Raw genomic sequence first — 70,908 nt, 5'->3', positions numbered from 1 at the left:
CTTTGGGTCCCTGCCAGAAATGATTCTGAGCACGGAGTACGAGTAAGCCCTGAGCACTTCCAGGCATAGGCCCTCTAAAGTAGCCCTTCCCAGAAAAAAAAAAAAAAACAAAAAAAACCCAAAACCAAATCCAAAAACACACTGTCTAGATCTTATTTCAGTGATTCTGAGTGATCCCTGCATTATGAGCCACGAGCACAGGTTTTCCAAGGTCATTCCTCTCTCTCTTGCAGCCCAATAGTGCCACCTGCCCGAAGATTCTTTTAAAGCTTATTTGAAAGGAAAACACTGACACTATATTATAGGGCAAACAGCGAAGAGAAACGGAATGTTTAAGGCAAATTCAAAAGAAACTTTAAAAAGAGGTGAACACATTACACCAACAAACAAAACTCCACATAAGAGTTCAGGAAGATAGTGGGTGTGAGAACAGGCCAGTCTACTGGGAAATAAAACTACTCGATGACAAAATTTAAGCAAAATTTTTTTGCTTAAAAAATTAGAGAAAAAAACCCCTTAAAATCAAATCCTGAGGAAACAAGAATATAAAGGATTCTGGGGCCAAAGCGATAGTACAGTGGATAGGGATTCTGTCTTGCACGTGACCGACCATGGTTCAATTCTCAGCATCCCATGTGCTCCTCTGGGCATCCCATATGAACTCCCAAGCACTGCCGGGAGTGATTTCTGAGAACAAAGCCTCCTGAGCACTGCTCCGGGTGACCCAAAAAGCAAAAAACAAAAGCAAAAGCAAAAAAGAGTACGAAGGATTCTTATGGAGGAAGTGAGTCCTCAGCTCCTTCTCAGGAGTGGCTTAGCAATTTGATTCCCCTTAGTAAAACCTATGCTTGAATTTAATTTTTTCATAATTAGTAAATTCTCATGGTTTACTAAATGGTACTGGAAAGTCTCCTTCCTCTTTTATTTAACAATGCTGGTACTTCCTATGTTAATGATTTTTGCTATAAACATTCAGGAATAATTATATGAACACCAGCACCTCTGGACCTGTTCTTTTCATCCTTTCTTACACAAAGCATATTATTATAACTTGTTTTAAATTATAATAAAAACTTTGAAGGGCCGGAGAGACAGTAGAATAGGTAGAGTGCTTGCCTGCTTGCCTTGTACAGAATTGACCCGGATTCAATCTCTGGCATCCCATATGGTCCCCTGAGCACTTCCAGGGGTGATCCCTGAGTGCAGAGCCAGGAGTAACCCCTGAGCACCGCTGATGTGGCCCAAAAAATGGGAAAAAAGTTTTAATCACTTTTCTATTTGGGACTTTTAGGTTTCGTGCATTGAACTTTTCTTGCAGCAAAAAGCTTTTTAATACACTGTTTCATGAGTGTTGAGCACTGTCAATATGGCTCCTTTATAAAGCAGAATTGTGGCAGCAAGGGATGAACATGGGGGTGATTCGTAGTGCACAAACAGGAGCAGGGAAAAAGGAGTGCCTCCTCCTCTCTTTTCACAGAGTATCATCTAACTCTAGAGACTTTGAATTTCTGATGAAAGAAAAATAGTATCATGGGACCAGAGTGATAGTATGGGCGCTTGCCTTGCACACAGTGGATCTGGGTTTAATTCCTGGCTCCAAGTATGATCCTCTGAGCTGCACCAAGAGTGATCCCTAGGCTCAGAGCCCAGAGTTAACCCTGGGCACTGCCAGGTGTGGCCCGGCAACTCCCATCCCATGGTATCTTTATGAAGTTTGGGTTTTCTTATTTATGATGAAGTCATTTGCGTTATTTTATGTAAATTGTTTTTCTTATAAATTTTAGAGGAACTTTTTTATATCAGGAAGCTGACCTTCTGTTTTTATTACATGCAAATATTCTCCTTGTTATTTGGTTTTTTGAGTGAAGGCAGCCTAGGTGGTACTTGCAAGCTCCCAGGACTGCACACATCAGTGACAGGGGAAGAAAAGGTGTTTGTAGGGCTGGGAATAAACCCAGGCCCTGGAATGACAAGACCTGGGCTCAACCATTCACAGCACATACCTGTTCCTGTCATTTGATTTTTCACTTTTCTTTTTGTTGTCTTGCTGCAGAAAGCCATTTTACTTTCATGTACTTAAACCAATTACTCTTAATTTTTATGGGTTTTGGAATCTGTGTTCTGACAACAAATGGGGGAAAAACTTTTCCCAACTCCAGTATAATCAAAGACATTTTTTCTGCTGGTATTATAATACTTTCATGAAGGTGGTAGCAACAGAGATAGACAGACAGATAGATAGAGATCCTCATATAGGGGTATGTATTTGAACTCACACTTTCCAAACTTATTTTTCCTAATTTCCCACTTGCCCCAATTTTTTCTCCAATAGTTTGAAATGGGAATATCATGTCTCACTCAAGTGAGAGAAGGAATCCGGAGTTCTGACCTCCATCGACGGTCAAAAATCAGGGATGCTGTCTCATTTGCCAAGGCATCAAAAATCAGATGGGCCGATCATGTAATGAGATTCAGAGATGACCGTTGGACTAGAGCTGTTACAGACTGGATTCCACGGGATGTCAGAAGACCTCGTGGCTTCTCACCAGCTAGATGGTCAGATTTCTTCGTCAAATCTCTGAGTGAATGATTTGAGGCTCTTTCTGTTCCTGGAGCGAGCAGGTATCATTGGGATACACTAGCTCTCGACAGGAACAAATGGAGATGTTACTGGCGCCCGCTCGAGCAAATCGAAGATCAACGGGACTACAAGTGATACAAGTCTGAAATGCTTCTTTGATCAGATACTAAATATCTATGACTATTTATGTCTCTATTCAGGTCTTTTGGTATCAGGATTGTGTAAGATTATTAATATGCTATATTAATATCTCATCAACGCTATTATTTTTCAGGCTTTTTTTTAACATAGAAACAAATAAGCAAGCACCTGTTTGGTTTAGGGGAATAGGAGTTGGTTGGATCTTTTTTATTTTTGTTTTGTTTTTTGTTTTGTTTAGGTTTTGGGGCCATACCCAGTGGAACTCAGTCACTACTCCCAGCTCTGTGCTCAGAGACTCACTCCCAGCAGTGTTCAGAGAACCTTGGGTGGGAGGGATGAAATCTGAGCCTACTGCAGAAAAAAAGCAAGGGAAACCTGTTAAGCTGTCACTCTGGTCCGAGAACTTGGGTGGGGTGTTTTTTCCTTATAAACTTTTGATATAACTGTGTTTCTAAAAAAACATTCTGTAGCTATTTTTTCCTGAGATCATAACAGAGATTAATTGAGAAAAAGGGGTCTATTATGGAGTCTTTCTATACAAGTGAATGGTGCCTCTTAGAATCCACCAGTCTATGGGGCTGGAGTGATAGCACAGTGGGTAGGGTACTTGCCTTACAGGTGGCCAACCCAGGTTTAATACCTGGCATCCCACAGTCCCCTAAGCATCACCAGAAATAACTCGGGTTTGATCCCCAGCATCCCATAGGGACCCCAAAACACCTCCAGAAATGATTTCTGAATGCAGAGCCAAGAGTAACCCCTGAGCATTGCTGGGTGTAACCCCCTCAAAAAAATAACAAAAAAAGAGTAAGCCCTGAATATCACTGGGTGTGGACTCCTTCACTAACCCCACTGTAAAAAATACAAAAAAATCTGCGTGCGTAAGGGTGATGTGATGATGTGTTGTTCGTGGCCTCTTGGGGCGGCTCCTCTCTCTCTCTCCCTCTCTCTCTCTCTCTCTCTCTCTCTCTCTCTCTCTGTCTCTCTCTGTCTCTCCACCCTCCCCCCCCCCCGCCTGAGTTTGGTGCTTTCGAGCCACTGTGTGTGGACCGGATCAGGATGGCTCCTCCTTTGTGCTCTGCTTCTGTGTGTGCTGCTGTTCTCTCTTCTGTCTGTCTCTCTATCTCTGTCTCTGTCTCTGTAGTCTCTCCTCTGGTCTCTTCCGACCTCTCTCTGTCTGTTGTCTCTCCTTTGGTCTCTTTGATCTCTCTTCTTCCGATCTCTCTTTGGAGCCCTTCTGATTCTCTTTCTGGAGCCCCACTTGCTCTCACTTCTGACTCTGACTCTGACTCTGATTCTCACTCGCTTTGTGCTTTTTCTTTCCCTGCTTCTGGCTCTGATGACTCCCTGATTCTCTTTCACCTTGTGCTCTGCTTCTGTGTCTTCTCTTTTGCTTCTGTGTCTTTTCCTCTGTGTCTTCTCTTACAGTCTTAGTTCATATAGCAATCACATAGGGTGGTGACACAAAGGTGGGTTGAACATTAACAAATCAACAAAGAGGGGTAAGACCACTCCTCCAGGAGATTAACAAAATCTCAACTAAGGAGATTACTCCAGATTACTAGGAGATCTGCTTAAGGGTGGGATCCCATCCAGGGTGTATTGCTTTCTTCTTTCCTCAGCTAGTAATCCATTTAAATAGTTATAGTAAATTTACTTCTAATATTTCTAGCAATATCATTCTGTATGAGCACAGTAAGAGATATATCAAACTTAAAGTTTGGTTCTTCCTGAGAACATTCACTATATATTCCAGACCACAGTCCTCAGGCCAGGTTAGTCTTCCTAACCCCAGCAGGGTCCTAGTCTCGTCATTACTTTTGGATCATGACAGCATTTGTCTATGACCATGCTCTCATCTTATAGTTGAGTATTGTGGTGCAATGGCCTGGCCCATTTCGATGCCAGGGTAGCTTACAGCTTGCCCTCGTCCATTCCATTCCTTGTTGGGACACTGCTTTTGGGTGCCAGGAACTAAGGGCAACTGAGTTGAGAAAGCAGATGCCCAGGAGTAAATATTATTGGAGTCAATCAGCTCCCAAGTTACAAAGCATAATATTAACTGTCTTTCTGTGTCTACACAGAAAGGACATTTCTTTAAGGTAAACTAAGTTCCCTGTGGCAAGGCTGAAAGGACAAATCCAATGTTATCCTACATCCACCCTGTCCCCGTTTAAAGAAAAAACCCAAAACAGAAAAAGAATGCATCAGTTTAATTTCTCTTTTGTGAACCCCCCCATTTCGCGCCCCCACCCCACCCCAACTGTCTCTTTTTTTCCCCTGTAGGTCTTGCGTGTGCCTCTTTAATTCTTGGTGTTTCAGTTATTGCTCACTTGTTTCTACTTTAAACATAACCCTTCCCTCATTATTCTAATTGCAGTGTGCATACAAGGAAACTATTGATTTCTGTTGGTTAATTTTAAAATCACGCCCCTTGCAGGTTTCTCTTATTGTTGATGTTAGTTCTTTTGAGATGACTCTCTTGGGCACTCCAGAAATAAAATCTGTTTATCTACAAATAGGGTAATTATACCCCTGTGTTCCAGTATTGTATTCCGTTTTCTTTTTCCTTCTCCAGCTGCACTGTGAGTGATGGTACCATCCCTATCTCCTTCTTTACTCTGATTGTTTCCAGGGTTTCTAAACTCATGTTGCCAGTAGTCCAAGGAAAATTTGAGAAAAGCTTCTGCGGACTACTTACTGCAGCACTGATTTATAATTTTTTCCTAAAAAAGTGAATTGGAAATAAGTTCAACAATTAACAATTGAAACATTAAGGAAAGGTAATTCAATGGCATTCCCCATGAAAAAAAAAACAACATAGCAATGTGCGTTATAACAATTTGATTCCTGGCTTTGTACTCAGGAATCACACCTGGTGGTGCTCAGGGAACCATCTGGAATGCCAGAGATCCAACCCAGGTCAGCTACGTGCAAGGCAAATGCCCTACCCACTGTACTATCGCTCCAGCTCATAACAATTACTTTTAATGCAAAGTATGATGATCTAAAAAAAACCCAGTAACCAAAAAGGGATATTAAGATGATAGAAATAATGAGTAGAAAATGATAGAAAAATAAGGATGTTAAGATATTAACACAGTTTTTTAATTTTGGTTTTGGGTTTTTATTTTTTTTAATTTTGGGCCATACCCAGCTGAACTCAGGGCTTACTCCTGGCTCTGTGTTCAGAGATCACTCCTGGAGGGCTGGGATAAGGGGGACCAGATGTTGTGCCAGGAATCAAACTTAGGTGAGTTGCATGCAAGGTGTCGTCCCAAGGTACCAATATTGGTTTTTGTTTTGGGCCACATTCTAAATCAGGATGTGGATTTTATATATCCTGACTCCTGGGTCTACATGTAGGAATTACTCCTGGTAGTACTCAGGGAGCCATATGGAGTGCTGGGGACCAAACCAGGGTTGGCTGCAGGCAAGGCAAGTGCCCTACCCATTGTGCTCTCACCCTAGCCCCAACCATTGTTAACAGTGTCTTTTATGGCACATTAGGAAGGAGATAAAATTCCGCTACTCAAAGTGGAGTTAAAATTAACCCTCTGTGGACACAACTCATGGTTAACCTTTACGTGAACCAAACAGGGCAGAGGCACCCCTCCTAAGAAGGAGCAAACAGACTATCTTATTTCTGCACCCCTTGACACTCTAGAGTGGTACCCAGAAATGTCATCTGAAAACACCTTGCCAGCCTGGTTTGTGACTGCTAATTTTCTAGCAGCCCATATTGAAAGTCAAAAAGAAACAAGTGTGGGGCAGGGGAAATAGTACAGTGGGTAGAGCACTTACCTTACATGCAGCCTACCTAGGTTCGAGCCCTGGCATCCCATATGGTTCCCTGAGTTCTACCAGGAGTGATCACTGAGCATAGAGCCAGAAGTAAGCCCTGAGCACTGCCAGATGTGAGCCCCAAACAAAATCAGTACAAAAAAAGAACAAAAAATTCAGTTCCACAGTTGCTCTAGTCAATTTTCGAATGCTTAATAATTACATGCATTGGATCCGGTCGACCTGGGTTTGAGCCCCTGCACCTCATATGGTCCCCCATGTCTGCCAGGAGTGATCCCTGAGCTCAGAGCCGGGACTAAGCCATGAGCTCTCCTCGGTGTGCCCCCCACCTCTCTCTCTCTCTCTCTCTCTCTATATATATATATATATATAAAATATATATACATATATACACGTGTGTGTATGCACACACATATATATATACACACACATACACACACGTATAGTTACTGGTGCCTATACTTGCAGCAGGACAACTCTAGGAAAACCCAGCTTCAATCCTCAATCCTTTATTCTTTTGCCTAAAATCCCTCAGGCCTGAGAAAGGCCCAGGATCTGTCTTGCCCAGGTGTTTGCAGCTGCTGTCTGCTCTAACACAGAACCCACCTGGCACCAGCCCAGACTCAGTGGGACTCTGGTTTCAAGTTGAAAAGGCCGAGGACGTAGTGCTGCAAGGTCATGCTTCTGTGCCTTCTGTTTGCCCTTCACCTGCATCTACAAAAAATAAAAATCAGGGACCAGAGCGACAGTACAGCAGGCAGGCCGTTTGCCCCGACAGGGGTTTGATCTCTGGCATCCCCTGAGCACTGTCAGGAGTAGTTCCTGAGTGCAGAGCCAGAAGTAACCCCTGTGCATCACCGAGTGTGAACCAAACCCCCAACCCCCCAGAAAAGAAAGAAAAGCAGGCATATGCATGATCCTGAATACTTGCTTACCCATTGGTAAGTGAAGTTCACCCAGTGAACATCAAATTGCTAAAAGAGTCATTGTATCACTCATTGTCATCCCATTGCTCATCGATTTGCTCAAGTGGGCACCAATAACATCTCCATTGTGAGACTTGTTGTTACTGTTTTTGGCATATCGGATACTCCACGGGTAGCTTGCCAGGCTCTGCTGTGGGGGCGAGATACTCTCGGTAGCTTACCGGGCTCTCTGAGAGTAATGGAGGAATCGAACCTGGGTCGGCTGCGTGCAAGGCAAACGGTCTACCGGTCTACCCGCTGTGCTATCGCCACTGTCACTGTCACTGTCATCCCATTGCTCATTGATTTGTTTGAGCGGGCACCGGTAACGTCTCTCATTGTGAAACTTATTGTTACTGCTTTTGGCATATCGAATACGCCACGAGAAGCTTGCCAGGCTCTACCGTGCGGGCGCAATACGCTCGGTAGCTTGCCGGGCTCTCGGAGAGGGGTGGAGAAATCGAACATGGGTCAGCCACGTGAAAGGTGAAAGCCCTCAGACTCTGCTATCGCTCCAGCCCGTGCTATCGTCACTTCCAATAAATTCCACTTTTTACCTAATAACTAGACAGCAATAGTATGCTATATATTTATATAGTTGTGTTAATAATTCAGAAAATTAACCCAAATGACAAAAAAAAAAGAGGCAAGTTAAAAAAAAGATTAAAGTCATAATCAACAGCGAATAAAAGAAAGAGAAAACAACAATAAAAGGCTGGGGCGATAGCTAATGTGCTCATGAAGCATATTCTTTTATGGTTGTTTTGGCGCCACGTAGGGCACTGCTCAGGGGTTTTGGGGGCACTATGGAATGCCGGTGATGGGTCTGCAGCGTGCAAGTCAAGAGCCCTGCCCACTGCACTATCACTCTGGTACCCTTTGTAACTATCTTGCGATGAACATTAAGTAGCTGCACAGGAGACCTTCTCAAAGTTATTTGACTTTTAAAATCTCTAATCTTTATTTTTTAAAGAATGCACTTCATTTGGAAATTACAGTTGCTTTTATCCTTTCCCCGCATTTTACTTTCTTTTTAAATTTTTTAAAATTGGGCTTCTGTGATTTACAGTGCTACTAACAATGGTTTCTCACGCACATAATCCCAACACCACACCTATCCACCTCCCTCTCCCAAGGACTCAGTTTTTTCAACAGGTTTGAGGGAGTCCTTGATCCCCTGCAGCCTGCACTTGGCTCGGGGATCTGCACCGCAGCAACCAGCGAAGCCACCCCCAGCCCCGCGTCTTCCCACCTCCCAGCCGGCGTCTGGCATTGAAACAAGCGATGTGCTCAGGGACACAGGCCGTTAAGTAACACCTAGTTGGCTTCCCGGACACCGATCTACTTTATAGCTCAGCCCTGAAACCCGGGCGTCCGGGAAGCCTCCCAAGCAGCTTTCCCACGCCCCGCCGCCCCTCCAGCGGCGGGAAGGCGGCCCCCACTCTCCGCGCCTGCGCCCTCGCCGCACTACCGAGGCGGTACAGTCGAGTCAGTCCTCCCGCCTCCTAGAGGGGAGCCGGAAGTGCCCCGGAGCCGCCGCGGGTTCTTCCGGCTGGGCCGTCCGCGCTTTTGTCCCGCCGGTCGTCGCGCTCTCGTGGCGCCGCCACCGCTAGTACGTGAGTCTGCGGCTCCCCGCGGCCCCGCCTGCGACCCCGGCCCTCGCGAAGCCGCGTCCTTCCCTCTGGGCCGACGCACGACTGCGCTTGGCTCCGGGGCGGGGTGTGGGGAAAGGCGAGCCCCGTCGCCCCACGCCCCTCAGAGGCGCGTCCGGGGACGCTTGAGGGACGAGCCGTCGCGTGGGGTGCGGGGCGCGGGCTGTCGGGGGCCGCGCCCGGCCGTGCAGAGGTGCGGGGGTGCGGCACGCGAGCAGCACGTCTGGGGCCGCGCCTGGCCGTGCGAGGGTGAGGGGCGCGGGCTGTCGGGGGCCGTGCCTGGTCGTGCAGGGGTCGCGGGGGTGCGGGGCGCGGGCTGTCGGGGGTCGCGCCTGGCCGTGCAGGGGTGAGGGGGGCGGGGTGCGGGGCGCGGGCTGCCTGGGGCCTCGCCCGGCCGTGCGGGGGTGAGGGGCTGAGGGGCGCGGGCTGTCGGGGGGGGGGGACCCTGCCCGGCCGTGCAGGGGTGCGGGGCTGAGGGGCGCGGGCTGTCGGGGGTCCCGCCCGGAGGGTCCTGACAGACTGAGGCCCGGTCTCGCGGTAGGGAGAGAACCGCCGCGAATGGGCTTACTCGTGCCCCAGCCGCGAACGTGGCGCTGGAGCCCGGCGACTCCGCGGGGTTCGTCCTCTAAGGCCGCACCTTCTCCCGCTTTCCCTGGCTGCGCTGAGGAGGGTGGGCGAGGGCCGCGCGGGGGTCTCGAGTCTTCTGGGGCGCCGGGGCCCTCCCGACCTCCCGGTACCACAGGGGTGACCTGGCTCGGGTGACCCGTGAGCCCAGAGCGACGAGGGGGTGGGGAGAAGAGTGGGAGACCCGGGCCCCGAGGAGCCCTGGCACGGGGCAGGGGTGCAGGCGTTCGGAGGTGTTTGAACCTGACGAGTTTGCGAGGGCGTTTTATTTTCTGTATAATAAAGTTTGCAGTATGTGCTGTGTCCTTAGGGTTCCCGTATTTAAAGTTACGTTTAGTCAGCGCATGTGGGGCAGGTGCACCGAGCTGGTGCAGCCACAGGTGTGCAGTGGTGTGAGGGAGTCATTTTATTTCCTTTATGATAAAATTTGCAGTGTGTATTTTTGTGGTTCCCATATTTAAAGTTTAGATGTTAATTAGTGAAAAGGTGGGACTCCAACCTGGGGGTGCATACAGCAGGTGTCTTGGGCAGGGACACCCCCACCCCGCCCCGGAGGTATTTTATTTTCTTTATAATAAAGATTGCAATATGTAATGTATTATTATGGTTCCAATATACATATATAAAACAACATTGCATATAAGCACAGCTATCATTGAGTCTTCTTAAAACATTAATAAATGAAAAGGCGCCCCCACCGTATCCACCCATCCTCCCAAGCCTAACTCCTTTGCAGTAACCTCTTCTGTGAGCTTATTTGACTGCCTCCTCTCCGAATTTCTTTATGCAAATATTGGCAACTGGGAATCTAATTCTTTATCACCCTTTTCCCCAAACCACACCAGATGGTCAAGAAACTCACAAACATCCTTTCTTCTTTCACTTAATCTGTTTTAAAGATCATCACAACACAAAGCTTTTACGGTTTTGTTTTTTCTAAACAGCACTGTGTTGATGGATTTGCCACTGTTTTGATATATCTTATTTTATTCAGCTGTAAGGGCATTGATTTCCTTGTCCAATTTTATGTTACTTCAGTTGTACTGTCCCCAAATAGTGTTTTATGGTAAATCTCAGCAGGGTTTTTTTTAAAGAGAGAATTAAATAATTTTTGTTTTCCATTAATTCAGATATTGGTAGATTATTAAGTATGCCAAATCATTATTCATGTAGAGTTTTGAAGAACAGATACCACTAAGAAGTTTTTCCTCTCCTGAGATTTGTTTTTCTAGCCTTTCATTAGTCTAATAAACTAATTCTAATGATAATCTCTTCAAGCCAGTCACCTCTTTAGCATCAGAAAGTCATTCAGCCTCTCTTTCAGATTCTCCTTTGCTTATTTTATTCCCCAGGATGATTAGAACTCTCTCCTCCACTACCAGGTATGAGAATATTCTACTTCATTTTTTACTTTAAGGGAAAAAAATCACCTCTCATACTTATTTTTACTTTTCAGCTATAAAATCAACTCATGTTAACCACTGACAGTTTTGAAAGTCATGAACTAATGGGACGAATTATATTCTTTCTTCCCATCTTCATGTCACTTCTTAGTTCCATCTTACGTTTGTCACTTTTGTTCTCTCGCTTCCTAGGTGCTGTCTCTTAATGATCTAGTAAGCATTTTGTGTTCACATTCTCATTTTTTTTCGTGGTCATCTCCAAATTAAATTAAAAAGGTATGGAATATGGTTGGTTCTATGGAAATATGAAGTAGCTAGCTGCTGTTGTTGATAGTTGGAGTCTGTCAACAGACCAGAATTCTCAGCAGACTGGAATTCTCAAAGTTCCTCCTTTGTGAGTTTTGTGGGCTTTAGAAATGTCTCCTAGTTCTTCAGGAAGGGGGAATAAGAATTAAGGGCAGGGACCAGAGCAGTAGTACAGCAGACCTTGCATGCAGCAAACCCCAGTTTGATGCTGAGCATCTCATATGGTTCCCTGCACAGCACTGAGTGTGACCCCAAAACAAAAAAATTAGGAACAGATTCATACTATTTTCACGAGGTTTTTCTAGGCATTGCTGGTAGAAGAGTATCCCTGGATTTTGTGAATCATGTTTGTCTTTGGAAGAAATGGAGGAACTTTTTAGAGCAGACTCTTCTGACTGATGTGACAAAGTTATTATTGGTCATACTCATTTATAACTGCTTTATTTTATGCCCAATTAGAACAGCCTTTGGAAAATTGAAGAAACTAATTCATTCTTGCTGCTCTGTGCATGTGATTTTTGGGGTGAATCTATTCTTGTGGAATGTGAGATACATTAGTTAGACACCATGTCTGATTTTGATTTAACGTTCTCCTCTGCTACAGGACTGAGCTCTCAATGCTCTCAATCCATTCTTCCACTGCAACTAATATGAGTGATTTTTATTATAATTATCTGTCTTTTGTTATAATTATGAATCCTGCCATACTGGTTCTATAGCCAGTTTGGCAGGTAACAGAGAATCTCACACACACACACACACACACACACACACACACACACACACACACACACACACACACACACACACACACACACACACACACACACACACACACACAGTGTCCAAGTTTTAGGGTCATCTACCTGAGCAGCACTCAGTAAGTTCACAGGCTGGCCATTTATTCAATACAATAATGCTGCCCTGTCCTGGCTCCTGATACATGAGCCATTGTTTAAATTGGCAGAGACATTAAGGACAGTTCATAAGCATTAGGTCTGTGAAGAGTAACGAGTGGTGTATTTCACATAGCCAGTCAGCAGGTCTACATCTGAAAGATCCTTAAATGTTTTTCCTGGGGGCACATTTGCAGCCATCATTTTTGCTACTCTTTATACTTTACCGAACACATGTTTGCAGCCCTTATATTCTAATACCTAAATTTTTGCCCAGGGGACTATCTCAACCTTGGGCTTTTTTGTTAGGGGGATGGGTGATCTCCCATACTTATTATTATGAGAAAACTTAAACATACGTAGATGTAGAATACTACAGTGAACCCACATACTAATTCCACAAATTCAAATCTAAGTCAGCCAGCCAGATTTAGCACATTGGGATTCTTATAAATGTTTCACTTTCCCTTTTTTACTTTTGATATATTTTAAAAGAAATTTCAGACTTGGCTATTTCATTCCAAGATACTTATCTACAATAGCCACTGCCATTATCACAGCATCCTAAATTAATTGATTCATGTGCATTATTTAACAGGGCAGCAAATCACTGCACCTATTGTCTCTTTGACCTGCGAGCTTAGCAGTAAAAAGGACACAAGAGAAGTGGGGGGAAATGACCAGTTGTGACCCACAAGGCCCAAAATGTTTTCTGTCAGGCTCTTTTTATTTTTTATTTATTTGTTTTTGATTTTTGGGTCACACCCAGCGATACACAGGAGTTATTCCTGGCTCTGCACTCAGGAATTAATCCTGGCGGTGCTCCGGGGACCATATGGGATGCTGGGAATTGAACCTGGGTCGTGTGTGCAAGGCAAACGCCCTTTCCACTGTGCTATCGCTCCAGCCCCTATCAGGCTCTTTTTAGAAAGGTTTACCAATTCTTAATTTAGAATAGATGATTTAAAAAAAACATTTTTTTTTTTTGGTCCTTTTTTGGCGGAGAGGGAGTCACATCTAGTGATGCTCAGGGGTTACTCCTGGCTCTGCACTCAGGAATTACTCCTGGCTGTGCTTGGGGAACCATATGAGATGCTGGGGGTTGAATCCGGGTCGGCCATGTGCGAGGCAAATAAATGCCCCACCAGCTGTACTGTACTAGCTCCGGCCTGTAGAATAGATAATCTTTCAAAATCCATAACTGAGTTTACCACTCCTTTGGCTAAAACCCTTTAGGATCAGATAGGAACTACTCCATCTGATGACTAGAGCCAAACTTGCTTCATTTCACTCATTCCTTCAGATCCTTCTTTATTCTCGGTCATCTTTCACTTCTGTATACCTTCCCCCACTGTCAAATCCCCAAGCATAAGCTTTTCTCACACCATCTCTCTTCATCTCTCAAACCAAATGCAAGTTTATATTTTGTTACAGGATTAATTTCTCTTTCAAGAAAGAGCCAGAAGGATGGGGACCACATCTGATTTTGTTGCCTCATTGTAGTCTCCATGCCTGCTGCCACATTCTTGTGGTCTGGTTCTGTTATTGTTCATTGATTTGGAATCTCCCTGGTTTATTTTACTAGGAATAACAGAGAGAGGGAACAAGGGACAGGGTGCTAAATGTGCTTATTGTCACTGAGTTGTTTTTACTTCTTGATTATTCAGCATACAGCTACGGAATATATGTAAGAATACATACATATAGATCTACATCCATTTATCTACACAAACATAATTTAGAAATCCGAGTTCTCAAGTATTTTCAGTTAATTCTCAGAGTCCTTTTTTCCCCTCCCCTTAGTAATTTTTCCCCTTTGCCTGGAGAGCTCTAACAGACATGAAATAAACACATTCACCAAAACATCTGAAATTGTTAGAACTCTTCCCTATACCACCACAGCTCTTCCTCTCCACTCTCCCTATTCTTCCCAAGACCAGAAATAGATAGTATTTAGCCACATATTAAGTACCTATGTTAAATTCTTAGGTTAGTTCTTTTCCATTGTTCCCTTACTGTATTGACTATATGTGAATGAAACACAAATGAGCTTTTTTACAGTTGCCTTCAGGACTCAGTGATTTAAGTTTATTCCTTGAATCTGTAGAATATTATCATTTCCACAGTACTTCTGTGAGTTTATGTACAGCAAACTACTCGGTTTCTCTCTTCCCTAATTTGTCTACTCTGTTCCCAGCATCTCATCCTTCTAGTTAATGTGCTTCATCGATTTTTCTTTTCTGTCATTACTTGAAAGATAAGATGTACTCATGTTATATTTTTACACAAAATGTAGCATGTAGCATATGGACTCTTGTTAAGTTTACCTTGTATTCTTAAAAATTATTATCTCTCTATGGGTTTTCCTTACTCATTTTTTAGAACTTCATGGTGTTTATTTAACTAGTCTATGCTTAAACATTTAGGTAGTTTTCCTGATTGTGTAGGTATAGGTAATGTTACAGTGCATAACTTTATGCATATATGCTTTGTGTTATTGGAAGTTTATCCTTAGAATACATTCCTAGGAATGGGACTTATCATTGAAGTATCAATACACATATATTTTAGGTACTAACAATATCTTTTTAGCAGGGGTTGAATTACCAGTTTCCATTCCAGCTATGTATTAGAGTTTCAATATTTACCAATAGTACTTTGCATTTTTCTTACTATGAATAAAAAACATTTAAGGCGCATTTAATATTTTTGTGAGTCCATGTCTTTTATTTTTCTGTAAGATTGTTCTCTCTTTGAACTTTTGAAAATTCCTCATGCACTAAGATATTCCTTACATATGATATATTCTGCAAATACTTTCTTACACTTTGTCATTTGTTTTTCAATTTTATTAGTTTGGCATGCAATAAAAAATAGTCACATATATCTAATAATTGTATTTGGCTCATAAAAAGTTTTTCTCTACCAAGTAATTTACCAGTTTCTGTGTTTATATAACATCACTTTTATATTGGAACTCTGCTCCACTTGAAGTTTACTCCTGTGAATGGTACAAAGAATGGATCTAATTTTAATCTCTTTCAGGTAGCTTTGTAGTTGTTACAACAGTTTAAAAAATAAAAGACCCAATAATTCGATGATTTGATGGGCCATCTTTTTCATACACTTGGTTTTTATATGTAATTAGGACTATTTCTGGACTTATTGGTTCTATTCCATTTGTCTCTACATAAGTACCATGCTATATCAGTTACAGAGACCTTCTACAGTATTTTAATGTTAGTATGGCTAGCTTCCCTAATAGCACTGCTTTTTCTGTTTTTCTCCCAACAATGTGTGTGTGTGTATGTATGTGTATATGTTTTATAGGAGTTGGGTTTATGGCTTATCACTATAGAAACTTGAGCATCATTTTCTTCTGAGGACTGAGGGTGAGTGGAGTTGGAGAGGCCAAGGTCAAAGGCAGTCGGTGGAACAGGGCCCCTGATATATGTGGAAGCAGGATTCAGAGCACAGGTAAAGGATGTGTTGTTGGTGGTGGTTCTGGAATATCACTGTTCATTCAGTTCCCCACATTTTAAGTTACATGGACTACTCTGCCCAAAGGAGGTAAAAGAAAGCAAGGATACTAGACCTGGCTTTTATTCTTCAGTATCCTCTAATGAACTCCTACCTAACTTTACTTAATACTAATTGTGTGATGCTTTTCAATTGAACCACCTTTTGATTTAATATCTATTGAGTAGTGCATCATTTTCCAAGTTTGGTTCTGAGTTCCTAGCTTCTCCTGTTGTGTATTTTAATTCAGATCCCATCAATCCAGTCCAGTAAGCATAAGATGAATCATGAATGTGATTGTTTATATGTCCACTCCAAAGTATGTATCTCTTCTGTCGGTTTGCTTCCCCTTTATGTTCACGTACAGTTTCTAGCTAAGATTTATAAAGTTGCAGGATACTATAGTAATAAGGTAAGTAATAATGGCATAATGACAGGCTTTGTTCTCTTCTCAGTGCTTTATATAGGTCATCATACTTAATTTTTCTGTCAGTAGACCTGCCTTTTACAGATAAGGAAATTGTGACACAAAGGTTAAACAACTTTCCGAAAGTCATACATCTAGGTATTTGGTACAGGGTAAGACTGTTTCTTTGTTTAATGACTGTGTTTTATTTTTTGGTCTTTGTTATAGTCAGACTTAAGTTATTTTGTTCATAAAGCCTTTTACCTTGGCAGACCAGAATGTATTTTTCCATATAGAGATTCCTGGACACTCACATTTCAGAACTATTGTTATCATTGATGATTTAGTCCAGGAGGCCAAAACAAAACAGGCTGCTGCAGCTAATTTTCTTTCTCATTTCTGGCATAATTCTGTTGATTATGTTCTTATTAGCTTTTATTAATGTTTCCTGTTCCTCAGAGGTTTCTTCACCGTCTGTTTTTCCAGGACTGTGTGACATTTATCAAAAACCAGAAGATGTTTCCCTTAGTTCTGTGCATCGTTTTACTTCAGTTCTACTTACACTCATGCTAAGCTGTTATGGAAGTATAGGAAAGCTCTTTATTGCACTGAAAATCTAGAAACCTCACATTTTGACATTATTATTTTGACATTAGCTCCATGGGGTAGAAATTTTGATCTGTTCAATGTTACAATCCCCAGAAGTTAAAAATGGTACCTATCACACAGCATGTGTGATAGCACTGTCAACATTTGTCAAGTCAACATTTGTCAAGTGAATTTGTGAAATTGAATGTAATTCTTTAAATTTCTTCTAATCAAGTAAACAGGTATTATTTTTATTTTCTTTGTTTAGTGTCACAGTTGAAGACCAGAAGCACTGAGGATGAGGAATCAATTGGAAAATATGAAAATATTGAGAGTGCAGAATCTGTGTGGCCAACAGTGGAAGGTCTTCACAACGATCATGTGCAGGAAATTAAGGTTGGTGAAACTTGTGACTGGGATAGCAAAGTAGAGAATCCATTGGAAAGACCTGCGGGAAAAAGAATGAAGGATGACAAAAGTGACAGCAGGGAAAAGATTGCCAAAGTCAAGAACACAACAAATATAAAGACAGAACAGGAAGATGAGGCAGCTGAGAAAAACTTATGTCTGAGTTCCAAGCATGTTACATACCACTCTCTCCTTGTAGAACAAAAAAACGGTGAACAGGGCAAATGTGTGGGCAGCGTTAATGGAAGCTCTCACCTCAGTCAGCAACAAGAAAACAGTGCTGTTAAGAAGTTGCATAAATGTGATGAGTGTGGAAAATCCTTCAAATATAATTCCCGCCTTGTTCAGCATAAAATCATGCATACTGGGGAGAAGCGCTACGAGTGTGATGACTGTGGTGGTACTTTTCGGAGCAGCTCAAGCCTTCGCGTCCACAAGCGGATCCATACAGGGGAGAAACCATACAAATGTGAGGAGTGTGGGAAAGCTTACATGTCCTACTCCAGCCTTATAAATCATAAAAGCACCCATTCTGGGGAAAAGAACTGTAAATGTGATGAGTGTGGGAAGTCCTTCAACTATAGTTCTGTTTTGGACCAACATAAAAGGATCCACACTGGGGAGAAGCCCTATGAATGTGGTGAGTGTGGGAAGGCTTTCAGGAACAGCTCTGGTCTTCGAGTCCACAAGAGGATCCACACAGGGGAGAAACCCTATGAATGTGACATCTGTGGGAAAACCTTTAGCAATAGCTCTGGTCTCAGAGTTCACAAAAGGATCCATACAGGCGAGAAGCCCTATGAATGCGATGAGTGTGGGAAGGCCTTCATTACTTGCAGAACACTTCTCAACCATAAAAGCATCCACTTTGGAGATAAACCTTATAAATGTGATGAGTGTGAGAAATCATTTAATTATAGCTCTCTCCTCATTCAGCATAAAGTCATCCACACTGGAGAGAAACCTTATGAATGTGATGAATGTGGAAAGGCCTTTAGAAACAGCTCAGGCCTTATAGTGCATAAAAGGATCCACACTGGTGAGAAACCTTACAAGTGTGATGTCTGTGGCAAAGCATTCAGCTATAGCTCAGGCCTTGCAGTACATAAAAGCATTCACCCTGGGAAGAAAGCCCATGAATGTAAGGACTGTGGGAAATCCTTCAGCTATAACTCACTTCTTCTGCAGCATAAGACCATTCATACTGGAGAGAGACCTTATGTGTGTGATGTGTGTGGGAAAACTTTCAGAAACAATTCAGGTCTGAAAGTTCACAGGAGGCTCCATACTGGGGAGAAACCCTACAAGTGTGATGTCTGTGGGAAAGCCTATATCTCACGCTCTAGCCTTAAAAACCACAAAGGAATTCATCTTGGGGAGAAGCCCTATAAATGTCCTTATTGTGAGAAGTCCTTCAACTATAGTTCTGCCCTTGAACAACATAAAAGGATTCACACAAGGGAAAAACCCTTTGGGTGTGATGAGTGTGGAAAAGCTTTCAGAAATAATTCAGGTCTTAAAGTACATAAGCGAATCCATACTGGGGAGAGACCATACAAATGTGAAGAATGTGGGAAAGCCTACATCTCACTCTCTAGCCTTATAAATCATAAAAGTGTACATCCTGGGGAAAAGCCCTTTAAGTGTGATGAGTGTGAAAAAGCCTTTATAACATATCGTACCCTTATAAACCACAAAAAAACTCATCTTGGAGAGAAACCCTACAAATGCGATGTGTGTGAGAAATCCTTTAATTACACCTCGCTCCTTTCTCAACACAGAAGAGTCCACACGAGAGAGAAGCCCTATGAATGTGACAGATGTGAGAAGGTCTTTAGAAACAACTCCAGCCTTAAAGTGCATAAAAGAATCCATACTGGAGAGAAGCCGTATGAATGTGATGTGTGTGGAAAAGCCTATATCTCACACTCAAGCCTTATTAACCATAAAAGTACCCATCCTGGCAAGACACCCTACACATGTGATGAATGTGGAAAGGCTTTTTTCTCAAGCAGAACTCTAATAAGCCATAAGAGAGTCCATCTTGGGGAGAAACCTTTTAAATGTGCCGAGTGTGGAAAATCCTTCAGTTACAGCTCCCTCCTTTCTCAGCACAAGAGGATCCACACAGGAGAGAAGCCTTACGTGTGTGATAGGTGTGGGAAGGCATTTAGGAACAGCTCTGGTCTTACTGTGCATAAAAGGATCCATACAGGCGAAAAACCCTATGAGTGTGATGAGTGTGGGAAGGCTTACATCTCTCACTCAAGTCTTATCAACCATAAAAGTGTCCACCGTGGACAGCAGCCCTATAACTGTGAGTGTGGTAAATCTTTCAACTACAGGTCAGTCCTTGACCAACACAAAAGAATCCACACTGGAAAGAAACCATACCGTTGTAATGAGTGTGGGAAGGCTTTCAATATTAGATCAAATCTCACCAAGCACAAAAGAACCCATATTGGAGAGGAATATTTAAGTGTGACAAGTATGGGAAGTCATAGTGGCACATCACAGATGAGAATTCTTGAGGGAGGTAACACCCTGGATGGGACGAGGATAAGCATGTCTGTACAGGCAGCAGTTTACCAAGTCTCAGAGAGCGCAAATGGAAGGAAAACCTACGAGTGTAAGAATATCTGAATTACTTGTTCATGGTTTATAATCTACTTAATACAATTAAAGCCATGAGTAATCTTTGTTACAGGATTTTCACTCAGCCAGTAAGGAATACTCGTCAAAATTACTGAACCCTTTTGGAATGTAAATGAGTTCATGTAAAAGTGATGGAGTATGGAAAAAAATCTTCAAGCAGACATTTCTGGATATAAAACATGGATGAGGACAAGACTTAATTAAGAAATATATGTATCAGAACATTCATTTTTGAATAAGTCCTTTGAATAAAAATAAAAATGGAGATTCAGTTTAGCTTTGAATCTCCAGTATACATTGATTGATCAGTGGAAACGATCCAAGAAGGGCCTCCAAGAGGCAAATTCAGGGAGAGATAGGCTTCAGGGAATATAAATTTAGTAGTCATGATCATGAAGTGTAAGCTTCCTATATTTGAGGGAGTAGTGATAACTTCTAAAAATAAATATGAATATTGTTATAGGAAACAAGATAGAAAGCATAGACTAAATCTAACGAAATAGAAATCTTAACTCATTAAAAATGTACAAGTTAATCAGACTGTGCTGTTGTAATATTGTTCTAGCTGAGTGGGTGAAACTTTTTTAAAATGTGAGATGAACCCCCTCAGTGAAGCATGTGTGATGATTGAAATGCACATTACACTCCAGAATGAAAGGTCCTACCTATGAGAGATTCAGCATATTCAGTAGCTAATGAAATACATCTTCAGTATGAATTTGCACCTTATACAAAAGGAGTCAATTCAGTGATTCCTACAAAAGGAATGCTGAAAGGGCATTTTATTGCAGGAGGTAGGAAGCTAAGTAGCTTCCAGTAATAGGTGGGGTAAGAGGAAACTCATGTTTCTTAATAATTGTTACATGTTTGATTGTTCTGGAATGTGTTATTGTAAAGATTTCATACTTGTTTGTATTGTCCATTGTAAATGTTAATATTTTGTTCAGGACTCACTCTTGGCCATGAAGAGCCAGACAGTTGTGGCAAAAGTAAGGTGGAATTCCAATAAATTCCTTAAAAGTAAACAGACTGTAGCCTGGGAAGGTGTGCAGAGGAGCCATTGTGTCTCACATCTTTGTGGGGTGAATTATACGCTCACTGAGGGTGGCTCCACAAGGTTTTGCCATGGCTGAGCCAGGGAAGGAAGCCAGGGTTTCTTCCCACATAGCCACTTGTTCACATTTCATGAAATGGAACAGGTACCTTCACTAGAACTACAGAACAGATTGATCCCCAAATGGGCTGGGTCATGATATCCCCTTGTATTCAATTGATTGTGTAGTGTCACCACAATGAAATAGGTAGAGGTAAAAAATATTTATGGGGGCCAAATAGTACAGTGGGTAGGGCGTTTGCCTTGCAAGCAGCCAACCTGGGGTTCAATCCCTGGCACCAGGAGTTATTCCTGAATGCAGAGCCAGGAGCACTGCCGGTGTGACCCACCCCCCCCCCCAAAAAAAAAAAAAAAGGGAAGATGAAGAATCCCTAGCTAAAGAGTCTTCTGTAGTTCTTTCATTTTACCTACCGCTTCAGTATTGCAATTTCATGGTTAGGTGTTGGGAGGGAAGCATAAGAAAGAAGAGGGAAAGCAGTTGTGCCCTGGTTACACTTTGAAACCAGTCTTATTCATTGTACTTCTCTGACCAACATGCCCTATCTATAGACTTGAAATTCAGAACATTCTGAGTTTTTTATTTTGCAGTGCCAGGGTTTGAGCCCAAGGCTTAACATAAACAAGGCAAGTGCTCCACCACTGAGTTACACGTCCCCAACCCCAGGAATTCAGCAGGTTCTTAATGATCTTCTGTTCAGATGGCCTAGGAACTAGCTAGTGGGAGTAGACAATGGATTATTTTAGTTGGGGCTGGAGAGATGGTAGAGTGGGTAAAGGCGCTATTCTTGCATGAAGCCAAGCCGAATTCAATCCCCACCATCCTGAATGGTCCCCCGAGGACTGCCAGGAGTAACCCCTGAGCATGGTCAAAAAAACGCAAAAAAGGGAATCACTCCTGGCTGTCTTGAAAACATGGGGGTACCAGGGATCGAATCTAGGTTGGCCATATGCAAGGTAAGCATCCTGCCCACTGTACTATTGCTTCAGCCTCAGTTGTGTACTTCACAGCACTGAAAACAGAACTGAAATGCAGTACAACAGGTAAATTTGTAGCTGGAAGATGTTTGTGAAAGCCTAAATTTGGGAGAAGGGTTAAGAATCTTTAATTCTAGACTTTATATGGTAAGATGCCATGGTTAGTATATAAATCATATCCAAAAAAATCTGCGCTAGAAAACCTCCAAGTCTTGAAAAGGGAAAACTAGTTAGCTGAGGACTGTTCTCGGCCTTCTTCAAAGGGGGACTTAAAGTTTTTCTGTATTAGGACTTTGAAGTTCCCCGAGGGAACTCCCTTGGTGAGGAACCTCCATGTTTTTTCCCTTATCCCAGGGAACACCTAGGCCTTAAGGCATGGAGAAGGATGTCTGCATCCTTTGTTTTTGGGTTACACCCGATGGTACTCAAGGGTTACTGCTGGCTTTACACTTCACTCAGGAGTCACTTCTGGCAGGCTCAGGAAACCATATGGGTGCTGGGGATTGAACTCAGGGTGACTGCATGCAAAGCAAGAACCTAACCTGCAATTCTGTCTCAGGACCTGGAGGTCTCCTGCCCCTGCTCCCCTCAAATAGGACTTCCCCTCTCCTGTTTTTGTTTTGGGCCACACCCAGCAGCACTCAAGGCTGGTTCTTGACTCTGCTTAAGGATCACTCTTGGAAAGGTTTGGGGGTGCCTGAACTGAATCCAACTCAGCTGCATGCAAGGCAAATGCCCTACCTACTATACTATTGCTCTGGCCCCACAAATGGAAGGTTCTAAGCATCTTTCTTTTAGGGAATAATTTAGGTACAGATGAAAAGTGCAGCTTCTCAAGAGTGGAGGATTGGGTATGGCCCACCTGGTGTCACAGACCCTCATTAGGGATTTGGTTATCTCCGAGGAAGATGTGAGACATCACTCATGAGCACCCAGGACCACCTTCCATGACATCTGACCCTAGCAGAATTCTGATAAGGCATAGACCCAGCTTCCTGTCAGCGAGTTATAAGAAATAAAGCAATTGGGGGCTGGATCGATAGCACAACGGGTAGGGCATTTGCTCTGCACACGGCCAACCGGGGTTTGATTCCCAGCATTCCATATAGTCCCCTGAGCACCGCCAGGAATAATTCCTGAGTGCAGAGCCAGGAGTAACCCCTGTGCATTGCCGGGTGTGACCCAAAAAGAAAAAAAAAAAAACACTACAAAAAGAAAGCGATAGTACAGCGGTAGCATGTTTATCTTGCATGTGGTCGACCTGGATTCAGTCCCTGGCATCCCATATGGTCCCCTGTGCAGAGCCAGGGCATTGCATTGCTGGGTGTGGCCCAAAAAGCCAAAAAAAAAAAAAAAAGGGTCAGCTCTCAAGTGATGTGTTAACTTTATTTCCCTTGCCATGTCTACCTGTCTGTAAAAGGGGCAACATCGTCAGGGGACAGGAGACATAGGTAGACATAATGCTCTAAGGCCACAAAGCCAACATACCAACAACATACCAATCTTGACCAGATGACCTGGAACTGTGATAATTGCTTTCCATACCCACCTGCCACCTCTTATCTGGGGTGGAGGTGGGGGTTAGGAACAGAGTTTTCTCCTTAATGCCAGTGTGTTTGCGGTTGTAGAATGGCTTAGCCACTGCAGAACTAGAAAATAGCAGGTCAAAGGAGTGTATTTTACCCATCAGTGCTCCACTGATGGAAGACCACATAGCTCCTTATGTGACTTGTCCCTATGTGGCTTTGTCCCCTTCTCAGGTTGTCTCATCTGTGTCCGGGTGGGGAAATCCAGAGCTTTGGGGGTTGAGAGAATCAGAGAAGTTGGTTCATCCAAGCAGTCTTCAGTGTAGATGTTAATGGATAAATTGACAGGAACACAAACCAAATTATACAAACCACATAACATCATGGATCAGTTCTTGGGAATTGTAGCTTTAAGTGAAGCACTGCCTAAGGAAATAAGTTAACAAAAGCTAATCTGTACATTTCTAGTTAAGTTCCTATGCCTTATTTCTGGTCAGAAAAAATCCCACCAAACTTCTCAAGGATTTTCAATACTGGGGCAGGAGAAATAGTACAGTGGGTAGGACATTTGCCTTGCACATGGGCAATCGGGTTTGATCCCCAGCATCCCATATGACCCTTCAGGCAATGCCATGAGTAAACCTTGAGCATCACTGGGTGTGACATCCTCCCTCCCCCCAAAAAAAATAAAAACAGAATCTCAGTAGTAGGACTGGAGTTGTAGTACATAGGATAGGGCACTTGCCTAGCATGTGGCTGACCTGGGTTTTGATCCCTGGTATCCCATTTTGTTCCCTGAGCACTGCTGGGTGTGGCCCCCAAACAAAAGAGAATATTTTGGATATAAGATAATTTTGGGGTGGGGCACATCCCTCGGTGCTCAGTTTACTCCTAGCTCTGCACTCGGGGATCACTCCTGGTAGTGCTGGGGGGTGGGCGGACCATATGGGGTGCTGGGGATCCAACTGGGCTAGCTGCATTCAAGACAAGTGCGCTGCCCTCTGCACTCTCTCTGGCCCTTGAAACAATTCTCATTCATTCACTCACTCATTCTTCATTCTACTTGTTACAGCTTCAGGTGTGTAAGAAAGCTCCAGGTCTAGTACTGCAGAAAATCTGGTTTCTATTCCCTTTCTCCTTATACATATCCTACTTTGACTCCTTTTCTCTGTTCTTAGCACTGTCTCACTCTTTTCTCTGGAGTACCTAAGTAAGTTGTTAAAATGTAAGATTCAGGGCTGGGGAAATAGGAGTGACTGGAGTGCAAATTTTGCATGTGGGAACACCACGTGATACATTCCTGGTATCATGTGCTCCCCCCATTACTGCCCAGAGCAACCCCTGACCCTAAGCCTCAGCACTGCTGGGTGCCCGTGCATACACACACATAACCCGCACACACCTCTAAGAAAGCAAAGCAAAAGGGGCAGAACATCTAGGTCACAGCTGGCAGCTCAAAAGCAGAGTGGGGAGGTGGTGAATTTGCATGGCAGCTCTGGTACCCTGGCAGGGGACTTCCTTCCTGTGGACATGCTGCTCAGCCTGCTAACTCAGAGAGGAAATGAAAAGGTCAGTGGCAAATGAAAAGCAGCTGTAAGAAGGCAGTTGTGCAGCAGTCCACCAAAATTCTTTTCAAAACAGAGTCACTGTGACCTCTTGTTAGATCTATCTCAAATACAAAATCTCTAATTTTTGTTTGATTTTGGGGCACAGCATTGCTCAGGACCTATTCCTGGCTCTGTGCTCAGGGATCATTCCTGGTGGAGATCAGGGGACCTCTGGACCCTATGATTGAACCTGGGTAAGCCATGTGCAAGGCAAATACACTCCCCACTCTATTGCTCTAGCCCTGAAGAGACTAATTTTGACTCAGGGCACACATTCTATTTTATTGGGGGCACGGGGTGATTTGGGTTGGGTTTGGGAGGGCCACACCCAGCAGTGCTCAGGGTTTAGTCCCTACTTCTGCAATCGGATCACTCCTGGCAGGCTCAGGGGACCATGTGGGGTGCCTTGCATCTGTGAGTCTGGGTTTGATTCCTTGGCATTACATGGTTTCTAAGCACCACCACCACAGACAGCTACCATAACAGTATACGTCAGCAGAAGATATAATGGTTAATTGTTCGTGTCCACTCAACGGGGCCTAGGAACTCAAACGTGTGCAAATTTAATTTTGGGTACATCTATCAAGGTTTTGGGAATGTTATTCACTCTCAAATTAATGGACTTTGTCAAGAACCTTGACCTCCAGTTAGTGGCTGGACCTCATCCAGTCTGTGGGAGGCCCAACTAGAATAAACAGACTTAACAAGTGACCTCCCTTGAGCAAGGAGGAATTCTGTCAGCATTGGATTTGATCTGCAACATCAGCTCTTTCTAGGGGCTCCAGTCTGCTGACCCATTGACAGGTTTCGGACTTTCAACCTTCTACAACTACATGAGTCAATTCTTTCAAATAAATCACTTTCTACACACACACACACACACACACACACACACACACAGGAACACAGTCATCTGTTTCTCAAAACTCAGATTTTTTTCAAATCATTTTCTATACACACACACCCTTTGGTTTCTCTGAAGAAAGTGCGGGGCTGAGGCTAGAGCTCAAACGTGGGAGTGTTCTCTTTGCATTATACACTTTGCATGGGGGAGGCCTGGGTTCTCCAAAGCCGACCAGAGGAGCCCCTTCAGCCTCCACTAGTGGTGATCGGTAGCAAAGAATGAGATACACTTCTTTCTTTTTTTGTTTGGTTTATGGAGCACACCCACAGTGCTCAGAGGTCACTCCTTGAGGTGTTCAGGGAATCATGCAGTGCCAGGGAAATCATCCCCTCAACATTCAATCCAGGGTGGGAATAATCTGGGCAAAACAGTTGAGGTCTTTTAGCTTTCAGGTCATCTGTGAAGGCATCAGAATGCTCACAGACTACCTGTTTGTTTTTTCAATGCCATTTTGCTCTCATACCCTCAATTCCCAATTTGTAAACCATCATGTAAACTGATGGAGACATTAAGGACAGTTACTAAGCACATTGACAGTGAGTGGGTACATGAAGAATAAAGATTGGGGTATTTCACAGTCAATCAGCAGGCACTCTTAAACTGTAGAGTCACAACAATTCCCTATTCTATTTTTGTCTATATTGTCCTCTACATCCAGAAAACCCTGAACTGTCTTCTTCCTCGGGCATGTTTTTACTTGCTCTATCTTTTCTGTTCTTTCCTTAGAATATTTCTGCTTGCCTGGATTAAATCTAAAAGACCTCAATTGTCTTTTTTAAAAAATTTTTAATTAGTGAATCACCATGAGGGTACAGTAACAGATTTACACATTTTTGTACTTGTGTTTCCCTCATACAATGTCCGAGTACCCATCCCTCCACCAGTGTCCATTCTCCACCACCAGTGAACCCAGTATCTCCCATCCCCTGCCTCTGTGAATGGGCATTCCGTTTTGTTCTCTCTCTCCTTTTGGGTGTTGTGGTCCATAATAGGGGTATTGAGTGGCCATCGTGTTCAATCTAGAGCCTACTTTCAGCATGCATTTCCCCTCCCGAGCGGGTCCTCCAACCAGGCTTACTTGATGTTCCCTTCTCTATCTGAACTGCCTTTTCCCCCAGTGGCCAGCTTCCAAGCCATGGAGCCAACCTCCTAGTACTTATTTCTACTATTCTTGGGTGTTAGTCTGCTACTGTTATTTTATATTCCAAAGATGAGCGCAATCTTTCTATGTCTGTCTCTAAAAGACCTCAACTGTCTTGCCCAGATTATTCCCACCTTGGAATGAGTGTTGAGAGGATGATTTCCCAAAGGGTTTCATCCCTGGCACTGCATGATTCCCTGAACACCTCAAGGAGTGATCTCTGAGCACTGTGGATGTGCTCCATAAGTCAAGAGAGTAGAGAGCAAAGAGAGAGAGAGAGAGAGAGAGAGAGAGAGAGAGAGAGAGAGAGAGAGAGAGAGAGAGAGAGAGAGAGAGAGAGAAAAGAGAGCGCAAGAGAGTGAGCAGAGTGGGAAACTACTTGACCAAACAAAAAGAACTCGGACTGGAGTGATAATACAACAGGTGGGGCGTTTGCACATGGCCCAGGTTCGATCCCTGGCATCCCATATGCCATATGGTCCCCCGATCACCACCAGGAGTAATTCCTGAGTGCAGAGCCAGGAAAAAAACTGTCTCATGTAGCTTAAAAATATATAAAGGGGCCTTGAAACCCCATGGTAGGCAGCCTTGTGGCTCCCCACTTCCAGAGGAATTTGGAAAATGGTTCCAGTTACTGGAGCATGCTCAGAGAGAACTCTGACCCTGAGGCAGGCAGATAGAGGGTCCATAGCAATGGAATTTCTAAGAATAAATCCAATAGCCCTGAAGCGGCAAGATTTAAGGCCTAGACCTGGCCAGAGCTTAATGACATCAGAGACAGACCCCAAGGAGGCTGGACCCCAGAGACACAAACTTCAGCAGAGACTGCAATTAGGGACTTGAAAAGAGATTTATGACACCTTTATGGAGCCCTCCACCCCACCCCCTCACGGCAGAGAGAAGCTCCAGCAGGAGCAAAGGCCAGGAAAGGAATTTCAGAGGACCATCTACTACTCCTCTACCCTCATTGGCAACCACCCTAGCAATGACCTCTTACCTAGCTAGAAAGCCCCATGTGGGGTACTGTGTGTTCACAAAATGTGTGGGTGCTCACCACCTACATTTGGTGGTCAGGCTGCTTTCCCACAGACAGCGTTAGACGAAGGGAGGAGGAAATGGGGGCCAGGCTGGTTGGTGATCAATTGCCATTTATTCCAACATGACCTTCCTCTGCCTCCCTCCAGTCTCATTCACTGTCATGTTCCCTCTCCCTGTGCCCACCCTCACAGCCTCAGTTATAGAGAACAATTGCCAAGGGTTGCGGGTGGCAATTACACATAGGTGAGATAGAACAATCAACATATGAAAGTCTTTCCTTTTGAAAGTGGGAGGGAAGCTTCTTTTAAGACAAAGATCTCATCTCTAGGAGAATCCACTCAAGGGCAGAATTTCATCTAAGGGCATATGTCTCCTCTCCTAGTCCATATCCATTTAAATTTACTTAAATTTACTTCTTAATAATCTTTCTAGTCATTTTGTATGGACACAGTAAGAGATTATTAAGCTTATTATTAAGCTCTCCTGAAGGCATCTTGCTGTAGATCCCAGGCTACAGTCCTCAAGCCAGATTAGTCCTTCCTAATCCCTGCAGGATCCTTGTCCAGTCACTTCTCTTTGAGTCATGACAGAATTTGTCCATGACCGTGCTCTAAATTTATTATGTTTTATGGCGCTAGGCCTGTCCCTTTTTGATACCAGGGTAGCCCACAGCTTGCCCTGGTTCCATCCAAGTCCCTTAGTCGGAACCCTACTTTGGGGTTGCTAGGAACTAAGGACAACTGAGGTTTATGTCGAGTAAGTATGACAGATGCCCAGGAGTAAATATTATTTGCAGTCAATTAACTCTCAAGTTATAAAAGCATAGCATTATCTTCCTGTGTCTATACAGAAAGATCATTGCTCTAAAGTAAATTGCAAAAGACATAAAGAGAAAAGCAATATTTCACTTACAAAATCCAGATATCTCTGGAGAATCTGACTTTACAAGTCACAGGTTCTCATTAGGGGAAATGAGTGATTCACAGGGGAAGCAGAGCACAAAGAAGTTAAAGATGAAGACCAATAAAATGGGAGATCTTCGGGAGCATTGTGATGGGTATTACTCAGTAAACCTAAGCTCCTTTGGAGAAGAAAGGGCAGAGGAGAAAGGACAAACCAATGTTAAACCTAAAATGTTTAGAACATAATCCAACAGGGCACTGTAGTACTGTAGCACTGTTATCCCGTTGTTGTTCATTGATTTGCTCGAGTGGGCACCAGTAACGTCTCCATTGTGAGACTTGATACTGTTTTTGGCATATGAATACAATATGGGCAGCTTGCCAGGCTCTGCCATGTGGGTGGGATACTCTCAGTAGCTTGCTGGTTTCTCCAAGAGGAGAAAGGAGGGATGGAGGAATCAAACCCGGGTCAGCCGCGTGCAAGACAAACGCCATACCCACTGTGCAATCCAACAGGGCACCTTGGGAAAAATCCTTTTAAAGCCACCTTGAACAATGGGAGGATGTGCATATGCTGCCTGAGCCCATGTGCTTCATGGTCCACGTGGCCAAGTATATGTGGTGCTGGAGCATGTGTTGCCTCAATCTCCCCTTTTGAGATGTGTCTTTCATATCTAATGGTGGGATGTGTGTAGGGGCTCTCTCCACCATTGCAGAAGCCCACGTTCTCACTTGAATGCATTACTCTCTCCCTCCTTTCCCTTCCTAAAAGCCTCTACCAAAAGCTTCTACTTCACTGCTCACTTGCTTCTTAAATTCCTTTCTAAGAGAAAAGACAAGGACCCTGAAGGCCTGGCTAAGGCCTAGGACTGATTTCATGCCGGACTTAACGCAGACTTTATCAGTCCTAGCTTTCCCAGCTGGTCCTGGGGTGGCAGAGGTGGATCAGGAGAAAGTGACTGTCTTTCTCCTTCCTGCCTCACATAAACCACCTGTGGGGACTCACCGACTCCAACCCCTGACCCTATTTCACTTGTGTCCCTCCAAGCCCTAAATGCACATTAAGTTACATTCCCCCTGGCTGCATAATTAGATGCTAATGATGTGTGAGCAAGCATGTGGCCCTTATGTACAAATTTAATGTCTTCCTCATGCCCAATCCCTTATATGTATAAGGGATTCACCTCCACATGTGAACACACTTCTTTAAAACCTTTGCCCTGGGGCCAGAGCGATAGTACAGCAGGCAGGGTGTTTGCCTTGCATATAGTGACCTGGGTTTAATCCCTAGCATCCCATATGGTTCCCCTGAGCACCACTAGGAATAATTTGAGTGCAGAGCCAAGAGTAACCCACATTGCTGGGTGCAGCCCCAAAACAAAAACAATCCAAAGAGCTTAATGAAAGATGTTAAGATCTGGGCATGGAATTTGAGAACTTCTATCCCATTTTGCCATTCCCTCCTCTCATACCAGGACCACCATCTGCTCTCAGCTGCAGGACTGTGGGCATGGCTCACTGCTCTCCGCGTGCCTGGCTGGCCTCAGCTATGGCACGTAGCCAGCCAGCGGCTCCTGTCTTACTGCGTTATCTGCAGGTTGCTCATGAGGGGGACCACAGGAAGGTGGTCTGCCTGAGTTTTAGCTTCACACTGCACTGCGTAAGTGCCAGGACTAGGAAGCCCCTCATAGCCTAGGTTGGGGTCAGGTTTGTAGTCAAAGTCCCGCTTGGCTGGCCCCGAAGAATGTGTGACCAGGGGTGTTTGCTTTGTAGCACTTTGAATTAGGAAAGTGGTTTAACAGGCTCTGAGGAATTTAGCTGGGTGTGATCTCAAACAAAATAAATGAACGAGTGATGTACTTATTATTGACTTCTGAACATACCAAGATTCAAAGAACTAGGGTACATGCTTTGCATGGAGGACCCCCTGGGTTCAATCCCAGACACCACAAGGTCTCCAGAGCACAGCCAGTCGTGACCCCCTGAGCACTGAATGTGAATAGCTTCTGTGCATCACTGAATGAGGTCAAATGAAAGTTTTAGCAGAGATGCAATCCAAGGAGCAGTGTTGGTGAGATGCAAAACAGCCCCAAATAGCTGGCAACAGCCAATAGTCCTGCCAGGTCCCCAGTTTATGGACCAGGACAAGTTAGGGCATGCTCAGCCCTTTCCAGGGCAAGGCTGAAAAATTTCTGCACGCTGCTTCCTCTTCCTTCCGAGTGGCTAGAACTCAATGACAAGGGCACACTAAGTGGCCGAGGAGGCCAAGATTGATGGCAGCTCCTGCCTGCAAATTCTCTTTCCTCCCTGCCCTTGCCAGGTTCAGTGAGGTGGAGAGAACATTTCCAGTGTGCCGTGGTTGTGGGTGTAAGCAACAGTGTGTCTGTTCTGAGCTGTTTCTGCTTGCATGGGGGCAAAGCTGCCACCTTGGGGAGAAGGACCTGTTCTCAGTGACCCTGGGTTCAGAGGATGAGACCAACTGAAGCAGCTTGGCTCATTGCCTGAAACCAAGCTGCATCATCGAACCTGATAGACGGTGGCCTTTTGATGAGCTGTATGTCTTCTCTGCTTTGATAATACTCATCCAGACCTATGCAAATAATTGCAGTAGGGATTAAATTTGAGTTTTTGTCTACACCCTCTATGTGTGGCTAACCCTGTTATGATCACTGAACCCAAATTCTGGCCTTCAAGAATTCTATGGCAAGATGGGACAGGAATACAGGAAAATAAGACTAAGGGCAAGATGATGAGGGCTCCTGGTTAAAATCAACAGATAAGGGCCACAGCGATAGTAGAATGGATATGACACTTGCACATAGCTGACCTGGGTTCAATCCCTGGCATCCCATAGGGTCCCTTGTGTACTGAGAGGAGTGATCCCTGAGAGAAGAGCCAGGAGTAAACCCTGATCATCACCAGGTGTGGCCCCAAAACAAAAATCAACAGACAGAAGAAAAAGGAAGAATGGGCAGCTTATGGGACTTTTTTTATTTTTGTTTTTTTGGGTCACATCAGGTGATACTCAGGGTTACTCCAGGCTCTGTACTCAGGAATTATTCCTGGCAGTATTTGGGGGATCATATGAGTTGCTGGGGATCAAACCTAAGTCAGCTGTGTGCATTGCAAGAACCCTCCTCACTGTCCTATTGCTCTGGCCCTTATGGGACTTTTAAACCCAGTATGCTTGGGACTGGAATGATAATACAGTGGATGAGGCATTTGCCTTATATGCAGCTGACCTGAGTTTGATCCCTGGCATCCCATCAGGTCCTGAGCACTGTCAGGAGTAATTCTTGAGTGCAGAGCCAGGAGTAAATCCCTGAGCATCTCCAGGCATGGTCCAAAACCCAACCCAAACCCAGAATGCTCAGCAAGGGTCCACTTTTACTCTTTCCTTAGAAAGAATATCCCCTTAAGAAAGCACATTCTAAAGATGTTTGTTCCCTTTCAGTACCTGTAATGCAAACCATCATGCCCCAAAAGAAAAGACAGTGGATGAGAGAGAGAGAGAGAGAGAGAGAGAGAGAGAGAGAGAGAGAGAGAGAGAGAGAGAGAGAGAGAGAGAGAGAGAGAGAGAAGGAAAGTGAGAGCTAGGGCTGGCAGGAGGGAAACCGCAGATACTGGTGGTGGGAAATGTACACTGGTGGAGGGATAGGTGTTGGAACACTGTATGACTGAAATCCAGCCATGAACAGATTTGTAACTGTTTCTCACGGTGATTCAATCAGTCAATCAATAAAGATGCTTGTCCCTCAGATATGTAAAACTCTAACTTGGCTAGATTAAGATAGTTGGGTATTTGACCAAACAGTGTTGTTGCTCTCTTTCTGGTGATTACTGGCTCTAAGCAATACTGTACAAGGACACAGTTGTGGCTGTCTCTGAGGCTGTGAGCTTCCTGACCCCAATCTCTCTCCTCTCTCTCTCTCTCTCTCTCTCTCTCTCTCTCTCTCTCTCTCTCTCTCTCTCTCTCTCTATCTGTCTCTCTCTCCCTCGCTCTCTCTGTTTTTGGGCTGCACCCAGCAGTGCTCAGGACTAACTTTTGGCTCAACACTCTGGAATCACTCCTGGTGGGCTCAGGGAACCATATGGGATACTGGAGATCAAGCCCAGATCAGCCACATGCAAACTCCACTCCCTCCCTGTTGTGCTATGTCTCTGCCACCTGAGCATTAAAAAAAAAAAATCAATTATTTTATTTTGCTGTTTGTGACAGGACTGGGGATTGAACCTAAGTCTTGCCTAAGCGCTGTGCTCCTGAACTGTCATAGCCTTCAGCCAGCAGTGGAGCATTTACCCCAAGATGTTCAGAGCCATCCACAGCACTCTATTTCCCACACTTATTCTGCAGGTACTTCCTTACTTTGTTTTCCTTCTGTCCTTCCCTTTGATGTTATGATGATACATTTGCTTATAAGAGCAAATGAGGGGCCAGAGAGACAGTATAGAGACAGTATAGGCAGGTGTTTGCCTTGCATAGGGATGACTTAGATTCAATCCCTGACATGGCACATAGTCCCCTGAGCACTGCCAGGAGTGATTCCTGAGTGCAGAGCCAGGAGAAAGTCCTCAGCACTATCGGGTGTGCCCCTGACATACATACATACATACATAAATGAGCACAGAAGTATCGTGATCTCAATAGGCAACTTTGTGCCTACATTAACCGGTGAGCTAACTTGGCCCCTTTCTTACTTTTCATAACGAAAAACCAATACATCATTCTTGGAATGCCTGTCCTGTTTTTTCCATTCCCCCCAAAAAAACTTGGCCCTCCTGCTGAAGATTTGTACAATTTGCAACCAAAGGACTAACATTTTCTTGGCTCGAGATTTCCCCTGGGGAGTTGGTTTACTGGAACCTCTAAATTTCACTCAAGATTTTCACCCAAAGATCTGCCTCACTCAGTAGATCACATTTCTTTACTTAATTTTTTTTTTAAATTGATTAGGTTCCATCTTCCACATTTCTCTTTCTACCCATATTTTAAAAAAAATTGCTTCTTCTTTAAGTTTATTTTTATGAAGACACCATGATTTACAAAGTTGTTCATAATCGAGTTCTTTCAGAATGACAATGCTCTAGCACCAATCCCACCACCAGTGTTCCCCTCCATCAACCAGGGTTCCCTCCCAACCCCCATTCTGCCTCCCTTTGCAGGCACATAGCAAATGTGTTTCATATTGTTTGCTCCAACAAAACTAAAAGGAACAGCAAATGAAATTATTAAGCAATAAATCAATAAGTCAGTGTGGTGAATGACTGCTATGTAATCTTAACCCATGTAAATAAGGAAATTCAAATTATTTAATACATATGCCTATTCTCCTTTATATAGATACGTTTTCAACTCTGGCATCTGAAATATATTAACTTTTACTTTGTACTTGATGTTTTGTTTTATGGACACACCTGGCAGTGCTTAGTGCTTACTCTTGACTCTGCACTCAGGAATCACTCTTGGAGGGGCTCAGAGGGCTACATGGGGTGCCGGGTATCATATTTGGGTCAGCCATTGCAAGGCAAGCATTCTACTGCTGTACCCCTGTATTATCGCTTTATCCCTGCATTCTTGTATTTGAATCTTACTGTGTTAATTATCATGTCTTCTTGGTCATTAATATAACTTTTTAAAAAAAAATTCTGTGTACTGGGGCTGCAGCAATAGAATTTTGCCATTAAAAAAAACTTTTCAAGAGGCCGAAGTGATAGTACAGCAGGTAAGGTGTTTGCCTTGCATGTGGCAGACCTGGAGTTGATCCCTGGCATCCCATAGGGTTCCCCAAGCACCGCCAGGAATGATTACTGACAGCACAGTGGAGTAACCCCCTAAGCACTACCCAGAATATGTGACCCAAAAAGCAAAAGAAAATTTAAAAAATTTAAAAATTAAAAAAACAAACCAGCAACAACAAAGCAACAAAAAATGAGCCAAACTTAAGTTCCTCCCTAGCGGGGAAAGTTTCTTTCTCTTCAACTCTCCAATGTACTTTCTTATTTTCTGAGTCTGAGCATCTTTACGAATAATTTTCATTCTTCAAACTACTGAAGAAACCGGGAACTGTGGATGAACACATAGACCCACCATCACTGCTCTTGCATCAAAAGCAACACACGGTACATGTCAGCACTGCAACAAGGGGCCTGAGACCTGGAAGCACGACAGCAGGAAAGAACAGGTGCCAGTGCCTGGGTGGGAGGCGTGACCTCTGGCTATTGTGAGTGTGAGCACCAGGCCAAGTGGGCAAGCACTGAGGTGAGATTCCATCACGCCACCAGCAAAGTCAACAAGGGGATGGAAAGAACTTGCTGGTAAAAGACTTACTCCAAAGCTTTGTACGAACACTTCTGAATCGTCTCCAGGTTTTTTAGCAGGGCAGGAGTTGGGTGGGGCGGAGGGGCTGTCACACCCACAGTGTTCAGGGCTTACTCCTGGCTCTGTGCTCAGGGATCACTCCAAGAGGCTTGGGGGGCATGGGGGGGCCATATGAGATGTAACCGGGTCAGACAAAGCAGATGCCCTACTCCTGACGCCCTACTGTGGCTCTGTCCAGAACTGTCTTCTGTTTTCACTTGTAAATTTCCTCTGTTTTTGTTTTTGTTTTGGAGCCACACCTAGAGGTTCTTGGGGCTTACTGCTGGCATGTCTTTGGGGATCACTCAGGGCCGGGCTGGGGCTCTGTGGTTGGTGCTGGGGATCAAACCTAAGGCAAGTGCCAAAGAGGCTATATTATCTTTCAGGCCCCACCTTTGTTCTTTTAAAAGAATATTCCCTCTCTCCAGTGACCTGAGGGCAAGACAGCTCTATTTCAGACCATACAACCCACCTTAACCCCAAAAAACAAAGTGGGGCCCTGTACTGAGAAAAACATCAGCTTCCTGGCTGCAGGCTCCAAGGTCTCAAATATTCACTCAAGCTGGCCACTTGTCACCCAATGGTCTAAGAAAATACTGACCAGAGTGGGTGGAGAGACAGGACAGAGCTCCAGTGGGGTAGGGCAGAACCCCCAGCACCCGAGTCCCCTGAGCATTGCCAGGAGTAATTCTTGAGCACAGAACCAGGAATAAGCCCTGAGTAATGTTAGCTGTGGTCTCCAAATGAACAAACAACAAAAAAAACAAAACCCCTCAACACAAGACTCATCTCAAGGGGTTACTCATCTAAATGCAAATTCAGGTTTCAGAAAAAAAAAAGCGCCAACCAAGCCACACAGCAACAGTCAGAATTTATAGTATTGTTAAAGAAAGGTGTTTAGAAACAGGCTGGCATTCTGGGTGGCAGCATCACACTTTAAAAGTCCTGAAGAAGATGCCAGGTGAGAATGTGGGTGGCAGCTGCCTCAGGGAGGGGTGTGGGGGACTGCTTCTGTTTCCTCCTTTGAATACTCCTGAAAGTCGAGGGCCCCACTACCCTAGCCCTTCTTTTCATTTTGGAGCCACACCTGGCAGTGCTCAGGGCTTGGGGGACTCTAGAGTGCTGGGGATCAAACCCGAGTCAGCTGTGTGCAAGCAAGCACTTTCCCTACCATGTTAGAGCTCTGGCCCACACCATGGCGCTTCCAACTGCTATGAGCGTCCACATGCCAGAGATATTTACAGAGCTTCCAGTTTTAAAACTGGAAGGGCTCCACACCCCTGGTCTTCCTGGATCCCATGAATATCTAAAGGAAGGGCGCCTGACCAGAGAAGAGGAAACCAATCTCCCCAGTTGACAGATCTGGGACTGCAGGGAAACACTTTTCAAATGGAATACAGAAGAATATGAGAATTGGAAGGTAAACAAAGTAGTCTTTGGTGGGGGGCGGGGGGGCACGCACATCTGGTAGTACTCAGGGTTTACGGGTTTACTCTTAGTTCTGTACTCAGGGATCACTTCTCTCTCTCTCTTTTTTTTTTTTTTTTGCTTTTTTGGGTCACACCCAGCGATGCAGAGGTTACTCCTAGCTCTGCACTCAGGAATTACTCCTGACGGTGCTCAGAGGATCATATGGGATCCTGGGAATCGAACTTGGGTTGGCTGCGTGCAAGGCAAACGCCCTACCCACTGTGCTATCACTCCAGCCCCACTCAGGGATCACTTCTAATGAAGCGTGAGGACCGTAGGTGCCGTAGATCAAAACCAGATCAGCTGTATGCAAGCCAAATGCCCACCCACTGTACTCTCACTGGCCCTCTCTTAAAAAGGTTCATAAAGGGGACCAGAGTGACATGACAATGGGTCAGACACTGGCTTTGCATGCATGTGGTCGACCTGGATTTGATCCTCAGCACTCCATAGGGTCCCCCAAGCCTGCCTGGAATAAATCCTAAGTATAAATCCTGGAATAAATCTAAAGCCAAGAGTAAGCCCTGAGCACTACTGCATGTGGCCCAGCCCCCCCCCCCCCCCAGCACCACAAATCACTTAAATAATATTTTCCAAAAAAATCTAGGATGGCACTGGGCCACGCATCTACTGTCCTACCCAACTCCACTACCTTGGCCCAGGATACCCCCAAATAGTCTTTAATTTTGGAACTGTCCAGACTTTTCCATGCAGACTGTTTCTAGTTTCTTACTTCACATTGACAAAATCGGTAAAAGGATGGAAACAACTCAAACAGCCAACTTTTTTGTTTTGTTTCTTTTTTGGGGTCACACCTGGTGGTACTTTGAAGTTGCTTCTGGTGGCGTTCAGCAGGTATGACTGGATCTACTTTCACCTCCTCAACCTGAATGACCATTGATTGATGGATTAACTTAAAGATTGTGTACAGGGGCCGGAATCATTAATACTGTAGGTAGAGAGCTGGTCCTGCAAACAGCCGACCTGGGCTTGATCCCCAGCACCCCATAGGGTCCCCCAAGCACCAATAGGAGTGACTCCAGAATGCAGAGCCAGGAGGAAGCCCTGAGCACTGCCAGGTATGGTCCCCAAACCTAATAAAATAAAATAAAAATAAGTATATTGGCTGGAGCATGTGTACAAGGGTAGGGTACTTACCTTGTAGTTGCCTTCATGCAGCTGACTTTGGATTGATCTCTGGTATTACATATGGTCCCCAGACACCACCATGAGTAGGCAGGCAGGCAGACAGATAGGGAAGGCCCCCTCCCAAGGCTATGGCAGTAAATTTCCTGGGAAGTAATAGCCCTGAAGTTGCAAAAGCCAAACTTGCAGAACACAGGAACTAAGGCCTGATAAGACTTTCACCAAGCCAGCAAAGTGCCCAGAGAAACTCCAGCAGAAACAAAAGGCCAGGAAAGGAATTTCAAAGAAGACCATCAGCACTTCCAACCCTACTCCCCTTGGTAACCTCCTTAGCAACAGAATTTTACCAAGGTAGAAGCCCCATGTGGGGGCAGGTTGGAAAATTCCTATAAAAGCTGCCTTGGGGCTGGAGCAATAGCACAGTGAGTAGGGCGTTTGCCTTGCACACGGCCGACCCGGGTTCGATTCCCAGCATCCCATATGATCCCCTGAGCACCGCCAGGAGTAATCCCTGTGCATCACTGGGTGTGACCCAAAAAGCAAAAAAAAAAAAAAAAAAAAAAAAAAAAAAAAGCCACCTTGAACAAAGGAAGAATTCGCATACGCTGTCCGAGCCCATGTGCTGGCTGCTTATACCCACTTGGCCGAGTACATGTGGCGCCTGAGCACGTGTTGCCTGCATCTCCCCTCTTGAGTTGTGTACTTTCATGTCTAATGCTGGGATGTGTGTAGGGTTCTCTCTGCCCTGAGAGAAGCCCATGTTCTCTCTTGAGCACATTACTCTCCACTCTCTCCCATTTTCTCTTCCCCCTTCCCTTCAAAACCTCCAAATAAAATCTGTTTTACTTCACTGCTTGTCTACTCCAGAAATTCTTTTCTGCAAGGGGAGACAAGAACCCAGTAACCCTGGGTCCTGGGTGGCAGAGGCAGATCAGGAGAAAGTGACTGTCTTTCTCCTCCCAGCTTTACATGACACCCATGAGGCCCACCGACTCACCAGGAATAAGTCCTGAGTTCCTCCAGGTATGGCTCCAAATAAATGTGTGTGTAGGAGGGAGGAAGAGCAGATCAGTTGCATGATTTGCATGGAGGAGCCCAGGGTTCAGTCCCTGACACAGCAAGGCATGGTTTCCTAAGCACTGCTGCAGTGAGCCCTGATAGATGAGCTGGGAGTAGCCCCTAAGAACTGCAGGGTGCACCTTAGGCCAGAGAGATAGTATAGCAGGTAGGGCCATTTCCTTGACATAATCCAACCTGGGTTCACAAAGGGTCCCTGTGAACCACCAGGAGTGATCCCTGAACTGCCAGATATTTTCCCCAAAAAAATACTCAAAACAAATCCAGAGATCTCTGAAGAATTTGAGTGCAGAGCCAGAAGTAAGTCTGATCACAGCCAAGTACACACCCTACCCTCAATAAACAAAAACAAAAACAAACCTTACAATTTATTGGTGAATTTTTTTTTTTTGGCTTTTTGGGTCACACCCAGCAATGCACAGGGGTTACTCTTGGCTCTGCACTCAGGAATTATTCCTGGTGGTACTTGGGGGACCCTATGGGATGCGGGAATTGAACCCGTGTTGGCCACGTGCAAGGCAAACACCCTACCCGCTGTGCTCCAGCCCCTATTGGTGGATTTTTGGTGGTTGTTTTTGGGGGCTGGCAATGCTCATGGATTCCTGCTGGCTCTGCACTCAGGGATTAACACCAGGAATAACACCAGGAGCACCTGGTGTTATTCTGGGGAACATACAGGATACTGGGGGTATCAAATCTGGGCCAGCTGCATGTAAGGCAAATGTCTTACCAACTGTTATATTGCTCTGGCCTCCCAAAGCATACAGATTTTAAAGTACCAAAATGGAAAAGTACATGCAATATAGGTAATATAATTTCATATTGTACTCTTCAAAGGGACTGGAGCGATAGCACAGCAGGTAGGGCATTTACCTTGCATGCGGCCGACTCGGGTTAGATTCCTCCATCCCTCTTGGAGAGCCCGGCAAGCTACCGAGAGTATCCCGCCTGCACAACAGAACCTGGCAAGGTACCTGTGGCGTATTCGATATGCCAATAACAGTAACAAGTCTCACAATGGAGACGTGACTGGTGCCCGCTTGAGCAGATTGATGAACAACGGGACAACAGTGCTACAGGGCTACTCTTCAAAGAGTTCTCGTAAGTAAAAGAAATCGAGTTCAAATGGGTCAAAGATGTAAAGAGGAGATCCACAAAAATGAAGTATGAAAAAGTGAGACCGGGGAAGAGAGCTCAGGCACTACATCCAGGAGGCCTGGTTCAATCCCTGAAATGCTGGGCTCCCAAGGACCAGCATGAACACCCTCCCCCCAAAAAGAAAACACCAAGGTTTGGGTTCAGAGCGATATTTCAGTGGGGAGGATGCTTGCCTTTGCATGCAGCCAACCCAGGTTTGGCTGGGTTCAATTCCCACCATCCTATATGGTCCTCTGAGCACTGCTATGAGTGATTCCTGAGTGCAGAGCCAAGAGTAACCCCTGAACATTGCTGGGTGTGACCCAAAAGGGGAAAAAAAAAGGTTTGACTTTACTCCTAGTTCATGAGCTACAACAGTGCAAAACAACTGTTCTACTAGATTACCAAAGATGACAAAGAATGATAAGACAATAGTGGCAGAATGTGGAGAAAACTCCCCTCCTATTACCCAAGTCAGGGCTTGAGCCATAGTTTAGTGGAGAGGGCTTGCCTGGCAAACGGCTGACCCAAGTTCAATCCCTGGCATCCCATAGGGTGCCTAGAGCCCTGCCGGGAGTGATTCCTGAGTGCAGAGCCAGGAAAGAGCCCTGAGCACCACTGGGTGTGGGCCCAAAACAAAATGAAAACAAGACATCAAGGCAGAGCTTCTCCCCTTTCCACAGCATATATCAAAAGCCATCAGCAATGACAAAGATTTGGGGAACTTTGACACTACTTTGAAGATTGAGGATTTAACTGCAAGGATTTAACTTGCACAAAAGTGGAAGTTGGCAACAAATCCATACTGGGGTCATAATTATGGTACATGTCTATAATGGGATACCATGTGATCATGAAAACTGTTCTAAAGAATTTTTTTTACATGGAAGAATGTTTGGACTATATTAAGCAATAGCTATAATATGGTTGCAAATATGCATGTATATAAACAGAACAAATCTGGAAGGTTTATTTCTGGCTGCTGGGTTTACAGATTTTTTTTTTAATTTTAGCATTTTGCTTATTTATGATTTACTATTTTTAAAAACTGGTAATTATGTAAAGGTGAAAGCAAGAAGAGGCATTAGTAAACTAACTGAAATTAAGCTTAAACTGATCATCAACAAGTATTTCATTAAGTGAATCCATTCACCTTGAATAAACGAGATTTAGTTGTTTTGCTTTTTTGGCATGAGAGGGAGTAAAACCTAAAATAGAAAGTGATTTAAATTACAGAAATTAAGGTTCAATTTAGTACACAAAACTCCTGTGTTTGAATTGTGAAATTTGTACTATTAGACATGTGTGTGTGGAGAGAAAATATCTAAAAGGATAATGCACTAAATTTATGTATTTACATACATACTCAGTAGTGCTCAGGGATCATTCCTGGCAGGGCTCAGGGGACTGAACCTGAGCTGGACACATGCAAGGCAATCACCCTGCCCATCACAGTACCTCTCTGGCCTCAGATACCCACAAAATTCAAAAGGTGATCCCCTCTAAGGAGTGTGACTAAAAGAAGGAGATAACACATTTTCTTTAAAAATTCTCCCCCAGAATGTTGTACTGACTTATAACAAGCACGTAAAAATAAGCAGAAATTTTCTTTTGGGGGGGTTAGGGGAGAGGCACACCCAGTGGTACTTGAGGTTCTTCCTGGCTTTGCACTCAGGAGCTGTTGGATAACATTGATTTGCCCTTGCTCCTCCCTCAGGACTCCCACCATGGTGCTCCTGAGGCACACCCAATTCCATCAGACACTAATAATCCTATATTGCTTTTCTCTTTCCTTTATGTCCTTCCCATGGCTTACCAACGCCCCCCCTTTTTTTTAATAGGAAGACAGTTGACTTAAGCCTCAGTTGCCCTTAGTTCCTAACACCCACAAAAAGAGGGTGCCGGGGCTGGAGTGATAGCACAGCGGGTAGGGCACTTGCCTTGCACGCGGCCAAGCCGGGTTCAAATCCCAGCATCCCGTATGGTCCCCTGAGCACCGCCAGGGGTAATTCCTGAGTGCTTGAGCCAGGAATGACCCCTGTGCATTGCCGGGTGTGACCCAAAAAGTGAAAAAAAAAAAAAGAAAGGGTACCGGCGAGGGACTTGGATGGGCTTGCCCTGGATGGACTCAGGGCAAGCCGCAAGCTACCCTGGCATCAAAAAAGGGACAGGCTAAGCAACATATGGAAATATAATAATCTAAGAGCAGAGTCATGGATAAATTGTCATGACCCAAAAAGAAGTGACTGAATAAGGGCCCTTCTGGGGTTAGGAAAGACTAACCTGGCCTGAGGACTGTAGTCTGGGATATATAGTGAGAGGTCCCCAGGAAGAGCCACCCTTTAAGCTTAATATATCTCTTACTGTGTTCATACAAAATGATAGAAATATTAGTAAGAATTAAATTTTATAATTGTTTAAATGGATTACTAGCTAAGGAAAGAAGCAAGCAATGCCTTTTATTTAGATGGAATCCCCCCCCTTAAGAGGATCTCCTAGCAATTCAGAGTGCTGAACCCCCAGATGAGATTTTGTCCCAGAGTTAATCACTTAGAAGAACTTCCTCTGAAGAGGGTTTTACATCTGTTTATTGTTATGATGATGTTCAACCCTACTTATGTGTACCCCCACCCTTCATGATTTCAATGTAACACTGTAAGAAAGAAGAAAAAGAAAGGAAGAAAGACGGTCTGACTACCCACCAGCCTGTGGTAGTCCACCAGCCTGTGGACCCTGTTCTCCCATTCCCCCATTCCTCTCATCTATCACCATTGGTTGGTCTGGGGAGGTGGCGATTCTCAGCCAACAAACACACGCATCGTGCTTGAACTTTTGATCTCATAAGTAACCTCTCCTGCCAATGTTCAGGGGACCATAGGGAATGTTGAGGACCAAATCCAGGATGGCCATATGGAAGGCAAGGTAAACACCCTACCCACCGTGCTATCTCTTTGGACCAAAAATAAGCAGTTTGATTTTTAAATTTTGGACCACACTTGGTGGTGCTCAGGGCTTACTCCTGGCAATGCATTCAGGGATCACTCCTGGTGGGCTTGGGACCACATGGGATGTCAGGGATTGAACCTGGGAGGTAGGCCATGTGCAAGGCAAACACCCTACAGGCTGTACTATTGCTCAGGCCCACCCCCAATTATACAGATTTTAAAAAATAATAATCTGGATAGAATTACAAAAATACTTGGTAACATGGTAGTACCTATGGTCTGGTAAAAATCACAATGCAAAACATGTAAAGCATATGTACAACCACGTTCATGTACTTACATGTGAGAGACTGAGTGGGAAATTTTTTTTTTAAGTTTTTTTGGATACACCCAACTCTGCTCGGGGCCCCAATAGAATGCTGAGCATCAATATCAGGTTGGCCACATACCAGGTTGGCCAAGTGACCTACCCGCTTTACCGGCTTTACTCTCTGGCCCCCAAATATTCTTGGTTTTGTTTTTGTTTGTTTGGGTGATTTGGGGGCCAATCTAGCAGTGCCCAGATCTAAGTTTTGGCTCTGCACTCAGGAATCACTCCTGATGGTGCTCAGAAGACCACGTGGGGGGCTGGGATTGAACCTCTGTCAGTTACATGTGAGGCAGGTACTTTTCTTTTTCTTTGTGGGTCACACCCAGCGGTGACCAAAAAGAAGCTGCGCATGGACAACTTGGATTGAATCCCAGGATCCTATATGTCCTGTGTCCCCTGAGCATTGCCATAGTGATCCTTAAGTGCAGAGCCAGGAGAGTGCCCTGAGAACCACTGGGGATGCCCCCCCCAAAAAAAAACACACACCAAAGTTTCTGTAATGACATCTTTCTAGGTAGAAAAAAAAGAAGAAAATCAAGTCCAGACTCCTGACCATTGTCTGTTACATTCCTAATACTAAAAACACAAAAGTGAGTCACAGCTGGGAAAAAGAAAAAAAAAATCACAGAGACAGACCTTACGATGGAAGACTGGGGTATAATTTCCAGTTTTCGAATGTGGGGAGGCAGGAGTCAATGGGCTCCTTTCCCCTAAGTTTACAGTTCCGTCAAGATTAGAGAACAGGTCACAAAACAGACGTCATGTGAATACCAAGAATTAGCAGGTGGGGGGGGGGGGCTAGAGCAATAGCACAGCAGGTAGGGCGCTTTCCCTGCATGCAGCTGACCTGGGTTTGATCTCTGGCACCCCATAGTGCCAATCACTGCTAGGAGTGATCCCTGAACTCAGAGCCAGATTTAAGCTCTGAGCACAGCTGGGATGTAGCCCCTTGAAACAAAAACAAACAGAAAAATAAGCAGCAGAACCTCTTGGCTTCAGTTAGAAGGGAATCCAGAGCAAGTCAGACCCATTGATGCCCGAACAAAAACCACTCTTTGCTCCTGACTTTGCTACTATTCATTTCAAACCCTTCAGGTCTCACACTCCTGCCAAAATGTGTGGGCATTTCCTCCCCACAGGCAATAGGCGTTGCAATGTCAATCCTACTACTGAACTAAATTTTTACTCTCCAGGTCAGTCCCACAAGACAGCCCCATACCCCACACCTGGACTTTATGGCTTCTACTTCAAGCAACCAGCTTCTGGTTACCCACAGCTTCTTCCAGGGCCTGGGAACAAGTCAGAGATTCCCATGAATGCTTGGATATGATAATCTGCTATGGTGGTTCCCAGAACAGGGTAGATTTATGTTACCAGTTTATTAAAGGCTATGAGAGGCCGGAGAGTTAGTATAGTGGGTAGGGCTCTTGGCCTACACGTCAGCAGACCCGGGTTCAATACCCAACATCCTGTATGGTGCCTCAAGCCCCACCAGGAGTGATCCCTGAGTGCAAAGCCAGGAATAAGCTCTGAGCACCGCTGGGTGGTCCAAAAGCAAAAAAAAAAAAAAAAAAAGAGGATGTGATAGTAGATGCAAATGAACAACCAAATGTACACATAGGCCAGTCCCTGGAGCTGGAGTCTGTGTACCAGCCCAGGATGCATTAATTCCTGCCCGCCCTCTTCTCCCAGAGCAATCCTGGTTCACCTACCTGGAGGCAACGCATTCTTTTGCCATTTTCCTTATGTAGGGGCCAGATCCAATAGTGCTCAGGGGCTACTCCGTGGTCAGTGTTCCTGGTGACTCCTGCCCATACTCAGGGAGAACCACGAGGTGCTGGGGATCAAACTGGATCTCCTGTGAGCAAAGCAAGCATGAATCTCCTGCCCACTGAGCTCTCTCCCAGCCACTGTTGGGAGTTTCAGGTAAACTTCACCTAAAAAACCTAGCTGCCCTGCTCATCAGTTCCAATTTTGGCACTCCCCCTGCTCAAGATTTGGGGCTAAGGGGGACCTCAGCAAGCCTGCCTGCAGTCCAGGAGTCCTGTCACCACGACCAGGCCTTTGTGGGATGAGAACATTCATTTCACGCCACTAGCATGCATTCTCTTTGCACACACAGAAGGTCTTGAATGCAGAGAGAAACAGCGAGAAAAATGCAAAAATGCGTTGAACCAAAGTTGACTATCCTCGGGGGCAACAATAAACAGAGAATAAGGGCCTGGGCGTTGGCTGAATTCTTAAGTCACCAGAAAACAGCATCGAAGAGGGGAAAGGCCTGGCCTCTTGCAGAAGAACCAGGGGTCACGAGGCTACTATTCCAGGTCACACTGGGGCTTTAAAGAGAGGCGAGGCGGTCCCGCGCTGGCCCCGCCCACCCTCCGGCCCCGCCCACCCTCCGGTCGGGCCCGCGACAGACCGCAGGGTGACGCATGCGCCCTGCTTCCCGCGCGGCCTCCGGCTCCCGGTCGGCCCCGCCCTTCCCGGTCCCGGGGTCCCCGCGTCTATGCCCCAGAACTTCGTCGTCCTCAGTCCTGGGCAACAGTGACAGCAGAACCACCTCAGTTCCTGTTAGCCCGTGGCCGGGTCGGGTTCCGGGTAGGACGGGGCGCGGGGGGCGTGAGGACGCCGAGGAGGGGGCGGGGGGCGTGGCGTCACTTCCGGCGGGGCGGAAGTGGCTGTGAGCGGCCGCGGGAGGGGCAGGAAGCGGGAGGGGGGCGGGCGCCGGGGCGGGGGGTGGGGCCTGGGCTGGCGCCGGGACTGGCCCGGGGCCCCGACTCCGACGTGGGGGTGGGCCCCGGCGCGCCGCCGGGACGGACCTGGCCAGACCCAGGTAACGATCGGACCAAGTAGGGCCGAGACTCACGGGCTGCGGGAGCGTGGGATGGGGGTGGGGGTCCGAGTCTGCGGAGGGCAGCAGAGGCTCCGTGAGCACCCGGCACCCCTGGGAGAAGGGTGGGAGGAGCTATAGTCTGGGCGGGGGAGGGGGTAGTCAAATGCCACGCCCCTACAGGAAGAGGGGTGTGTGTGTGTGTGTGTGTGTGTCTGTGAGTGTGTCTGTGTCTGTGCGTCTGAGTGTTTGTGTGTATGTGTGTCTGTGTCTGTGAGTGTGTCTGTCTGTGCATCTAAGTGTGTCTGTGTGTCTGTGTCTGTGTGTTGTGTGTGTGTCTTGTGTGTGTCTGTGTCTGTGCGTGTGTGTCTGTGTGCCTACGTATCTGTGTGTTACATGTGTGCCTTGTGTGTATGTCTGTGCGTGTGTGTCCGTGTGTGTGCCTGTGTGTGTGCCTGTGTGTCTGTGTGTGTTGCCACTGAGCCAAGACGTTGAAGCACGCTGTGGGCCTTGTTGCTGGCAGAGTGGCTGGCCTGCCACACTTCAGGAGAGAGCACTCTCAGGAATGGCCCGGGGAGGGAGTTGCACAGTCCCTGACACAGTTGAGAAGCAGCCCGGGGTGGGGAGCTTGGGAAGAGCAGAGGGGAGGAGCAGAGCGTGAATGTGGAAGGCCTGGATGGTTTCATTTCCAGCCGGAGGATCAAAACGCCGTGGACACTGGGGAGCTCAGGAGAGGTGGACGAGGAGGCGTCTCCGGGAGACAGTCTTGGCACACCCTCGTTGGCTGCTGTCAGAGAGAATAATCTCGGTCCCGAGCCCTCTGTGTTTGCCTGTGGATGCGTCTGTGCTCAGGGTGAAGCAGGTCCGGGTGGTACCCCAGTGGGGTGTTTAAGGAGGGATCTGGGACAGGTCAGGAACAAGTGGAGGAATGAGTGTAGGGAGATTCAGAGAAAGACTGGGTGTGTCAGAGGTTAGTGAGTGTTGTGGTATCTCCGTGGCCCACAGGTTCTCAGAGACAGCCCCTCGGACCATGCCTCTCCGAAGGCCAGCTTCTGCTCACAGCCTCCCGAGAAGACGGATGCACCTTTCTTCACAGGGGACATCTTCTCCCTGAGGCAGAGATGGGATAGTTTCTGTGACCTGCCCTCCGGAGTAGCTGGGCTGAAGAGTCTACCGAGTGAAGCCATGTAACCGCCCCTGGGAGAGAAGCTGAGGCCTGTAGTGGGGGGGAGGGGCGAGGACTTACCCCTTCCCCCCCAGACTCCTCCCCTTCAGAGTTTGCCCGAGCCCAGGATTTTGGACCCGGAGGAGAGAGCTGCGCCTTGTTTTGGTCTGTCTGATGTCAGATTCTCAATTTTGGAAGCGAAGTACTGACTGGGAGTTGTGACGATTTCCAGGGGAACAGCAAAGCAAAAAGGTAAGATGATATTTGGGGGGGTGGGGATCTTGTAGAAGTGACCAAGCAGGCCTCAGGGGTCACTCCTGGTAGTTGGGGCTCTGTCTGGGGGTGCTGGGTGCCCAGAGCTACCCTCGCAGTGCTCCGGGAGCCGTGTGGAGCTGGAGTGGACAGGGTGGTGCTAGGTCACTCATGATTGGGGCTGTGCGTTCAGACATGCTCCCGCCCATTGAGCTCTGTCCTGGCCCCAGATGCGGTCTTCTCTCATTCCCCACTGGAGAGCCTGCTGCTCCTCCCGAGAGTGGAGGAGGGCCAGCATGGCCACTGTCCATCCAGTGTCTCTGGGGACACCCTCCCTCTGATGGCCACACCGGCAGCTCTGCCCCTTCCCTGTTGTCCCAGTGCAGACTGTGCCCGAGTGGCAGTTGTGAGAGTAGGCCGGAGAGAACGGAGCCTTGGAAGGAGGTTCTGTAGGGCCCCTCCCGATACAGTGGGGTTCTGAGTCAATGGGCTGGAGCGGCTCCCCCGGGTTACTCCAGCAGAGGAGCTGATGGAGGAGAGTTGCCCTGGAGAGGTAGAAGGTGGTATAGGTCAGTGGTTTTCTTTTATTCCTTTTGTTCTGGGGCCATACCCAGCAGTGTAAGCTCTTATTCCTGGCTTGACGCTCAGGGGACCCTGTGGAGCACGGGGGATGGAACCCAGGTCAGCTGTGCACAAGGCAAGCACCCTCCCCGCTGTGCTGTTGCTCTGGTCACTGGGCTATGGACAGGTGCCTGTCCACTGGTCTAGGTCCCTGAGTCCTGGGCTGCCTCTGTCCTTCCCTGGAGGGACCTTAGATCAGGACACCCCTAAGAAATGTCAGAGACCTAAATGCAGATGTCAGTCAGGATTTACATTCTCCGTCTGCCAACCCAGGGCCCGTCAGCTAGACTCAGCCTGCCTCTTCCTTCAGCCTGAAACCTGCGGTGATACATGTCCCACATTCTTCCTTGGTGGTTCCAGGAGCGAAGGAAGGAGGAATGGTTTGCAGAGATTCTGTGGCCCTATTGAGATCGAAACAGAATCACTCTAGTTGGACTCTGAGATGATGGCGTAGAGTAAAGCCCTGAGTTAGGAGGGAGAAGCTCTCATTGGATTTGGGGAACTGGCCAAAGCATCGGCCGCCCTTCATGGGACGTCTGGTCTGCATTTCCCCCTGTATCCTCGGCCCAACACCTGGGATCTCATAGTTATGGGTGGGGCGCATGGGTCCTGGGGGTGCTGACATGGTGCTACATGTTGCCTCAGGCTCTGCCGCCTGCCTCTGTTTTTTCAAATTTTGATTTAATTTTATTTTTATAAAGTAGTTCACAGTATTTGATTACATTTAATATGTGAACACCAATCTCACCACGATGACACCTTCCTACCACCATACTTTGGATGTTTCCGTCCTGAACCTCAACTCTTGCCCCAAAACAGAACCTAAATAATTTATTTTGTATTGTTCGTTATGAACCACTGAAAATGTTCTGAAAAAGTTTTCTTAGAGGAGAGTGTGTGAAGATTGTTGCATTTCACCCAGGGGCCATTAAGTTTTTCTATAAGAGATTACTAATATGTTGTTAAGGGTTAAACCTTCTGTGCAGATAGATAGATAGGTAGATAGGTAGATAGGTAGAGAAAGAGAGAGAGAGAGAGAGAGAGAGAGAGAGAGAGATACATAATATCCGTAAGAATATATTTCCCTCTAAGATTGGTTACCTTCTACCTTAAACCCCATCAAATGTGCTGTGCCACTCACGAGTGGTGTGAGGTAGGAGATGTCCAGGGATAGGCTTACTCGTGGGTGAGGCTCGGCCTGAGCGTCTGGAGAGCCGCTGTGAGCATGGTGGAGGTTGAGTTCTGGAGGTTTTCGGCCGCTGGGGCTGGGACCCTTGGGGTGGAGAGGGGCCTCACCCGTCCCCCTCCAGGGCACCCCGAATGGGACAGCCTGGTGTGGGGTCAACGCGGCATGGCTCTGGCAGTGTTGTTTGATGCTCTCTTCCAAGAGAGAAAGACAATGCGTCTCTGGAACGTGGCTGTTGGTGAGATGATCTGGCACCAGCCAGAGGTGGCTTGTGGGGGTGACCGCCAAGTTGCTGGAAATGGGGACATGAGCGAAGGCCATCCCTTCCCGGTTCCATTGAACCTGGAGTTTTCACTCACAAGTCCCACATACCTGGGTTTTCTGCAGATTCACACGTGGGTGAGGCTCGGCCTGAGCGTGTGGAGGGGGCCGTGAGCATGGCTGAGGTTGAGTTCTGGAGGTTTCGGCTGCGGGGGGCAGGTCCCTCGGGGTGGGGAAGGGCATCACCTGCTCCCCTCCAGGCGCCCGGAGTGAAACCGCCTGGGGCGGTGTCTGCCTCGGTCCTCTTAAAGCAGAGTGGCCTGGCCAGTGAGCCTCAGAGAGAGGGGTGGGGAGCCAGAGAGCAGCCCGGACAGAGGATGCTGTTGTGGAGTGAGCACGTGGCCTTCCTTCCACGCCACTTTTCTCTCTACCCTTTTATTTATTTTGGGGCCACAACCTGGCCATGCTCTGGGCTGACTCCCGGGCTCTGAGCTCAGGGATCACTGCTGGCCAGGCCTAGGGCACCTTGAGGGGGTGTTGAGGGATCGAACTTGGGTCAGTCGCCTGGAAGCCAGTGCCCTGCCCATTGTACTATCTCTCTAGCCCCGCTCTCCTGCTCTTTAAGATGACAGTATGTTTACAGACATCTCATAGTAATTTTTAATTTAATTTAATTTTTGTTTTGTTTTTGGGTCACACTGCAATGCTTAGGGGTTACTCCTGACTCTGCACTCAGGAATTATTCCTGGCGTTGTTCCGGGTATCATATGGGATGCTGGGATTGAACCCAGGACAGCCTTGTGTAAGGCAGATGCCCTACCCACCGTGCTATGGTTTTAGCCTGGTGGTGCTGGAGGTTGAATTCATGACCCTGTCCCTGCAAGCCTCTCTCTCTCTCTCTCCTACCAATGAGCTCTGCTGCTGACCTCGCCCCTTAGATTTATTTATTTTTTTTTCAGGCCCTGTTCCCTTCCCCTCAGATCTGTTCAGAGTTCCTGTCTCACTTCATCTCCTCTCCTTGTAATTCAGTTGCCAGTGTTGTGCTGGCACAAGCTGTGAATGAACAGAGACAGCTCAGAATAGGATAGTGAATTTATTAGAAACTCAAAAGAGAAAGAACTTGGAGCCTCGTTTGCTGAGAGGGTTTCTCTTTTATTCTCTAAGAGTGGGCTACAATCACAGACATCCTTATTAGTGGAGTAGGGGATACAGAGGTAATAAGCAAAAGGAAAACAAGCAATGCATCCTTCCCACATGGTAGGACCTTTAGGTGCCCAAAGAAGAAAGTGTTAGCAAAATCTTGCCCTTTGATGTGGCCTTCATGGGCAGGCCCAGTGCACCACCGTAAATCTGGTGGGCTTGTGGGCTCAGTTGATTGGGATCATAGAAAGAAAGCTTCTTCCTTCCTTCTCTTGCTTAGCCTAGGGGTCAGTTTCAGCTTCCCAGTCCCCATTACATCTTCTTAGTTCTCATTACAGTTTCATAATTCTCATTACATACAGTTTCTTATTTGCAATTTTTAATTTGTCATTACAGGCAAGACACGTCCTTGGAGAGGTGTTGAACATTTTGATAGAGCGGGCGATGGTGACCTTGGAGAGGCCTGGGAATTTGACTTCTAGGGACCAATGAGATAGGACACCAGGGATGGCACTTGCCTTGCACATGGCTGACATTCCTCAATCCCCAGCATCCCACAAGTCCCACCAGGACCCCAGAATGAAGAGTCTGGAGAGCACTGCTGGTGACCCAAAAACCAAAAGGAAAAGAAATTTCTAGTACCACTTTTCTCTTTCAGTTGCCGTGTAATACCTCTGTCTCACGTTGGCTGGAAGGGTAGTAACAGTAAGGTTATTTGCAAACTGAAAATCATGTCCTTGGACCCCCAGTGGCCAGAAGGCTAGGGAGGCAGGCGTGGGTAGGGTCTCTGGCTTTTGTGTAGTCGCTAGTTTGGGGTAGCCCCTTTGAGGCTGAGTTTCTACTTTACTTGGGCAGGGACACACCTAGCTCAGGGGTCACTCTTGGTGGGACTCGGGGGACTAAGGATGAACCCAGGTCAGCCACCTGCAAGACAAGTCCTGCTGTACTGTCTCTCTGACTCTGGGTTTCTTGAGAAGGTGGTGATTTTCGGGGACATGTCACCTTCCCTAGCCAGAGTCTTGTGCCAACTTTTTTTTTTCTTTTCTTTCTTCCTTTTTTGTTTTTTGGCTTTTTGGATCAGATTCCGGCAATGCTTAGGGGCTACTCCTGGCTCAGCTCTCAGGAATAACTCCTGGCGGTACTCAGGGTGGTGTTGGTGGGCCCCACGGGTGGCTCATGTGAAGTGGGGAGGAGAAAGACGGTCACTTTTTCCTATCCGCCTCTGCCACCGGGAGCCAGGGTTACTGGATTCTTGTCCCGCCTCACAGAAAGGAATTTCAGGAGTAGACAAGCAGCAAAGTAAAACAGATTTTATTTGGAGGTTTTTGAAGAGGAGGAGGAGGAGGAGGAGGAGGAGAGAGAGAGAGAGAGAGAGAGAGAGAGAGAGAGAGAGAGAGAGAGAGAGAGAGAGAGAGAGAGAGAGAGAGAGAGACGCACCCAAGGGAGAGTGTGTGCTTCCTCAAAGATGGAGAAGGCCTGAATGGCCTTGATGCTTTTATATGCATATTCTTTTTATTTTATTTTATTTTTTGTTTTCTTATAATTTGGGTTTTTTTTTTTTTGCTTTTTGGGTCACACCCAGCGATGCTCAGGGGTTACTCCTGGCTTTGCACTCAGGAACCACTCCTGGTGGTGTTTGGGGAACCATATGGGATTCCAGGGATCGAACCCGGGTCGGCCGCGTGCAAGGCAAACACCCTACCCGCTGTGCTATCGCTCCAGCCCCTAATTTGTTATTTTTAATTTATTTTTATTTTTTAATGAATCACTGTGAGACAGTTACAGACTTAGAAACTTTCGTGCTTACATTTCACTCATACAATGATCAGGTTATATACATATTCTTAGGGTTGCCTTTGTCAGGAGTTTTCTGACAAAGATGGGGTTGATCAGGTATTGTATCAAAGGAATAGCTTTGAAGTTTCTGGTTAATCTCTTTCAAGTCCTTAATTTTTTCTCTATCTCTGCTGAAGTCATCTCTCTAGGGGTCCAGCCTCCTTACGGTCTGTTACGGATTGGCGCCAGGTGGGGTCTTATCAGGCCTTTGTTCCTGCTCTCTACAAGGTTGGCTTTCGCAACTTCAGGGCTGTTACTTCCCAGGAAATTTCCTACCATTGCCTTGGGGGACGTGGGGGGCTTCCTTACCTGCCTGCCTACATCAGGGGGACCATGTGGGATGTCTGGGGATTAAACCCAGGTCGGCCTTGTGCCAGGCAAACACCCTCCCTGCTGTACTATCGCTCCGGCCCCAACTTTTGTTTTGTTTTGGGGCCACACCTGGTAGTGCTCAGGGCTTACCCGACTGCGCTAAGGAATTACTCCAGGCAGGCCCAGGGCACTATATGGGCTGCCAGGGATCAAACCTGAGTCAGCTTCATGCACGGTAGGCACCCTACTTGCTGTACTATTGCTCTGGCCCCCGTCTTGTGCCAACTTCTGCTTTGGGCCTAGAATTTCTAGTGTTCCCTCAGAAAATGGTGTGTTCCTGGGGCATCTTTGCATCCCTCTTTCTTGATTGTTTTTTGGACCACAACTGGCAATGCTTAGGGCTAACTCCTTCCTGTCTGCTGAGGGAGTGGGGATCCACACACACCTTTGAAAATGTCCCCTGTGGTGTTGGGGTGGGCTGTGTGGTGTCAGGGATCAAACTCAGGTCCTCTTGGCTACAAGGCACACACCCTCGGCCCCTTCTTTCCTGGTCTTTCCAGGATTCACATCTTTACGTGTTCTCTTTTTTTGTTGTGTTCTTGTTTTGGGGCCACACTGCCCAGGGAGCATTCCTGCAGGGCTCAGGGTGATATGGATTGCCAGGGATCAAACCCGGATAGGCCACATGCAAAGGAAGTTCCCTGCCTGCTGTCCTTCCCCTGTGGCCCCTTCATCTGTTCTCTTTTCTTTGCTCTTAATGCTCTCTGAGTTGCTTTGAGAGGCCAGGAAATTTGGAGGAGGAGGAGAGGGGAAGATAACTCTGAAAACATTGCTGCTATGTTTTCTGATGGTTTTGAGCCAGTATCTGGCTTACATATATGTTCAGAGCCTGAATTCTTTTCAACGTCTGACAAAGTTCCAGTGTGTCTTGGCCCTGGCTTCAGGGAGAATCATTTCCTAGAATAATGTTCACTTTCTCTTCTCTCCCTGCAGTCCTCTGAGGAAGATAGGGCAGACAGGATAGAGTTTTGCCCCTTCTCTTTTATCATGTCATCATCAGAACTTCCTGTTCCTTCCATAGTCATTGAATCCAGTCCTTATTCCATCTCCAGATGCTAGCCCTGGACTGCTGGCTTTTCCCTGCTGTCTTCCATCAAACTTTCTCCTGGAATCTACAAGCTAGAACCTTACACCTTTTCTTCTTCACATTAGTTTGACACCTCACCTGGGTTTCTTCTTGCCTCTCAGAACAAAGTTTGGTACTTGCTTCCATTCAAGAATTCCGTTTATCTCAGTTCTCTAGCCAGGCCCTTGATTTATTTAATTCTGCTCTCACAGGGGCAGGGAGCTACATCCAGTGGTGCTCAGCACTGATTCCTGGCTGGCTCTGTGCAGGGACCCTTGGGGTGTAGGGGATCGAGTCTGGGCCAGCTGCGTGAAAGGCAAATGCCCTGCCTGCTGTACTACCTCTCTGCCCCCTACCAAGAGCCTCCCTGCTGTGTCTGCTGTCCTCACTCTGCCCTGGACAGTTCTTCTTTGATTGCTCTGTTAGGCTTGGATTGTAGTGATGGGGTGTGACTTCAGGTTCTTTTCCCCATGGAACTGCTACAGATGGAAAAGGGTTAGAGTTAGAATTGGGAGTCTGAATCCAGCCAATGGTTTTCTCCCCATTTTAGCCTGTCCAGTTCACCTTGTTCTTGATATAGGTAGTTCTTGATACTTTGGTCTGTTTTGTTTTGAAAAAAAAATTTTTTTTTTTTCTGAATTTTGGACCACATACAGGGCACTGTTCAAGGCTTATTCCGACTTCTTTTTTTTTTCTTTTTGAGCATGGCCTCAAGCTTCTTGCCAGTCTGTGCAGTCAGGTTAGCTTGAGACTGGGACACACAAACACTGCACACATGTATGTACACTTCAGTGGATATACACGCACACGCGTCCAGCCTCACTACTGTGTCAGCTGTTCTCACTGCTCCTTCAGCATGAGACCCAACTTCCAGTTGCTGCTACTCCAGGGCTCAAAGGGTGGGAGTGGCCACCACCTTGGCCTGCAGGATTGCCTGGGTGAATAGGCTTCCCCTGAGCTCTCGGGGGGCCCAGGCCTTCTGCGCAGACTGCTCTTGCCACAAGCCGATGGGGCACTCAGAGCTGGGCTCTGGCTTGGGGAGGCCTCTGTGCAACTTTGTTTTTATCGCCTCACCCCAAGCCCCAGGCCTTGGGGCCTACTGGCCTGCTTAGCATTTCCCTAAACCGTTGTCTCATTCCGGGCTTCCTGTAGAAATGAGTCAGGGCGTGAAGTTACCGACCCCCCCACGCGGTGCCCTCTGCTCGGTTCCCTGGCACAGAGGGAGGCTCTTGGGCCGGTAGAGACCCTGGTCACGGGTAGGGCCAACCTCGCTTACCTCGGAAAGTCCATCCCCCTGCCTTCTAATAGGGTGTGAAAATCCATGATTTCAGTCCTAACTTTTTAGGCTGGGAGGGTCAGGTGACAGGGCCCTTTATCTAGGCCCCCGCAGCTCTCATTCCCACCCGCCCCCCGCAACAAGTCAAAAAAATAGAGGAAGAAAGAAATCAAACAACAGTCGGTTGTCGCCTGCCATTGCCAGCAGATGTTTCCCACCCGCCCCGCTTCTCTTGGGGTACCTGTGTCCTGTTTCACGCCCAGTACCTCATGTCACAGCCCCTCCCCCCATGCCCCGGAGCAAAACATTGCAGGGTGCCCAGCTGCTTTGCCCTGGGTTTGGTGAATGCGCCAGGGCGGTGGTGCTGGCAGCCTGGCCCGGCCCGGCTCTAAAGCTCCCCTCCGTCGCCCCCGCTTTCGGCTCTCGCCCGGGTTGCAGGCTGAGAAGGGTGTGGGGGGCCGTACAGAGGACCGTGGCTGTGGGGGGTGCTGGGGGCGCCAGGGGGCTGCTGCATCCACAGTGCCTTGGGAAGTGGGAGGCCTGGGAAACTTCGGGTCCCGGGAGCGAATGACAGCTGAGTGGGCAAGGAGGCGGTCAGGAGAAGGCGGGCTGTCCCGGCAGGCCCGCCCGGACCTGGTCATTCTCCGCCCCCCGGTTCCGCCCCTGATTGTCCATGCCCCTCCCCGCCGGCCCCGCCCCCGCGCCGGCCGGCCCCGCCCCTCCCGCCGGCCCCGCCCCTCCCCCGCCGGCCACGCCCCCGCGCTCCCCGGGGAAGGGCCACGTTGCCGCCTGGCAGCCGGTCCCGGAACGCGCTCGGGGTCCGGCGGTCGCGGGCCGCCGGGCAGTTTCTCTCGGGCCGAATTCGGTGTCGGGAAGTTGGTTGGACGCGGTGAGTAGGGACCTAGGACGCGGGCGCCCTTCGGCGGCGGGGCTGGGCGCGGGAGGGCGCGAGGCCCGCCGGGGGCAGCTGCCCCGGGGCCGGGAAGGGGAAACTGTGTGGCCCCAGAGGGCCGGGCGGGGGTCCGGTTCGGCCCCGCAGGGTGCCCCGTGCGTGGGGCCGGGAGGGGGTTGGGAGGGGCGGCTGCTCTAACCCTTCCCAAGAAGTACAGGACGAGTCTGCGTGCAGATTGGCGAGGAAACTTTCCCTACCTGTTCGCTGCGGTCCGCGGCGTGGGAGGGTGGGCATCGCCGGCAGGGTCCGCGTCTTGCAGACCGCGGGCGGGGGAGCACGGGACCGCTCGGCAGTGTCCCCACCCGGCGGGGGCCCGCGGCCAGCCGGCGCACGGGCTAACCCTGCCCAGTGGCCTGTTGACTTAAACCTCGCGTCCGAACATCTGAGATGTTGTCCAGCTGTGTTTGTGCGCGTGGTGCCTCGCAAGTGGGTGTTTTTTTAGGTGCCCGAATCCTGCAGTCTGACCCTGCCCATCCCGGTGGGCCCCCGTTTCTGCCCTTTCTTCCCTGTGGCCTTGGGACAGGTTAATTTCAGTCCCTTCGAGGACCTGGTACAGACCAGGGTCCTGGGAACCGGATCAACCCACTTCCTGTGCTTAGATGGAGACCCCAGTGGGTCAGGGAAGTAGTTGGGCGACTGCAGAGGGCTGTTGCCAGTGCTGGTGCTGAGTTACCAGAATCACAGACATTCAGGCTCTTTTCCTGCCCCAGCCGCATCCTTCCCCAGTCCCTTTTCCTTTTCCAGGATGAATAACCTGAATACCTTCCCCCTAGGTTTTATTCCCTAAGCCCGTGAATTATTTAGTTGGTCTTCTCTGGCTTCCTTTCCGATCTTCCTCTCCTGCTGAAATTATACAGCCTGGGACATGATACAGGAGTCCAGCAGGCTAGTAATGAATGGGAAATAATTCACTTAGTTCTCCATTATGTGTGGTATGTTCCGTCCTTCTGGATTAAAAAAAAAAAAACATCAACAGTAACTTTCTGTTGCTTATATTTGGGCCACACGTGGCGGTACTCAGGGCTTCTTCCTGGATCTGGGCTTTGTAATCATTCCTGGTGCGTTCCAGGGGCAATGTGGGGTGCCAGGAATCAGACTTGGGTCTGCCATGCGCAAGGCAAGCACCCCACCTGCTCCACTGTCGTTCTGGCCCCGTCCTTCTGGATTTTCAGACCCAAGTTTGAAACATGCTAGTGAGATTAAGATAGAAAAGGAGGGGGGCTGGAGCAATAGCACAGCGGGTAGGGCGTTTGCCTTGCATGCGGCCGACCCGGGTTCGATTCCCAGCATCCCATATGGTCCCCTGGGCACCGCCAGGGGTAACTCCTGAGTGCAGAGCCAGGAGTAACCCCTGTGCATTGCCGGGTGTGACCCAAAAACCAAAAAAAAAAAAAAAGATAAGAAAAGGAGGTCTGTCAATAGCCACCCCCCCCACCCCTAACTCCCTGTAATTTAAAAAAATCTAAGACTTAAAAACTGTAAGACTTTTCTGTGAGTGCTCACCAGGGGAAGCTGATTGTCTGCTGTTCTCTTGCAATCTAAGAAACTTAAAAAAAAAAAAATCAGAGTGGGGACTAGCTGAGAATGCCAGGAAATCAGACTTAAGAAGAGATCACGCAGCTCCAGCAGCCCTTCCTGTGAAGAAATTCAGACCCATAACCATGACTGGAGCCTGCCCCACCCCCTGGGCCTGGGTGCCCTGGGTTTGGGCTGAGGGTTTTTGCATGTTAAGAAGATTCACTCCTCACTTCCCACCAGTGTACAGATGACTTTGTACTCTGGCGTGTAACAGCTGTGTCCTGTGGAAAGAATTGTGTGAACTCTCCAAATCAAAACCAGTGTGAGTCTGTGCCTTGCAGGCTAATGTCATTAAAAACAGGGTGAGGTGGGGCATTGCCTTGCAAACAGCTTTCTGACCCCGGTTGAATCCTCTGCATCCCCTGTGGCCCCCCAGTACACCAGGAGTAGTTCCTGAGTATTGAGATAGGAGTAATACCTGAGCACTCCTGGGTGTGGCCCAAAAACAAATTTAAAAGGCAGGGTTATGGATTTTTATAAAGGGAATGAGGAGCCAAAGAGATAGTACAGAGGATTGCATGGGCAAGACCTAATCTACCCCACTAACACCCGACCCCCTTGTACGGCCAGAAGTGATCCACTGGGTATGGCCCAGAAACTGAAAATAAAACTTAAGGTCCAGAGTGTAGGGTACTTGCCTTGTGTGTGGCTGACCCACATGTGATGCACCCCATATGGTCCCCCGAGCCCATCAGAGTGATCCCGAGTGCAGAGTCAGGAATAAGACCAGGGTACTTCCAGGTGTGGCCCCCAAAACAAAATGAAAAAGAAGGGAAGGTGTGGCGTACTGTCTTCTTCTCCCAAAGGCCACATCCACAAATCCCGCATAAATACAGCTGAATCTTGTCCGTTTCCCACCAAACACTGGGGACGGTGGCTCTCTGCCCTTCAGTGTGCTTAGGGACCTCTGGCCCTCCAAGAACTGCGCAGAACTCAGCAGACGTGATCCAGGCTGGACCGTGAGTCTCTTCACTGGGCTTGCTCACTCTCTTGGGACTCTCACCTTGGGTCCTGGCCAGTGTGGCTCCAAGAAATCCCCAGGCCATGAGAAGATCTTGACTGGAGGGGTTTGGAGTGATAGGACAGTGGAGAGGGCACTTGTCTGGCACATGGCTAAGACCTGAGTTTGATCCCCATCACGCCATATGGTCCCCGGAGCCCAGCCAGGAGTGATCCCTGAGCACAGCTGGATGTGACCCCCAAGACAAACAAAAAGGTCACAGGGAGGGTTGGAGCCAGCAGTCCCCGCTCCGGCAGGCACCTTTACAAAGCCATGTGGACGAGAAGCCTTTAGAGGAGCTGGCCCAGGTCTTAGTGTTGCTGTCAGATCCTCCCGCCCTGTTCAAATTCCAGACCAGTAGCAGCAGTGAGGGGTAAAGGTTTCCCGTGCTTTAAGCCAGGAAGCGTTTCCTTACTCAGCAGTAGATAGCTAATGAGGAAGTGGGTCTGGGTGAAAGCACAGCCTCCAAATTGCTGAGCACAGGACAGGAAAAGTAACTGCCAGTGTGTGTGGGTTTTTTGTTTTGTTTTTTGGGCCACACCCGACAGTACTCCGGGTTTGCTTCTGGCTCAAGGATCGTTCATAGCTGTGTTCAGAGGGACCATAAGGGGTGCCAGGGATCGAATCCCGGTCAGCCACGTGCAAAACAAACACCCTCCTGGCTGTGCTACTGCTCTGGCCCTGCCAGTGTTTGTTAAGGCTGCTTAGATGGTCTCTTACTGAGGTTGTCAGGTTCTTCCTGCTGCATTAACAGATCGCCCCCACATCAAGTGGCTTACAACCTCAGAGTTGTCTAGTTCCTGTTTTGGGGTTTTCTTGTTTTTGGGTTTTGGGCATCACCCAGCAGGGCTCAGGGGCTTCCTCTTGGCTCTCTGCTCAGAGATCACTCCTGACGGGGTTCAGGGGCCCTTCTGCTGTGCTGGGGAGCGAGCTCAGGTCAGCTACATTGCAAGACAAGCGTCCTCCCGCTGGGCTAGTCCTGTCAAGGCTTGTTAAGGCTACTTCTCTCTTACTGAGTGTTCCAGGTTCTTTCTGCTGCGTTAACAAATTATCTCCAAACCGAGTGATGGTTCACACCCTCAGAGTTGTTTGATTCCTACCAGCTGTCTGAGTTTTTGTTTTGTTTTGTTTTTTCATTTTGGGGCCACAATTGCCAGGTCTCAGGGCTTCCCCTGGCTTTGTGCTCAGGAATCACTCCTGTGGTTTCAGGGGACCCCGTGCAGTGTCGGGGATCCAACCTGGGTCAGCGGCATGTAAGGCAAGCACCCTCCCTGCTGTGCTGGTCTTTTGTGAAGCTGCAGTGAGACCCAGTTGAGGTAGGGATCCTCCTGGAGGGGTTCTTCCCGGACTTGGCGCTTCGTTCTGGCTGTCTGCTAGGACTGGAGCTGGGGCTGTGAGCTGCGGTACCTGTCAGTGCTCTGTCCGTGTGGCCTGGACCGGCTGACCTTGGTCACGGGGTTCCAGCAGCAACATCTGGAGGTGGGCTTTCTCAGGTGGAAGCAGCCTTGTCACCTTGCAGGAACTAACCTTACAAGTTACAGGACACATTCTCTGGCATTACAGTTCAAAAAGAAGAAATTTGGGGGCTTGCCCAGAGGGAAGGGCTCTTACCTTGCACACGGCCCACCTTAGTTCGATCTCCAGCACTTACATGGCACCCTGAGTACTGCCAGTAATCATTCCCAAGCATCGCTGGGTGTGTGCCTCCCCTCCCCGTCAAGAAATTCCTGTGACCAGCGGTGGGGTCAGTGGTGTGGAGTATTTGCTTTGCATGTCTTAGCAACCTGAGTTTCCTTTCTGGTGCCACATGGTCCCCTGAGTGCCAGGGGGTGTGGCCCCTAAACAAAAACGAAAAAGAAAATTTCTGGCTGAGTGAATCGTATAGCAGTCCTCTTTCCAGCCTCTGGGACTTTACACCTGCACCAATCACTGTTGGGCTCAGGGGTCATGGAGCCTTTTCTCCTGAGGAGCCTCAGAATCTGCCGCCCCAGATTCTCTTACAGTGTGGACAGGAAAGATAAGATGCCTGGTGGACAGGTGGGCCTGGCTCTACCTGGCATGTCACAGAGGACCCGCTGGAATGGGCTTGATGTGAGGGTGGGCTTGGGCCAGAGACTGGCCAGAGCACAGACATACGAGTGTGCGAGTAGCCTGACTGGGGAAATGCGTCCCCTGCTGAGACTAACGCATCATGTGCCGTGTGCTTCACGCCTGGAAAGTACGCTGGAGTTGGTTCGTCGTGCAGGCCCCGGGGGTTCCTGCGGAGAAGTTGGACCTGTATTCCATGGTCTGTGGCCACCTCTGTGGTGCCTTAGGTCACCCCTGAGAGCAGGTGACTGTTGTAATCAGGTGAATACTGACAGGAATGCTCATTGTCTCTGGGAAGGTGGCCCTGGGGTAAGGGGACACAGCGAGTCATAAGCAGCTGCCTTAAGAGTTTAGATTAAAGTAGTTTTTTGTTTTGTTTTGTTTTGTTTGCCATACCCAGTGGTGTTTAGGGCAGACTCCTGGCTCTGTACTCAGGGATCACTCCTGGCAGGGCAGGGGGATGTTGTGTTGGGGATCAAATCTGGGTTAGCCACACACAAGACAAGCACCCTGTCTTCTTGTACAGTCTGACTCCAACCCCCATTTATTTAATTAAAGGGCTGTGATTTACAAAGTTATCAATAGTTCACTCTTAGACACACAGTGTTCTAGCATCAGTCTCACCACCAGTGTCAGCTGCCCTGCATCAGTGTCCCCAACGTTCCTCCCACCCACCCACCCCCAATGCCCCTCCTGCTACCTCGACTGGCACGTTATAGTTTGGTGGGTGTAGTTTAGACCTTGTGATTTCGGTGCTGTTGGTTTGGATGCAGAGCTCCACCATGGTACTGGTAGGCCGGGGCGCTTGACCCCTGCTCCCTTGCTCCTTCCCTTCTCATTTGTCAACTTCCTTCACCAGAGAAGGAAAAAAAAAATCAACAACCTCTATCACAAAAACAGGGAGAGGAAATGAACAGACTCTTCTCAGATGAAGACAGGCAGATGGCCAATAGGCACATGAAAAACTTTTTCTTTGTTGTTTTTTTTTTTTAAATGGGCCACATCTGGTGGTGCTCAGGGATCACTCCTGGTGGAGCTTGGCGGCCCCTATGGGGTTCCAGGGATCGAACCGCATTGGCCACATGCAAACAAGTGCCTTGCCTGCTGTGCTACTACACCAGCCTCCAAACCCATCTCTTCATAAGGAGAAAAGGCGAGGTTGGGGAGGTCGAGGGCTGGAAGTCATATGAGAGCAGTGAGCGTGTGTCTTATCTTTTCCATTTTCATTATTCTGAAACTGTTGAGGGCCGAAGGTGTTTCCAGCTTTGGGGATTTTTGCAGAAGTTAGACTGGGGCATTGCCCTGTAGTGTAAGGTAAGAAAGCTACCCCAGAACCCGGCGTGTTTATTTCTGTAGCAAGATGTACGAACAGGCGTTCGGAGTGTGATAAATAAGGCCTATAAATAGGTTTGAATCAGGTCAGATTTCACCAGTGCGATTTGGTTTGGTTTTCCTGCCAACCGATGGAGGAAACTTGTGTCTTCCTGTGCTTTGGGTGTCGGGATCTGCGGCATCCACCCGGATCCAGTGTTTCCCACGTCCCTCGGACCTGCTCTGCGACTCTGCTCGGGGGAGTGCGAGAGAAGAGAACTTGGCAGGTTTGGGGCAAGAAGTGATGCTGTGCAGACAAGGCAGCCACCCTTCCTTCGGACTCCCCAGGGAAGGGGTCGGGACAGACGTGCCCTGGGAGCTCGGCAGGGTCAGAAGCAGCACCCCGCAGGACCCAGAGGACCTGGCCAGGGTCCTGAGGCTGGCTCGGGGGTTCACGGCCTAGACGAAGGTCACTAGGGTCCAGCCACGACAGCCTGGGGGTGGCTCCATGTCTGGTGCTGTCACATGCCACACACTGTTCTCAGCCTGTTTCCATGATCTCCCCCCTCACAGCAGCCAGATGAGGCATTTGATTACGGGTTCCCATCTTTGAGGTGAGAAAATCGCACCAGGAATGTGAAAATACTGGAGGTGATGCTGCACAGGGCTGGCGGCCATCTGGTGTGCCCTGGTTCCCGGGGCCAAGCCTTCTCTGGGGGCAGACTCAGGACGTGGGTTTCTGGACAGGGAATACAGCGGGGAGGGCACTGCCTTGCACATAGCTGACGTGGCGTGAACGCGACATCCTGTAGGGTCCCCCGAACCCTGCCAGGAGTGAGGCCTGAACACTGCTGGGTGTGACGACCACAACCCCCCACTCCCAGCCCTCCAAAACCAGAGAAGAGACAAATCATCACTTTTTGGGGGTCTTTGCGGCCTTGGCTGGCCAGTGCTGGCTCTCTGGGTGGCTGTCCCTCAGACACAGCCAACTATGGAACGTGTGGCGGGCGCTGTGCACACGGTGCCTGGTGGACCTGCGGGAGCACACCCTGCAGGTGTGTGGAGAATCGGCAGTGGTAGCCAGTGCTGGGGTGTACCTGTGCAGGAGTGGGGGGCCTGAGAACGGGACTCTCCGAGCACACGGTGTGGGTCCGTGGTGAGCTCAGCGAGAGGACAAGGGCTATGGCCCTGCTGGACCGAGGCAGGGGTTCTTGTGGGCCCTTCCCTTTGTATCCAGATGGACCGAAATATGCCAGGCTTAGAATGGTGGGTCTGGTAGGGGTCGTTGAGGCTTAGGGTCGTGGGTGTGGGCCAGCGAGTGCTAATTCCTGGGGTCCAGTAATGTCTTTCCCAATTCTTTAGAGTCAGGAGGATGGATGTAGGACCTTTGGGTTTTGCCTGCCCTCTGAGAGCTTGATGGTCAGCCAGAGGCAGGTCTGCCCCTCTCGACCTGAGACCAACTCAGGCCTCTCCTCCTCTCCCTTCTCCCCTCCCTCCCTTGCTTTTATCCCTCCTTTCTTCCTTCTTGTATGTGGGTCACCTAGCAGTGCTCAGGGTTCACTCCTGGCTCTGTGCTCAGGGATTACTCCTAGCAGGCTCAGGGGACCTTGTGAGGCAACAGGGATTGAACCCAAGTCAGCTGCATGCAAGGCTTGCTTGCTTGCTTTCCTTTTTCCTTCCTTCCTTCCTTCCTTCCTTCCTTCCTTCCTTCCTTCCTTCCTTCCTTCCTTCCTTCCTTCCTTCCTTCCTTCCTTCCTTCCTTCCTTCCTTCTTTTCCTTCTCTTCCTTCCTTCCTTCTTTCCTTCTTTTCCTTCTCTTCCTCCCTCCCTCCCTCCCTCCCTCCCTCCCTCCCTCTCTCCCTCCCTCCCTCCCTCCCTCCCTCCCTTCCTTCCTTCCTTCCTTCCTTCCTTCCTTCCTTCCTTCCTTCCTTCCTTCCTTCCTTCCTTCCTTCCTTCCCTTCTTTCTTTCTTTCTTTCCTTTTCTTTTTTCTTTTAGGGTCATGCCTGGCAATGTTCAAGGGTTACCCTGGCTCTGCACTCAGGAAATACTCCTGGCAGTGCTCAGGGAACCATCTCGGATGCCAGGGACCGAACCCAAAGGCAAACGCCCTACCCGCTGTGCTATCACTCCGACCTTGGATGCCTTCCCTTCTATACTATCTCTCTGGCCCCAGCATTTTTTTTGTGTGTGTGCCTTAGTATATTTTATTCTCCCACTAAACTGCATTTTTTCCTTTATTCTCCTGTTGCTAGGACTTTAGAGCATTTCTAGCATTTCACAAGTCTGAAGGGAAGTGGTATAAATACATAAGCTTTCATTATTCTTGGGAATATATAGTGGGATGGGGGAAGGGCCTGGGCCTTTTGTGGCAGTGCTGTTTCGCTTTGTCCAGCACGGGGTTCCCAGCATTGCTAAGGGCAGCAAGCAGTGCTGGGGATCGAGCCCCGGCTTCTGCATGTGATACGCCCTCGCTAGCCCTGGTATATATGTATATGAAGAAGTGGACTTGCTTGGACTGGCTAGGTTGTAGGATAACTTTTGGCCTGCTCTATAAAAGGCCATTAGTTCCATTCCTCACAAAAATTACCTCACATGAAATCTCAAACCGCAGTCTAACAGGGAAAGAAAAACCTTTGTGACTTCAAGTGAAGCAAAAATTCCTGTATACATAGTGTCAAGAGCATGGTAAGTTTTTGAATGCCTGCCCATCTGATGAGTGAGAAATCTTTGATTTTGTTTTTTGGGCCATAATCTGCCATGTTCAGGGACTCCTCTGAGGACCATATGGAGTGCCAGGGTCAAACCCGGGCTGACCACATGCAAGGCAAGTGCCCTTCCTGCTGTACTGTCACTCCAGCCATTCACTTGCGTTTTTTCATGCATAAGGTTCAATAACTTTTCATATGCCTTAAGGACCACTTAATTAATTTTTTAGTTTTTGGGTCACACACAGTGATGCTCAGGGTTCAGCTTCAGGGATCCTGGCTCAGCACTCAGGGATCACTGCTGGGGGTGCTTTCAGGGTCATGGGGGTTGCTGGGCATTGGGCATTGTGTTGTCCAGGACTTTTCAACAAGAATGCTTGGTCTTGGGCCAGAGCAATAGTTACAGCAAGTAAGGTGTTTGTCTTGTAAGCGGCTGACCCAGCTTCAGTCTCCGGCATCCCATATGGTCTCCCAAGCACTGCCAGGAGTAAACCCCTGAGCATCACTGGGTGTGACCCAAAAAGCAAAAAAATAAAAAGAATGTTTGGTCTTTTTCTTCTTTGTTTTTAAGTCTCTGAGGGTATGGACTCTGTTCAGTGTGTTGCCGACATTCTTCTCAATCTGTCATTTGTTGTTTGATTCAGCGTCTGGTGTTTTTAGCCACGAAATCTTCTATTTATATTTCATATGAGTTTGAATTGTCCTTACAAGCCTTTCTGAATAAACCCAAGTTATGGAGGAACTGACGCATGTTTTCTTTCAGCTACACTAGTTTAATGTTTTGGTTTTATTCCTTTGGCTGTATCCAGTGGTTCTTGGTGGAGGCAGGGGTCGGGGCGGCTGTGGTGCCAGGGTTCAGACCTGGGGCTCACACATGCAGGGTCTCTGTGATCCAGCTCTTTGACCCATCTCTGGGTCCTGCTACTTAACTGGCTTTGTTGTTTTGAGGCCACACCCAGTGATGTTCAGGCCTGACTCCTGGCTCTGCACTCGGGAATGAATCCTAGTAGGGCAGTCACCTGTTGTCCTATCACTTCTGTCCCTTCTTTCTTATTTTTAGTTTTTGGGTCACACCCGGTGGTGCTCAGGGCTCACTCCTGGCTCCGCACTCAGGAATCACTCCTGGTAGGACTGCAGGGATGCTCTGTGATGCCAGGGATCAAACCCGGTCAGCTGCATGCAAGGCAAGAGCCTTTCCCACTGTCCTATTGCTCTGATCCCCGTCATGGGCTCTTCTTAAAAGACGTATGTCTAAAGCTGACCAGATGGGCACTTCTGCACTTTGTCCAGCGGATATTGGTCACAGAGTGTTAGACAGACACATGGACTGTCCAAGCTTTTGGGTCACCTGGTCAGACCATTCATATGGCTCCATATGGGTGCTGCACCCTGGCTCCAAATACAGGAGCAGGATTTAAGTTGACAGCAACATTAGGACAGCGAGTGAGTGCATCAGCTTCCCGGCTGGGGGTGTCACACAGCCACTTGGCAGGAACCCTTAACCAGCAAAGAGGTTTCCGCTTCCTCTTCTTCTTTTGCCCACGTGTCTCCGTCTAAAAGACTCTAAACTGTTTTATTCTGTTTGTCCCTGGGCTTACAAGTCTGTTGCCCGTCTATATCCTAATACCAAGGACTATCCTGGCCTTGAGGGTGGGTTTTTGTTTAGGGGGGCCTGTAACCCACAGGCATATGACCAGTTTACACTTAAGGAAGTTGGCCAGCGTCCTGGCAGCCCCCTCCATGCCACTTGTAGTTTAATTAATTGGGGTTTGGGGCCACACCCAATTAATTGGTGTTAGGGGCATACTCCTGACCAGACTCTAAGACCCTTGCTGGTGCCAGGGATCAAATCCAGGTTGCCACATGCAGGGCAAGCCATGGCACTCCCAAGGGACCCCGGGTGCTTCAGTCTTGCCTAGACTCCCTCCCTACCCCCGGTTTTCCTTGGAGGGAAGTGAGATGACTCCTCTGCTCTCTTCTCCCCACCCAGGTGCAGGCTGCTCCCTGAAGCCAGCTTGGAGGCGGCGGCGTCCTGAGCAGTGCAGGTGGCTGGGCCCCGTGGCGTGCGTCCCCCGGCGGGGGCAGGATGCTGAAGAAGCAGTCGGCAGGCCTGGTGCTGTGGGGCGCCGTCCTCTTCGTGGCCTGGAACGCCCTCCTGTTGCTGTTCTTCTGGACGCGCCCCCCGCCCGGCCCGCTGCCCGCCAGGGGCTCGCTGGACGGCGACCCGGCCGGCCTGGCCGAGGAGCTGATCCGACTGACCCAGGAGGCTGAGCTGGAGCTGGAGCAGCAGCGGAGCCTCCTGCGGCAGATCCACGAGCAGCACGTGCGCTGGGGCCAGCAGCGGCGCCCGGCGCCCAGCCCTGCGCTGCCGGCCGCCCCTGAGACGGCGCCGCCCGCCGTGCTGCCCATCCTGGTCATCGCCTGCGACCGCAGCACGGTGCGCCGCTGCCTGGACAAGCTGCTGCACTACCGGCCGTCGGCTGAGCGCTTCCCCATCATCGTCAGCCAGGACTGCGGGCACGAGGAGACGGCGCGCGTCATCGCCTCCTACGGCGGCGCCATCACGCACCTGCGCCAGCCCGACCTCAGCGCCATCCCCGTGCCGCCCGACCACCGCAAGTTCCAGGGCTACTACAAGATCGCGCGCCACTACCGCTGGGCGCTGGGCCAGGTCTTCCATGCGCGCCGCTTCCGCGCGGCCGTGGTGGTGGAGGACGACCTGGAGGTGGCCCCCGACTTCTTCGAGTACTTCCAGGCCACCTACCCGCTGCTGCGCGCCGACCCCTCGCTCTGGTGCGTGTCGGCCTGGAACGACAACGGTAAGGAGCAGATGGTGGACGCGGGCCGGCCCGAGCTGCTCTACCGCACCGACTTCTTCCCGGGCCTGGGCTGGCTGCTGCTGGCCGAGCTCTGGGCCGAGCTGGAGCCCAAGTGGCCCAAGGCCTTCTGGGACGACTGGATGCGGCGGCCAGAGCAGCGCCAGGGCCGTGCCTGCCTGCGGCCCGAGGTGTCCAGGACCATGACCTTCGGCCGCCGGGGCGTCAGCCACGGGCAGTTTTTCGACCAGCACCTCAAGTTCATCAAGCTGAACCAGCACTTCGTGCCCTTCACGCAGCTGGACCTGTCCTACCTGCAGCGGGACGCCTACGACCGGGACTTCCTGGCCCGGGTCTACGGGGCCCCGCAACTGCAGGTGGAGGCGGTGCGGGCCAGCGAGCGCCAGGAGCTGGGCGAGGTGCGCGTGCAGTACACCAGCAGGGACAGCTTCAAGGCCTTCGCCAAGGCCCTGGGCGTCATGGACGACCTCAAGTCCGGGGTGCCCAGGGCCGGCTACCGGGGCATTGTCAGCTTCCTGTTCCGTGGCCGGAGGGTCCACCTGGCACCCCCGCAGACCTGGACGGGATACGACCCCAGCTGGAACTAGCTGCCTGTACTCCCCCCCACCACCTCCCTTGCCTTGGCATGGGTGGGCCACAGAAGCAGAACCGTGTGCCCCCATGGGTCCATTGATTTTTTTTTCTTTCTTTCTTTTTTTAATTCCTGCAGTGGCATTCGAGTGCACAGATGAGAAAGTGAGGGTTCTTCTCCATTCTCACAGGCTGGGGGGCGGTGTCAGATCAGGACTCCTTTCTGAAGGACACTAGGAGGGCTGGGCTGAGGAGACCACTGTGTGGTCCAGGAGATGCCTGAGCAGGTTGGAGTGCAAACTGCAAGTCTCCTTTTGGGGCGGACACAGAGAGGTTGGCCATTTTAATTCGTGGCCACCAGGCCCCTTGCCTTTCCTCAGCCTGGGCCTGAGCTCCCCCCCACACCAGAGCTTTCCCTGATTAGGGGCTGGAAGGCAGTGTTCCTGAGAAGCTGCGTGTGACCGCAGCGAGTCAGACCGAATTTCAGAAGTGTTGTGGGCCTGGTGGTCATCAGGGTTTACTTTCCATGTTTTTCCACATTTTTCCTGACCTCGTCTCATCCTTCGCAGCCCAGAAGTTTGAGATTCAAAGAGGGTAAATATAGGGAAGGACAAGCTCAGCCTCTCAGCTGGCTTCCAAGAGCAGGAGGAGAGGTTTTGAGGAGGGGGACGCCTTGATGTGCGTGTCTTTGTGCGTGTGCACACGGGCGGTGACCCAGGGGCCACCTGGCCACATCTCCCTGTCTCTGCACCTGGTCCCATTGTTCTGGGAGGGCTCCCTTCGGGCTCAGTGGGAGAGAGGTGAGGTGTCCACCTGGGTCAGCCTCCTGCCCTGCCAACACTCCCCCCACCTCACCCCCCCACAGTCCAGTCTGCCCAGCTGCCCAGATTGGGTCCAGGTGGCCGTTCCGCAAGGCAATGGGTATGTTCTGGTTTCCTTCCTAACCTCAGTTCACGGGAGAAAGGTGAAGCTACAGAATTATTTTCAAAAATAAAGGCCTCAGTTGTCTGCAAGACATGCGTGTGTTTGTGTATGTAGGAGGAAAGTTGGAGGCGGGGGAGGAGGGAAAGGGGCACGGGTGGGGGGGAATGGAGGAAGGAGAGAAGAGGAGGACGGGCTGGAAGGAAATGGGTCAATTGAAACTCAGGAAAGCCAGTGTGGGGCATCCTTGCTGGAGAACCGAGGGGTGTACTGTGGAAGAAGGGCAAGAGGGGCCTGGGCAGGGCCCAAGGCTTCGGACTTTGCTTCCCTTTGTCAGCCCTCGCTAGAGAGGGCTTGAGGCTTGCTGGAGTCTGAGGCAGAGCCAAGGCTGCTGCTCTGTGCTCTGGTGGATGAGGTGGGGCAGGGGGGTGGGGGGGCGTCACGTAAATCAGACATTTCCTGGGTTGGTTTTTATTACTCTTTTTTTTTTGGAGCCACACCCAGTGCTTCGCAGGGGTTACTCCTGGCTCTGTGCTCAGGAGTCACTCCTGCAGGTTCAGGGGTGATGTGCGATGCTGGGGATTGAACCTGGGTTGTCCATGTGCAAGGCCAGTGCCCTCCCCGGTGTACTGGCAGCATTACCCGGCCTTCTCCTGTGGCCAGTCCTTGTGTTCCACAGAACTGAAACCCCACTGACCTGCCAGCACGTGCCAGCACATAGGCGCTCCCTGTGGTCCAGTTCCTGGAGTCACCTGTGTGTATTTCTTTTTATTTTTTTAATTTTAAAAAAATTTAGTTATTTTTTAATTAGTGAGTCACAGTGAGGGTACAGTTACAGAGTCACACATTTCCGTGCTTGTTTTTCCCTCATGCAATGTTCGAGAGCCATCCCTCCACCAGTGTCCATTCTCCACCACCAATGAACCCGGTATCCCTCCCACCCCCCAATCCCAACCCCCCCACCCCACCCTGCCTCTGTGGCATATATCCTGGAGAAACAAAAAATATAATCGAAATGACATCTGCACTTACATGTTCATCGAGGCACTGTTTACAATAGCCAGAATCTGGAAAAAACCTGAGTGCCCGAGAACAGATGACTGTTTAAAGAAACTGGTACATCTTTACAATGGAATACTATGCAGCTGTTAGAAAAGATGAAGTCATGAACTTTGCATATAAGTGGATCAACATGGAAAGTATCATGCTAAGTGAAATGAGCCAGAAAGAGGGACAGACATAGATTGCACTCATCTGTGGAATATAAAATAACAGAATAGGAG

General features: G+C 48.1%; 2 protein-coding genes across 9 annotated transcripts; both read left to right on the top strand.

Moving 5' to 3' along the window:
• The first annotated feature begins 9,009 nt into the window (after positions 1-9,009).
• Positions 9,010-21,011, top strand: ZFP62 (ZFP62 zinc finger protein). 5 transcript variants are annotated; one of them, XR_008628525.1, is made up of 4 exons: positions 9,055-9,103; positions 11,120-11,149; positions 15,703-15,849; positions 17,154-17,290. XR_008628525.1 is itself a non-coding variant. In XM_055126610.1 (2 exons), coding segments are annotated over exons 1-2 (2,784 nt in total). In that variant the 5' UTR covers positions 9,037-9,102; the 3' UTR covers positions 19,937-21,011. The 5 variants fall into 5 exon arrangements, 1 of the variants encoding a protein (XP_054982585.1); XR_008628524.1 differs by having other exon boundaries at positions 9,057-9,103; positions 11,092-11,149; XR_008628526.1 differs by lacking the exon at positions 9,055-9,103 and adding an exon at positions 9,123-9,336.
• A 25,097-nt stretch (positions 21,012-46,108) lies between these two features.
• MGAT1 (alpha-1,3-mannosyl-glycoprotein 2-beta-N-acetylglucosaminyltransferase) lies at positions 46,109-69,719 on the top strand. Of its 4 annotated transcripts, none has more exons than XM_055126627.1 (3): positions 46,109-46,256; positions 47,494-47,905; positions 67,288-69,719. In XM_055126627.1, exon 3 carries the CDS (start codon positions 67,384-67,386, stop codon positions 68,719-68,721), a length of 1,338 nt encoding a protein of 445 aa, XP_054982602.1. In that variant the 5' UTR covers positions 46,109-46,256; positions 47,494-47,905; positions 67,288-67,383; the 3' UTR covers positions 68,722-69,719. The 4 variants fall into 4 exon arrangements, with proteins under 4 accessions (XP_054982602.1, XP_054982600.1, XP_054982601.1 ...); XM_055126625.1 differs by lacking the exon at positions 46,109-46,256 and adding an exon at positions 46,362-46,491; XM_055126626.1 differs by lacking the exon at positions 46,109-46,256 and adding an exon at positions 46,759-47,350.
• The last annotated feature ends 1,189 nt before the right edge of the window (positions 69,720-70,908 follow it).

This window comes from Sorex araneus, chromosome 2 (genome assembly GCF_027595985.1).
Source record: "Sorex araneus isolate mSorAra2 chromosome 2, mSorAra2.pri, whole genome shotgun sequence".
Taxonomy (NCBI): Eukaryota; Metazoa; Chordata; class Mammalia; order Eulipotyphla; family Soricidae; genus Sorex; species Sorex araneus.
The sequence above is the reverse complement of the archived record's forward strand: the minus strand, read 5'-3'. Positions and strand labels throughout refer to the sequence as shown.

What these genes read in the sequence shown, in the direction of transcription:
- MGAT1 (XM_055126627.1), top strand. Translation starts at nt 67,384, where the DNA reads ATGCTGAAGAAGCAGTCGGCAGGCCTGGTGCTGTGGGGCGCCGTCCTC.